Source organism: Elgaria multicarinata, chromosome 7, assembly GCF_023053635.1.
Source record: "Elgaria multicarinata webbii isolate HBS135686 ecotype San Diego chromosome 7, rElgMul1.1.pri, whole genome shotgun sequence".
NCBI lineage: Eukaryota > Metazoa > Chordata > Lepidosauria > Squamata > Anguidae > Elgaria > Elgaria multicarinata.
The window spans coordinates 82,946,485-83,018,573 of record NC_086177.1 but is presented as its reverse complement, the minus strand read 5'-3'; the positions used below and the strand labels follow the sequence as shown (position 1 = coordinate 83,018,573).

The window sequence follows — 72,089 nt, the reverse complement described above, 5'->3', positions numbered from 1 at the left end:
CGCCCCGCCACGCGCCCAGCGCGCGATGACTTCAGAATCCTGGCAGCACGCGAGGCGACCGTTAGCTGCTTCACCGCGGGAAGCCAGTTCCGGCCTTGGCCCCGCCCACTCTCTTAGCCTCCGCCCCACCCCCTGCTCTGTCCCGCTCCCTTTAGAAGTGTGAAGGCGGGGACGGCTGTAGCGAAAGAAGTATCAGCCGGTCTTTGATTCCCTGGAGCGGGGTATGCGGGACTGAGAAGCGGACCTTGGTAACTGACTAAAGGGAGGGGAACAGAAGCAAAGAAGAGAGTAGGGGGCGATTTGTTGGGGGGGAATGACGGAGGGGTATTGCGCATGCGAGTTCGTTCTGGTTGAGGTAGTATTTGGGAGCGTTCTGCGTGAGCGGGGAATGTGTGGCGTGAGGTGAGTCGCGGTAGGAGCTTCGAGACTATTCTGTGGGCGCCCCGGGAGCCGAAGAACGACAGCTAGCCGGGTGGGTTCGTGGCTGGGGAGGAAATGCTTCCTACGGGTGGTGGGGCGGGCGGTTCTCCTTCGGTTTTTCTTGCAACTTCACGACAACCTTTATTCCGTTAGTGAAATATACCATACAACAAAAGCGGTTTCTTCCTTTGAATCCTTCCGCTTTCTACTAATTTTATAAAAGTTTTTTTTTAACGTACATAAAATATGGTAGATAATGAGGAAATGTACGACAGAATCCAAACTTGCGGATTTTAAGTAAGGCTTCTAACCGCCCGCTTTCTACTAATTTTACAATGGATTTTTTTAACGTACGTAAAATATGGTAGATAATGAGGAAATCTACGACAGAATCAAAACTTGTGAATCTCAAGTAAGGCTTCTAACTGCCCAATGTGTTCCATTTGGACCCCAGCCCTTTTCCAGGCCCGTTTGGATTTTCTTGCAGCCCTATCCTGTGCAACTTTCTAGGCCTTCAGTCGATGTCGACTGCATTTTACATACTACGTTTTCATCTATAATGCTCAAGGTAGCTTACATAACGTGAGAGAATGCAGAGTACCTTCAGTCATCTCAAATTTGAATAGGAATGTATTTCAGGTGCTTCCAATTCCCATATTATGGCTAATTTCTGTCCGTGAAGATAGATTTCTTTCTATGTGAACGAGGGAGGAATGACTCTTAAGATGGTACATGGCACCTTCAATTTTTGGAAATAGCTTTTTCTTTTTTAGTAATAATAATAATAGACCTACCACTGTAATTTGTCTCACTTGTAACATTTTAGACACTGGAGTAACTTGCAAGAGTTGTTCTTTGTTGTAAAATTCTGAAATTTACTCTCTTCCTTGTTCACTAGAACTATTATAGTAATAATCATGCGTAGCTTTGAAATACCCATTCAGTGTACTACTGCTGTTAAAAAAGGCAAGCTAGTTTAGGGCTTCTTGGATTGAGTGGGGGTGGAATAGCATTCATATTTCTGTGCATTCACTTTTTACATGAATCGGTTTGACTACTGCATTCCAAAGAAGCTGTCTAAATGAATGTGAATAGGGTCTATTAAAATATTATTTTTTAAAAAAAAGTAAATAAGAGGCAGGCCATCCTTTCACAACTTGCTAGTTTGGGTGTTACTGCATAGAAAACTAAAAGATTTCCCCATTCCATGGAATTCCCTGCCACTGGTTGGTAGTCTATTTCTGTTTAACAGTATTTTATAAATGGCTAGACACAATGCTAGAAGATCATATCCAACAACCTTTAGTTTGGATCATCAAGCTTTGTTTAATTTCTATATGCTCAATGCAGCAAATGAAGCTATTGCACTGAGGCTGCAATAATATACTCACATGGGAGTAAGACTCTTTGAATGTGCTGGGGCTTACTTCTAAGTAGACATGTATAGGATTGCACTGTAGATCCAGTCACAATGACAATAGCCACACTATCTGCTTAATGCCTCCCTTAGGAAAACATCTTTAAACATTAAATGTGTGTGCATTAAATAAATAATATGCAACTGTCTAAATGTGGAACGGTATATAAATGTTCTAAATAAATTAATAATAGTATCTTGGGTAGTAGTATACAATTTCAGCTATATTGATCTTTTTCTAAAGCAGGTTTGGGGTGCAATCCTATGTGGATAGTTGGCAGCCTCCAAACTCCAACGCAGGGTTAGAGCACAGGGAACGTGATCTTCACCTCTGTGCTCCATCCACCCTGCATTTCTGCTAGACAGGCAATTTTGTCCTAGCAGCAGCGCCTCTGAGGTTCAGCGAAGAGAGCTGGGGCAGCCATAGGATCCATTATACTGCAGCCACCTTGGTCTCCTCTCTTCCCACACCCAGGAATGCCTCCTTTTTTCCTTCTCCACTCTCTTTTACTGAGCACAGAGAGATAGCAGGCACGGCTACTAGCGGAAGGGGGTGGGGAGCAGGAAACTGAACAATCCTATGCCTCCCCACAAGATGCTGACTAGGGGCCATAAGATTACTCTGTTAATAGATAATTAGTCTTGCTTAATAAAACAAAACAATCTTGCGCCTGTGCTATATTCAGTTGAACGCTAAAACAAATTAATTTAGGATTACTGTTACCAAAAAATTGAATAAAGTATGTATCACTAAGGAATTTACCATATGCTATTCTTTATAATTAACCTTTTAAAATCCTTTTTGTGGGTGGGATGAGGAAGTGGTTAGATGGGACAGAGTTGAGGACTGGGGTAGATGATGAAAGAACAACTGGCATAGGACATGAAAAACCCTGAACAAGGCTGCTCAGTGGACCTTAAGCTATTTCCCTTAATTTTTAGACGTTTCAAAATTATTTGTCTGTATATGTATTTTTGGTGTGGTTTTTTTCACAGTATGGCACCTGATAGTGTTAAAAAAAATGGAAACAAAAAGACTAATTGGTAAGCCCCTCCAGCCAGCAAGACCTGTGCGCCACCTGTCTCCCCATGGTAAGTGACTTGATGATTTCAGAGGTTTATTTTGACACTCCATCTTTAAACTTTACAAAAATATGTATTTATTTATTTATTACATTTATATATCGCCCACAGCTGAAGCTCTCTGGGTGGTTTACAAAAGTTAAAATCAGTAAACATTAAAAAAGTATACAAAATTTTTTTAAAAATCAGAAACATATAGACATGTCTATATAAACATATAGACATCCTCTACATATAAACATGTAGAAGATAGAAGCATAGTTTTTTATTATTACATTTATATCCCGCCTTTTTTCCTCCAAGGAACCCAAAGCAGCGTACATAATCCTCCTCCTCTCCACTTTATCCTCACAACAACAACCCTGTGAGGTGGGTTGGGCTGAGAGTCTGTAACCGGCCCTAAGTCAACCAGTGGGTTTCCATGGCTGAGTGGGGACTAGAACCCGGATCTCCCAACTCCCAGTCCATCACTTTAGCCACTACACCACACTGGTTTCCAGTTTTGTAAAGAAGTAAATATATTGATTTATTTCTACAGCGTCCTTTCCCACAGTATCAGCAACCACTTTCAGCTTTCAGGCTAAGTTTCCATGCAGCACTCCTGTATGTTTGCATAATGAAATTAGTTCGGTAAGTACTTAATTCAGTAATTCAGTACTTAAAAATTAATAAAGTTCAATGTAGCCTGGATCACTACAGATTGTTCCAACTGAACTTCAAACTCACTAGTTTGCACATAACTCAAAACCATGGGTTAGCTCTATGTGCACAAGCTGGAACAAGCACGCGTCTTAGGGCTCTGTCCTCTTCCTACTGCACAACTGGAAGGAGACCTTAAGCAATATTTAGTTTCACAGAATCTGTTTTCTTGTTGCGTCATGAACCAGAGATCATGGTTTATAGCACACTCTGGCCATTCCCAAAAGAAGCCAGCGTCAAACTATGGGTTATGAAGCTGCTTTGTTAAACTAACTGGCATTTGTTAGATGCTGCAATGTCTGATTTGTATGCAGTGACAGATGGGATTCTGTGAAAATGAAGCTAAAAGTTACCGCGGCCCTCAACCCGCAGCAGAGGTCGGGAAAGCCTGTGAGCCCCAATCTCAGTCAAGCTTGTTCCAGCTTGTGCATGTAGTGATTTAATGCAAGGGTTGGCAGACTTCAGGCTTTTGCTTTTTACTAGGAAACTGGCATCCACTAATCAAAACTGGTCTGCTCTGTTGTTCTTTAGAAATTAATTGTGTTTGTACAGAGTAGTTTGAAAACTAGTGTCTTATTCTGTCAAGGAACATGTTTAAATGGAGCATTAAACTGTTGTTCAGCTTGTATATGTAAATACACAGCATTTCTTTAATCTGCCAGTATGACATGCAGTGTCCACATAAATACCATCTTACTAGGTTTAAAACAAAGTTAAGTGTTTGGAATGCTATGGTAGAGAAAGTGACATGTGTATGCTGTCACAGACCATCAGTGTATACTTAAAAATTAAGGGCCTGTTTTCACAGTTGGTTTGTCTTTGTGATGCCCTTAATTATTAGCAGACCAAAGGTGCAATCCTATGCATTTTTAGACAGAAAAAAATTCTACAACACTAAGCATGCAGCCAGCCATGCTGGCTGAGGCATGTTGGGAATTGTACAGCTTTTTTTCCTATATATACCATTGCACCCTATATATACCATTGCACCCTAAATGTGGTGTTGTGATTTTTGTGTAAGCAATATCCTTTGCTACTGTCCTTTTTTCATGACTTATTTTTAGCCACTGTGAGTACCATTTTTGTTGTTTTGAAAGGCAGGGTATGAATCAAATAAATAAATAAATAAAACAATGTCAGAAACAAATTCTAGACACCTGTAAAACATCAAGATCTTTCTTTTGTTTAATGTTTTAGATGTGTAAAACTAATGGAATGCTGACCTTAAATGAAACTCTGGTTCCTAATCTATCAGAGCAACATAAACCTGAAGTCAGAAAAGGTAAACTTTGTGAATATAAATGCAGAATGATACCTATTAGAGAAGTGTGACCTCTTGAAGCAATGCCATATATTGTTTTATTTGGGACATGTCTTAATGAGCTAGTTATACTGCATCACGTTTAAATAAGTTTTTTTTCTAGGTGTGCCTGAAGTCATTTATTGCTTGATCTATCCATGTTTACAGAAAGTGTTCTTCAGGCTGCAACCTTAATCTTGTCTAATATTTTTCAAGTTAATACATATTTGGAATTGATTTAAGAGAGTAAAATGGAAATTTGCTTGTGCTCAAGAGTTCATTCAGCAGACAATGCTCACAACAAAAGGTTTTATGCATCAGAGGTTAATAAGATAATCTACATAGTTGCTTAACACTTTGTGACCCTTCATAGCACTACCAATACTGTTGAACTTTAAATCTTATAAATGGCTGTTCCATGAAGTGTAGAACTCAGAATTACTATAAATCAAGTAGCGTTGATAAAAGCTTCCAAAAACCACTATTCTGCTCACACTGATGCTAACTTCCACACAGCTGCTGGTGATGTAAGAAAAATACAGTCAGTTGTATAAATTTTAATTCCTAATTTTTATAGGAAGGTGTTGGTGTTGTTTCATACACCTAAATATTTCTCAGCCCAACACTTTAATTCTCTAATTTTGTGTTGGCAGAAAGAATAACATATAGTAGAGATTTCCTTTTGAAGCTTTCAAGGGTTTCTCTTGCCAAAAAGAAACCAGAATTTCTTCCTGATCATCCTGTTGTACTTGAAAAACCAGTAAGTATTTCCATTTGAAATGGAGCCTGTGGAATAATTTAAGGATGCAATACCATGTGTTCTTAGGCAGAAAAATGTCCTACAACTTCCAGACCATCTTTCTGTCTGAACAGGCATAGGATTGCATCTTTAGTGATTTTTTAGTGTGTTAATGGGAGTACAGATGAATCGAGTACTGGAGCAAGCAGTTTGTATCCAATACAATGCTTGTGCAAGAGAAATTCCCCATTATAGCCCCCTTCCTGGGAGTGAAGGGACCTTTGGAAATGCTTGGTGAGGACACTTTTTGAGAACATTCCTCCTGCTCACATAAGCAGCCTCTGGCCACTCTCCTCCCACTTCAGCTGAGCAGAGGACTGCAGTGGGAAAGACAAGGGTGAGCTATTGTGCAAGTGACCTTGGGTGAGCAACCCAATGTATTCCTCCTATACAAGATTATTTTATTATAGCTAAACAAATAGCTGTGGTAATATGCACAAATAAGTTGAATTCCTGGGAGACCCAGAAAAAAGATTTGTTACTGAATGTTTTCTCCGGAAACATGTAAGACCATGCACACATTCAGCAGTACACCCATCTAAGGGTCCTTTGAATTTGGTCTGTAGCACATCTTGGCAGAGGTGACTCAGTGAGACACACACAGGTCTCTTTGGAAATGAATTTTATTGAATACATGAATCAAGAACATACACAGTGATTATTCTTGGGAATTAACTGGTTAGCAATAGTTACTATATGAACTCTAGAAAGAACTCAGTTCATAGATTACAAACACTGGTATACATATTGTTGTAAACCGCCCAGAGAGCTTCGGCTGTGGGGCGGTATATAAATGTAATTAAATAAATAAATAAATAAATACATATTAAGCAAATATAACAAAAAGCAAAACAAATAACGTTATTTTCATGCACTAGCTTCAAGTAGGGGAAATTAGCTCAAAAGGCCTGCTGGGCATCTAAACACTTGGCTGCAGTACATGGAAGACTAGACATACATGAAGAGTCGAGATTCTACTGTGCTGGACTATGGTTCTCAGAGTTGTGGAGGTCAGGGTTAAGCAAACTGAGGCCCTAATGCTTCTCTGAGAGAAAAGTTTGGGGAGCTGAGACTTCAATAGCAGGGAGGAGAAAAGAACACATGGAGGCTTGTCTTTAGCAGTGGGCAATGCACCCTTGCACACCTTCACTGTGACAAAAGGGTTATCTCTATCCAACACACTCATTCTGATTTCTAGTCTCCTATGCTCTGTTTGCCCCTTGCTTCCTCTTTGAGATACATTGCACAGAATGGGGCTCCAGAACACACTGTGTATCAAGCCTAGAGAATTTAGCTTGTTTGCAATGGAGGTGATCAGTGAGCAAGAGGCAGATCCCACAAAAAGAAAGCCTGGCTGTGAACCTTCCCACTGGACAACTAAGGCAAGGTTGACATTGGTGGCAGGGATTCTGACTAAAAGGTAGTTGCAAAAATAGACTGAATTTTTACACACACGCACACAAGCATGTAGTAGAAGAGGGAATACAAATGAGGCTGCAAGTGGTAATGAAAGGACCTTCAGAAGATAGAATAGGATGAAATATATCTTTCCTGTGATCCCAATGGATCCATCCAGAAGATGCCACTGGGAAGCTCCTGAAGTTACGAAAAAAGCAATCCTCAAAAGAGATTGCAAGCAGATCACTGCTTCAGCTAAAGCAGGGACCTAGGCAGCCAAGCTGAGTGCTATGGGAAGACGCTGTGATCCTGGGTTCTATGGTCTTTCAGAAAGAGCCAATGGATGCAACAGGACTAACAGGTTGTCACGCAGCCAAAGTGATTTCAGTAGCAGACTGGGGCATTGTCTTTGTAAGTGATCGTGGGGAACTCAATGAGTAATTTCAGCAAAGTTGTTGTGGGTACCAAAACACAGGGCTTGTATGCCAGGGTTTTTAAAGGGTTTAAACAAAGACTATGAAAGTTTCTGGATCCATTGAAAATGATAACACAAAAGAGGCAGTAACTAAGACATTGCAGTAATAGCCATAAATACACTAACTGTAGATTAGTTATAACCTTCTGAATGCAACTGATTAAAAATACAATATCAGATTTGCTGAGGTGAGTTATTAATAGGGGAATGCCTAAAATAACTTCCCTGGGTTCAAAGAGAAGTTTAGGATGGAGAAAAGAACGTTCTGAGAGCTACTAACAGAACAGGGATGTTGAACATAAGGCCTGCAGTTCAAATCCAGCTCTCTTGGGTTTCCCATCTGGCCATACCTCCTTCCCCTTGCCCCAGTGCTATTTAGATAGAGAAACTAATTCTGGTAGCTACACAGTTGTGCCCCCCCCACATTGTTTTTCTTTTATCAGTTCACTGTGCATTCATTCAGTGTTTCTTTATTCTTCCAAAACTATATTGACGATTTGTTTTGTATAGATCGCATATTTTTCAAGTTATTTAAAACCTTTTTCAGTGTCTAATCCCAAGCCATTCTATCCACTTGTGATCATGTAATGTCCTCTGTAAGCCATAAAAACATAGTCTCTCTTATTATCGGCAGCAGCACGTATAAAAATAGCAAAAGGGTGGAAAATAGGGGTGTGCACGGACCCCCCACTCCGCTTCACTTTAAGATCTGCCATTTTCGGATCGGCCCGCTCCGCCCCGCCCCCACTCCGCCTGTGCCCACTCAGCTCCGGATCCGGATCGGAGCTCCGGTCCCCCCCCATAGGGGGGGTTACCGGGCCCTGCCGCCATCGCCGCCCATGCGGCGACGGCGGCAGAGCCCGGTAAGGAGGAGGGGGGCCTTACCTGCCTCCGTCCGTGGTCCATCGCCATCTTCAATTGAGCCCGTGGTTCCACCAGGAAGTCTGGGCCGCAAGTGCGGCCCAGACTTCCTGCTGGAACCACGGGCTCAATTGGAGACGCTGACGGACCGCGGACAGAGGCAGGTAAGGGAGAGGAGGGCGGGGGGGTTACCGGGCCCTGCCGCCATCGCCGCCCATGCGGCGACAGCGGCAGAGCCCGGTAAGGGACCAAGGGGGAGGGGGCCTTACCTGCCTCCGTCCGCGGTCCGTCGCCGTCTTCAATTGAGCCCGCGGTTCCACCAGGAAGTCTGGGCCATCAGTTGCATTCAGACGGAGGCAGGTAAGGGAGAGGAGGGCGGGGGGCGTTACCGGGCCCTGCTGCCGTCGCCGCATGGGCGACAGCGACAGCGGCAGGGCCCGGTAAACCCCACTTACCTTTCTGGCGGAGCTCCGGATCGAGGCGAAGGATCCGCCTTCACCTCGATCCTCTTCGCCACGCTCCGCCGGCCCCCCAATCCTCTTCGCCTCCGCCTTAAGGGCAGGCGAAGCCCCCCGCTCCGCTACTGCTTCTCCGGTCCGATTAGAAGCGGAGCACATCCCTAGTGGAAAACCAAGTCAGGCTATATGGTCCAAGGGTGGCGTAGCAGGATTTGGCAAGTGGAACTAGCCAAGAAGATCACTCATCACATTAGGCAGATTAGCGTACTGACCAAGTAAGATAATTCCATAAAGATATGGTTTCCTTTTCTATTTTTACTTTTGTTAACAAAAAAAGAAAATGATCTCAGATTTCTAGTCACCTAGAGCTCATTTTGGAGAGATATAATATCTTAAGTTTTGAATATATACCTTGTGCAACTCTCTCTTATCTAATGTCCCTTTGGCATGACAAAACTGAATGTGGATGTTTATGCAGTATAATTATCTCTTGTAATCTATTGTTAAAAGTTTTATCTATTTAATGGAAAAATTATTTATTTTTAAAGGGACTTGCATGTGCTAACACATTACCTCAAAGCTGCCATAAAACTTTAATGTGAACATGTTTCATTAACTAAATTTGGGCTTTTTTGTCTTCTAGAAAAACTACAATTTACTACCCGCTGCAAGCAATGATAGGTCTTTCTGAAGGAATGTGTCTTTTTTTTCACCACTACAAATTAAGGAAAAGTGATCTATGATGCCAATAGACTAGTCAAACTTAACTTTTACAGTTGGTGTATTCATCAGTTCATGTCAGAAGTAAAGCTATTTTCAACAGTGAACTTAAGTGAATCAACTTCAAATTCTCTTTGATTTTTAACCAATATTTCATTGAACTTTTGAAGTAAGAAAGGGGAGAATTGCTGAAATAAGGCAGGATTGCTGACACTTGACAAGTTTGGAAAAGTTCACTTTACCATTTTTGCTGCAACTGATTAGAAATGTGGGGTGGTGGGGTCACACCATGTGGCTGGGTGCCACAAACTGCTGATTCTTTGTGGCTGTATGGAACCTGTACAAAGCTTACAATTACTATATACATTGTCTGGATACACACAACACGACAACCCATAGTCAAGGTTGAGTATGTATTAGGTGTAAGTTGTTAAAACATGGGTGATTGTGTTGTGTGAACCCAGCCAATCTGACAAACCATGGTTTATTAACCACAAACAATCCACAGTTCACAACCCAACAATAAACCATGGGTTCTCCATGGTTTGTTCATGTGGCTGGATTCACACAACATATGGCTTAATGACAACCCACACTCAAGCCTGAGTGTGGGTTGTCATGCTGTATGAACTCAGTCACTGACCCTTTTCAGATGACACTGGGCAATGTAGTTATGCTACCCATAGTTAATGTTATCAGTAACCATGCCTAGTGCTGCCACACAACCATGGAACCACACCCTAATCATGTACCTCTCTGCTGATCTGATAGTTCTCCAGCTGGTCTTTTCCGCATCCCTCACAGCATGCACAGCCCTGGGCAGCAATTTCCTGGCTGTTGCTGGTGGCCATGTTGAGGCTATGGTGTGCATGGTTGCCCACTATAAGACCCGCTGTGGCTCCCAGTGGCCATTACGAGAGCTGTGTGCTCTGTCCCCACCCTAAGATCAGTCCATCCTGGTGGCCCCAGTACAGGTGTGGCGGGTGGGGGGATTTGGGGCGGGAATGCAGAATGGCAGCTGGCACGTTCAGAGCTGCTATGTAGATCTCGGCAATGGAGATCCTGTTGGCCAGACAGGGAAGTCTGGCCTATGTCGGCCGGTTTTGCCACAGAGCTCTATGGTTGATTTAACCACAGGGGCTTTATTGATGACATACTAAGCCATGGTTTAGGTGGCTAACCCTGTTGCAATTAGTGAAGGTAGTTAAACCGTGGTTATGTAGCAACCATGGTTAAGGGAAATGCCTTACACAAGACACGCTAAGCCTTCATGGTTAGCTCAAAATGCTTAACCACCATGACTTAGCATGTCATCTGAACAGGGTCAGTGTCATTAATTGATACACGTACACCTAAGAAACTAACTACTTCTATAACATATAAGAAACTGATTACTACTATAAAAAACACATACTTCAATCTCTTCAGTTGAAATCATTGGGATTTAAACCACATTTTACTTCGGTTACTAATGCTTATCCTTTTTTTGTAATGTTGGAACCATTTTAATGTCCTTTTGAATACATGGTATTATAGTGGCCTGTATTAATAATTTTGTGAATATATCTGTTCTTCCTTTCTCCCTGCCCCTTTATCATTTTCTCCCAGGTGATATCAGTAATAAACATGACATTGGCCTGGTTCAGACAACACACTAAACCATGCTGCTTAACCACAAAATGGTTAAGGGAATGCATTAACATCCCCTTAACCATTTTGTAGTTAAGCAGCATGGTTTAGCGTGTGGTCTGAACTAGGCCATTGAATATATATACTTGCTAAATCTTGGTTTCTCTCTTTCCTGTAAATGAATAACATTTTTAGACAATCACTGTAACTCTTCTTTAATAAACTAGATTGGTTTGGGTAGTATTGATTTTAAGTTTGTATAGGTTTAACAATTTATAATGATTATAAACTACTGACCTGTAAGATCTGCTTGAAGAAGGGATAACAGAACTAAGGAATAAAGTAATGGTAGAATAAACACTTTAAAATGCAATTGTTTAAGCAAAACTTCATTTTTTTGTTAAGCAAAACTTTGAACACCCCTTTTTAGGGTGGAGTCCTGCATTGAGCAGGGGGTTGGACTCGATGGCCTTGTAGGTCCCTTCCAACTCTACTATTTTATGATTCTATGAAATACACCTTGTTACATTACAAAGATTAATATATAAATGGAGTGAAAATTCTGTTAGCCATTTCTTAAACCCTATGGATTGATACGGGGATACTAATTAACACACCCATCTCCACATTATTTATAATGGATTATTAATACTGCTTTAGTATCCTTTATTTGACTTTCCATGTAATAACAATATTTTAATATAATCATTCTGAATATTTTGCAAGAGTTTAATCTGGATTTAGCGTCTAATGCAGTGCTAGAATTTAGTGGTGGGTACTCTTTCTTATGAACTAGGTAGGACTTCTGATTAATATAGTTGTACACTTTGTTGCAAGAAGAACTGAAGGAGAAATTTGTACACTTTGTTGCAAGAAGAATTTAGGAAAAATCGGAGGGAAATGTTTTTCCCCCAAGGACTTTTTTTACTTTTGTTTTTCTGAGAAATTGGAAAAAAATTAACAACCTGGGATTATGAAATATTTTCATTAAGAATGATGAATTGCAAAGTTTAAAATAAGGTGTTCATATATTGGTACTCGGTCACTAATCTCCCAAAATGAAATCTAAAATCATTGTACTAGGAAGACATTTATAGGAGGAGTAGAGATTTAAATGTTCTGGAAATTTTGAAGCTCTGAGTAAAAAAAAATGTTTCTAATCCTCTATAAGATCCCCAGCATAATTATTTCTTCCATTCCTTCATAAGCTTATTGATCTAATGTAGCTTTTACTCATACACATGAGTCACCATATAATTCGTGAAGAAAATATGCATTCTTTTGTGTTGACTGTATGTTCCAATAATATACCTTCAAATTTGGTCATACTAAGATAATATATTTGATAATGAAGAATCAAATCTATTTGCATTCCCTGAAGCTTTGCTTCTAATTTTGCTGAGTGAGAGCGATTTTGTTTTCAATCTATAAAACCACATGTGACAAAATGTTTGGCTTATCCCACCTATGTTTCTTTCAAAATTAAAAAAAAACCTTGAAGGCTTGGGTCTATAGTACTACAGTTTTAATAAGCTCCCAATTGGACTTCACCATTATGGAATGCTGCCTTAGCTATAAAAATCTTTAACCATTGTCATCAAAATAAACCCTACATACCTAAAAGAAACTTGGCCTTCATTCCTTTGATCTAGGCATGGTATTGACACTGCTACTAATAACAATCTTTAAAAAAGAGCAAAAATGTTTATTTAGGGGGAATTGTTTACTAAGATGGAATAAAATGTGACTGATTGAGATTACTTAAAGGTTCTTAAATAAGCTCAGTTATCATTCCTAATTGGCAGAAGAGTCTTCCACAGCTAATAAGTTCTCAGTAGCTTTTCCTTCAGACCAGATTTCCTGAAATTCCACTTCAACCAATTCCTCACAAACAGGAACAAATAGTGTACAGCATTCTTTCTTTCCCCCTAGATCTCCCTGCTACTTGCTTTTAGGATGATTCAAATGTTTCAGAGACTACTTGCAGAATGTCTCTCTGTCAGACATAAAATAGGAATCTGAAACGTATTATGTAAAACTGCTTTGCTCATAAACTTATCAGGTTTGTTTTATTAAATTTAAAAGTATATTCAGACTATTGTTACAAATTTATTAAGACTACTTTTAAATGTGTTTAATTTTAATGATAATTTTATGGACAAACCAGGTTATACATAATACATTTTATGTTCCTAAAGTAAGGAAGTGGCCTTAGATCTCTAAAGAGTGCTTTAAAGAAACACTGCATGTTTTTCAGTTGCCCCCCAAATTTTCATTTTTTCTGACTCCCCCCACAAGGGTGGGGGGCAGGATGCCTTTTTTCCATGGCTTCAGAATTTTTGGAAATTTTACATCTCTTAGCTGATTCCAATGCAGCAGTGTTGTCTAACTGAAAATCTTTCTCAAATGTATTTTATGTTCCTCACTGTACTATTGTAGAGGAAAGACATTGATAAAAAGGTCCAAATCCAGCTGAAGTCACTGAGGAGTTCTTACATTATGTGGATGGTGTAGGAGCTTGAGTAGTATTCTGCTTCATCCCACGCAACTGGAGCAATGCCATAAGGCTGAATTGAGTCCTTTAGCAACCCATGGGAGGTATCAATGCTATGGGTCTTGACTACGTTAGCATTAATTTTTGGAAGGCTGATTTGAGGCAAGTCTGGAGAGGAGCTAAGGTATAGGGTTCTCATGATACCAAAGCAAACATGTCAAGCAGCAGAAGAAACCCTGCCCGTACATTCCATTAAAATTAATGAAACAGGCAAGTTATAACTAATTCAACATAGCTTTTATTACTTTGAGTCCCATTGAAGGCAAATACATTTTGGCTCCAATTCAGCGAAAGTTATCTACCTGGATCAATGATGTTTTTATCTAGTTTCTGTAACATTTTTTTTATTCAGCCAATTCCTGCTTGTCCTCTGCTAATAGCAAAAATAAATAGTTGTGAAATTTTATGTTTTTCTTTCTGTATAGGCAAGTGATATCTGCTAGCATAAGAGTCCTGATCAACTAACAAACTGCAGTGGTTGTTCAGACATTCAGCAGTAATGTTATGTAATGGCTAATGACCCCATCCTCGTTTCTGTGCTAACAAACAGTTGTTAGGTTAAGTGTTCTCACATGTTTTCAAGTGAGATGAGCTGGCAGCGCAGCAGTGATGTTTATGACTAATAGGCCTATTATAGAACAGTTACCAATGGGAAATATAGTTTATATAGGAAACAACAAACATAGGTACGATTAGATTTTCTAATAAGAGCATGTTTTAGCCATTAAATTGTTAAAACTAAACTTAAAAAACATTGATACCATATAGTATCTGTCAAAGGTGCTTTAGGAGGGAGTTCCTTCTCTCAGGGCAGTTTACTTCATTATTTTCACTGTGGTTTTGAAAGTTTAATATTTTAAAAGTTTAATATTTTACATCTGATTTCAATAGTATTTGAAATCAAATTTCCCATGGGCAGTATTAATGAATAATGGGAAAATATCCATATTTGGAGCAATTCAGGTTGCAGAAAAGAATTTGAGGGATATAACTACTACTCAAGTCTCAAAAAGCATTTCTTATCTATGTCTACAACCTTACTCCGTTTCCCTTAATATTTGCTTTTTGGTATTTTCAGTCTTCTGATACCTGAATTTGTTCTCCTTTGAGACATAGCCACCTGCAGTGATGAGGGTAGTAGTAAATGGTGTCTGCATGTTCCTGATCTTTTTAAAAGTCTGAAATCAGATCTTAAAATAAATTACATTTCTCAATGTATATAAGATTTGTATTCTTTCCCCATAAATGTTGGAGTAGAATGGCACTTGTTCTTTTAGGCAGTATTTTTGTTTGTTTGAGCTCCTGTACATAGGAAATTGAAGCCTTAGCTGTAAGTCATTCAATAAATAACTCATTTCAGTAGCAGAAGCTAAAGCTTGATACCAACTATTTATTAATCACATCTCTCAGTTTCTTGATAAGTTCTATATAATATATTTTGTATGCATGTTGGGCTGACTTAACTGCACATCAAGATTGTAAGCAAAAGCAGTGATGTCCAATGTGAGCCTATATTGTTGGTTTGTTAAACGCATATCCTGCCTTATATCCAAAAATGATTTCTCAAACAGTTATAAATAAACACACATGATAAAAGCACATACAACATAAAGCCAAAAACATCCCTATAAAACAAATTTAGAACAGTTCACAGCACTCTCTAAAGTAGCAGTAACAAGAACTTGGCTGTGTTTTTAAATAAAAGCTTCCATTCATGGTCATCTGTTAAAGTTAAGAGGCTTTATGATGATTTTATGAGTGCTGTTTTAGAATGTAGAGCTTATTATAATATAATAAAACTTCTAGTTGTTGTTCAGGGCCCACCAGGAAGCTGAAAAGAAAATGTTCATTATGGTTAGACAATCCAATTTGAGTAAAAAAAGAAAAGAAAAAAAACACTTGAAAAAGTATGCATATTTTAGATCTATCTGGTGCTTTCCAAGTCAAGATGTGTTGGATAATGTTGTTGCCATGGTTACAGACACTAAAACCTTCAAGTTGAGATTTGACATGCCCCCTATCTTCACCAGTACGGGAGGAGCGCACATTGTTCTCTGCACTGTGCTGAAATTGGCTCTGCTCCATCTGTGTTACATGGGCGGAGACAGACGTCCCCGATGCCAGAAGAAACGTACTTCTGTGTGCAGGATGGGTGGAGTAGAATCAAAGTCATCAAGGAGAGATGCTTGTTACCCACCCCTTTCCAGCTCCCCACCACCAACCACTACAGCCTTATGAATGGGAAAGGGGAGTAACTAACCCAGAATACTGGCACTCCATGAGGGCACCCCACCTGCACAAATAAGCCCCACTCCAAAAAGTATCACACCAGCCCTAACGCATCAGAGAAGTGAATTAACAATACAGCTCCCTGTTTGCAGCTCGAGCTGCACAGATCCATTGTTAACAATACATCATAGAACCAAATTAATGCAGCAATAAGAAAGCATAGTCTCTCAATGGGAATGCTAGTAAAAGGAGTAAATAGGGGATGGGGCAGGTCTCAGGCATGCACAAATTTAATGCAGAAGCACATTGCAGAGCAAGCACCTGGGAGCCACTTTAAAAAGAATGGAGTAAAAGGACACTCCAATACTGTGGCCTTTTTGGGCAGAATTAGCTGGCTGGGAGTGCACTGGCCATGTTACGTGCCACTAAAGACCTCACGGCACACCCAAGCCTCAGGAAAAGCCCTCTGAAGACTGCCCCATGGAGCCACAATTTGTCTCGGACTGATTTGGAGGCTGCCTGCTTTGACTTGGGTATTGAACCCAAGCTGGGATCCAAAAATCGGAAGTTTTATGCCTCCCATTGACTCATAAAAAAATATTAAAATGTTTACAATTTTCTCTGGATGGAATTTAAAGGCACTCGCCTCTTAAAGATTACATCTGACACACACACACAGTAAAGGGGGAGTTGTGCTATGCATAAAGGAAGCAGCAGAATTGGATGACATTTGCAGAGGGGATCAAGCTTTCCAAGTTTCAGATGAATAGGCTACAAAGCTTTGGTGCAAGAGCAGCATTCACATTTCAATAGTATCCAAAACAGGAAGTTCTTCATCATGGTCTCTGTGCATCACACATATGGGCTCTGCACCTGCGTGGAGCTCATTCAGGAAACTTCCATAGCCGAGGGAAACGTTTTCAGCGGGAACCCCTCCCCCACTGTGTACTGCGCATGTCCATGGGTTCCCATCCTTTTCCTCAGTTCTCTTTTAACCGCCTTTCTAGATGGGCATCTTTTGGGGAACTTCTGAATCTTCAAACTCTCAAGCTTACTGCTTGACCATTGATGTGATAGACTTGATCCTGCTGGCAGCATGCAAACCCGCTACTCGGAGGGTGTACAAGGCTAAATGGACAAAAAATTCCCAGTACACTTCTGTTAACGGTTTCACACCTTCCAAGGCATCATTGAAGGACGCGTTGCTCTTGTTGCACTCCCTTTACGACAGAGGACTCAAATAGGCTTCCATCAAGGTTAATTTAGCCACGATATCAGCATCCCGAGGGCCGATACAGGGTTTGTCTATCTTCACTCACCCAGTGGTCTGACAATTCCTCAAGGATCTACAGAATTTAGCACCCCCAGTGCATTCTATTGCACCTTCATGGAGCTTGTCTATGGTGCTGCAGGCTTTAACGACAAAGCCCTATGAACCCCTCGCTACCACAGACATTAAACTGCTCTCATGGAAGGCAGCATTTCTAGTCGCAATTACTTCATCACGCAGGTCGGGAGAGTTACCTCATCCTCCATAAAGACAAAGTTGTGCTTCGACCAGACATCTTTTCGACCTAAAGGCGTTACGGAGTTTCAGTTAGATCCAGACCTGGTTCTCCCAACATTTTTTCCTGCCCCTTCGATGTCACTGGAGACCAAGCTACACACCTTAGACGTTTGGAGGGTGTTTGCCTTTTAAAAGGCTAGAACTGAATCCTTTAGAAAAACAATAGGCTCTTTGTATGCTATGGGGGAATCAAGAAGGGATAGTCAGTCTCTTCCCAATGCTTGGCAGCCTGGATTATTGGTACCATCAATCTCTCTTACGAGCTGGCAGGCTTGTCTCTCAGAGAAGGGGTTGGAGCACACTCGACCAGAGCTGTCTCCACGTCAACAGCATTCCTGAGGGGTGTCTCAGCACCGGATATCTGCAAGGCGGTGACATGGTCGCAACCTTCGATATTCATCTCACATTATCACCTTGATGTTTGAGCGAGAGCTGACTTCAGTTCTGTCCTCGGTGTTGGCCTAGGACAGCTCCACTTTTCCCACCTCTAGTAAGAGAGCTAGTTAATCGCCCATATGTGTGATGCACAGATGACCATGATGAAGAAAAACAGGTTGCTTACCTGTAACTGTGGTTCTTCAAGTGGTCGATGAGATGGGAGAAAGGGATGGCTATATTGGTGACCGTATCACTGTCAATAGTCACATGTAATATGAAAATGACTAAAGTATTTAGAAAACTTTTTATATACTGAGCAAGATAGCTACTCTGTATAGTTCATCAAGTATATATAGAAACTATATGGTATTACATTAAAACATTAAAGAGACAATAAAGAACCAAAAAACAATTTAAAAAACCAAGCACGTTTCAACCATGCAAGGTCTTTTTCAGTGGTCTAATGAAATATACATAAACATGAAATGTAGAGAGTTATTTTTGAATTGTCATAGCATGTAGCAAATCCAGCACAAAATGTTCCTGCCCAAAATGTTTCCCTCGGCTATGGAAGTTTCCCAAATGAGCTCTGCGCAGGTGCAGAGCCCCTATGTGTGAATGCACAAATGACAACTCAAAGAACCACAGTTACAGGTAAGCAACCTGTTCTTGTTGCTCTATGACCCTTGTGGACCATTCTTCTGAAAATAACACTATAGAGGTCAAAAAACTACATAGGAAGTCTGCCAAATTTCAAATGGTTTGGTGCAGCAGTTTATGTGGATGGGGAATCCTCAAATGCTTTGGTAAATGATTCACTTCCCATTCCTTCCCCCTCTGATTTTTAGGGCAATTTTCACAAAAATGGCAACATCATAAGGTGTCTCCAGGCAAGAAAACTGCAAAGTTTTATAAGGATAGGTGAAGGGGCTAAGAGGTTATGCTGCTTTCATAGTGAAGCATGGTGTTGGAAGAATGGGCCATCATTTGGTCCTATCCTTGGCCTGCCCATCTCACATATTCTATACTGGCCTGTCCCATCTATCGTTACTACGTTGCCTGGCTCTATAGCTGTATGACAACTCTAGTATTGTAAAGAGAGACTTTAGAAGAATTACTACTTGTTTCTTTGGGTGCATCAAGGAAGTGGTGTGCATAACACCACTGGAATACTTTGAGAACAACCACTTAATGAACTAGTTGTGGCAAATATAATAGTGAATGGAGAGAGTGTTGGAAATGACTAGTGCTGTGCTGAATCCTGCTCATGTTACCATAAACAGACTGTTGATGGAAGAGGGGGAAATCTTTAAATGGGTGTTTCTCTTCTGCCACCCCTGGAATGGAAAATACGCAGTAAAGGGGGGAAAGGGAGAGAACAAGGAAGAGAATGTCTTTATACAAATAATTTTGAAAATACAATTATTACCAGGCACTAGCATAGTTGTAATGTGTTCTGGAGTTTCCAGGCAATCCACATTACTTCTTTGGAATGTCTTGCTGTAGTTCGTCTGCAGGTGACTATAGAAATAAGTAACACTACGTTTACTCTTTTCTCTTCCTAAATCAATTCACATTTAAAAATAAAATTGGCTAGGAAGACCTCTTGGTTTACAAATTGCTGAAACCTTTGTTATATTGTATGATTGTTGGATAAAACATGCACTACTGAGTTAACCATGTTTAATAACAATTGTCCAGTCCTTCCATACAGGCAGCCTGCATATGAATGTTTCAAAAGTACACAGGAGGCTTTTCTACATAAGGCTTTTAACCTGCCACTTCTGCTTCCAGATTCTTTGTGGAATTAAGATAGGCTTCTTTATACATATTATTTTTGAGGGACATTTTTCCCCTCTGCTTTTGTATATGTTCCCTTATACAACCACTAGGTAGCACTGTGTTATAGTGGAATTGTGCAAGTACACCAGGGTTTCATGCTGCCAATCACAGAGATGCCAGACTTTCCTTGTTAGAAACATCCCTTGCCCCACTATAATGGTGGCAATGCACAAGAGAGGCCATGGAAGATGGCAACGTTTTGTAAAGCACCCATACACTACCATCAGGAATCACAAGTGCACAATAAATGCCTAATGTAGAAAGACTCAGGGTCACTGGGCTCATCACCAGGCACAATTCATGCAGGGGTGCTGATTATAAGGATAGTGCCTCTACGGGGAGAATCATAGTAGAGTTGGAAGGGGCCTATAAGGCCATAGAGGCCAACCCCCTGCTCAATGTAGGAATCCACCCTAAAGCATCCCTGACAGTTGGTTGTCCAGCTGCCTCTTGAATGCCTCTAGTGTGGGAGAGCCCACCACCTCCCTAGGTAATTGGTTCCATTGTCGTACCGCTCTACAGAAAGCTGGAATCTGGCTTCCTGTAACTTGAGCCCATTGTTCTGTGTCCTACACTCTGGGATGCTTGAGAAAAGTTACTGGCCCTCCTCTGTGTGACAAGCTTTCAGGTATTTGAAGAGTGGAGGACTGTAATTTGTGATATCTCAGGACTTTTTTTTCCAAAGTCTGGTCACAACCCCACTCGTGAAACTCATGTTCCTTGGGTGTTTGCGGCCACTAATAAGCTGTTTATCTTCTGGAATATCTCATTTTGTTAAAGCATGTTTTCCGAGCTTTGATGCATCAGTGCCTTTTTCTTCAGATCTATCCGAACTGAAAGCATGCTTTCATCTCTTACTGATGAGCTTTTTGCCTATTTTATGAATATCTCTATTCAAGTCTTCTGAGTAACATCTTAAAGATCAATGAAACTAGAATGGAAGCTTGGTATTCTGCAGAAAAGTAGATCTAGTAATAAGCTGGGCTCTTAACTGATCAAGCAATTAATACAGAAAACTGACAAGCAGTATGCTACTTATATTTAAGTAGCCCCCCTTGAACTTGATGGTGCTGAAAAATGTTCATGTTTTGAAAAATTGGGCTTCACAGTTCTAGGAACAAGAGTTTAGACATCTGGTATTGTCAAACATTTATTTGCAACTCTGTTGAGAATTAGAAATACGCATGGCAATCTATGTACCTGTTCCAAGCATTGTTCTCCCAAAATTCATAAATAATGAAACGGGATTCTCTTGAAATCCTCTGAATGGAAACACTAAAAAATAAGGACAAAGTTAATTTGACTGATTGAAAACAAAGCCAGTACGAAGAAGTAATATGCCTGGTTCAGATGTAATGGGAAACTTTAGTTTCCCACCATGAGAACGAGCCGTGATAGGGTTTGGGGTCATATGCTCTCCCTCCTTCCTCATCTTTCATGCCCACAAGGAGGAGATCAAAAGTTTTTTTTAAAGAACGGTTTCCAGGATCCAAACATCATGGGTCCAAACATCACAGGTGCAAAAGAGAGGTTATGGGGAGGACCCCCAAGGTTCACCACAGCTCATTCTCATAGTGGGAAACCATAGTTAATTGGCCATAATGCAGGAGTCATTTGAACTGCTGTGATTTTAAATAGGGAAATAAATTCATGCAGAAGTATCATTAAATATTTTTTATGGAGCCTTTAAAAAAGCTGAACTCCTGTTAGCTATTTGGAACAAAAGAGCATGGGTGGGCGGGTGGGGATGAGACTGGACTTCAAATCTTCAGCACTGGGATCCTATTTAGCTTTTACTAAAAGCTGGATAAACTGGATATTCAGCTGGATAAACTGATACAGAAATTGTCAAATATAAAAGAGACCAGCAGATGGCACCATGTATGTGTGGAATACAGTATGGCAAGTAATTCAGTGTTACAGATGTAGGATGAACTTGGTATATTGTCGTTTGTGACCAGAACTTGCTCCGTTCGCAACCCCAAATGTGAGCGCAATTTGCGGGCAACACTGACACATCCCTGAGCTTGCAATGTGGGTTCAAATAATACATACCATAGAAAAACGTCCATTTTCATGCTTTAATTAATAGGGGGAGTATGCATTTGGGGATGCATGTAAAACAACAACAACCAGCTTGCAACTGGCCCCCTGTCTTGACAGTGGTGAGTTGGCACTGCAAGGCCTCCAGCTCCCATATTTGTTCTCCTTCTTGTTATCTGCACGGGAAGGAATGCAAGTACGGAGTTGCCACCGCACTGATCACCGGGGGGGGGGGGGATGGGGGAGGAATGAGGCAGCCAGAGGGGGACAAAGAGAGGGACACGCGGTGCCCAAACCACCTCTCCTCTCTCTGACCTCCCTCTGGTTGTTCGTTCCTCACCCCATTTCTTTGTTTTTGTTTTATCTGTATCTGTGAAGCTTCACAGTTACAGATAATTTTTTTTTTAAAAAAAAAACACCCGGGTGGGGGGGGAGGAAAGGGGCCCGTTCCTCTCCTCCACCCTTTTTTTATTTACAGGGACACACGGGGCTCTCCTAAGCTCACGGAGGTCCGCCCCCTTCCCTCTCCAGGTGATGGTGCCCAATCAGGGGATGCCATCGGCTGTGACATGCCTCTGCAGCCAAAAAAGTTTGGGTAAGTGCCTGACTTTTTTCAGCGGAGTTTCTGGAGTTTGCCCCTGGATTTATTTATTTATTTATTACATTTTTATACCGCCCAATAGCCGAAGCTCTCTGGGCGGTTCACAAAAATTAAAACCATCATAAAAAAACCAACAGGTTAAAAACACAAATACAAAATACAGTATAAAAAGCACAACCAGGATAAAACCATGCAGCAAAATTGATATAAGGTTAAAATACAGAGTTAAAACAGTATAATTTAAATTTAAGTTAAAATTAAGTGTTAAAATACTGAGTGAATAAAAAGGTCTTCAGCTGGCGACGAAAGGAGTACAGTGTAGGCGCCAGGCAGACCTCTCTGGGGAGCTCATTCCACAACCGGGGTGCCACAGCGGAGAAAGCCCTCCTCCTAGTAGCCTAGATGGCTTTGCAATGGCGGCTGCATCATGTAGATGACCTGCCACTACTCCGAATCCACCCCAGGACAAACACTTCATCAAGACAAGCCCTGGGAGTGGGAACAAGGCAAACTGAAGTTCAAGCTAGATCTCAAAGAACCCCAACAAGCTCATCCTTCAGTGATTCTCCCATGCCCAGTAAGGTAGAAATGTTCCTTCCCTTTCTGCATGTTCCTCATGTTACTATTCAAGTATATTTCTTTGTCAGGGGTTATGGCTCAGTGGTAGAGCATCTGCTTTGCATGCAGAAGGTCCCAGGTTTGATCCCTGGCATCTCCACCTCCTGCCTGGAACCCTTGAGAGGTGCTGCCAGTCAGTGTTGACAATACTGGGCTAGATGGACCAAGGGTCTGACTCAGTATAAGGCAGCTTTCTGTGTCGCTTTGTCAGATTTGGGTAGTTCATTGTTCCTAATAAAAATTCTATTTATCTTTTTTCCATCTCCATGCTTTTGTTTATTATTTGTTGATTGCATGTTAGTAACAGTTCCCATGTATAGTAAAAGTTATTTTTCTCTTCCCCAACTAAATGATAGATATTACAACGTGATCAGCAGTCAATCAACATGGAAAATGTCCAGGCTTTAGTAGACTGTTTATTCTCAAGGAGGTAGGAGCATCAGTTTAATTGTCTTGAATCTGCAGTTACTTCATCCTAAATTAGATTCTCCACTCACTCCGAAGCTACTAGAAATTGCCGTTTAAATTCATCAGTTGCTTCATTAGCTGCTGCCTTGACATGATGGATAGTATTAACTAGTATGAGGATAGCTAGAGGCATTACAAAGTAATTAGTTTACTTTGCTCTTATATATCTGTTTGCTGGAGCTAATGATGTTGTCTTCTTGTCCTGCTTTACCAGAAATCAGCAGAAATCAGAATGTGACCTTTCTGGTAAATATTTATCCAGAAGGTCAGTTTCTGCACCAATAGTATGTCATGAGCAAAGGTGTTTGCCTAGAAATAGACTGGTGACTAATCAACCAGAGACTCACATTGTCTTGCATCCAGACAAAATCAAGAACAAATTGCAACCTACTCTAAAAGGTAAATACCCACTCCTTTTTTTTACTAGATGCAAATTTACTGTTGAAACGTGCATAGGATTATGCCCTTAGAAGGAAGCCTCCAATCTTGGAGGCTTTGGAGTGTCCAGGTTACTACGAGCCTCTGCTGGAGGACCGGGAGGAGTGACAGCAGGGCTGGGCAGAGCGGGGGGGTGGCAGTGGGGCCAGTTGGCATGGGCCTATGATTTTGAGGGGGCCTACTCCGAGTCCCCCTGGGCAAAGTTGCTTGATTTTTTTCTGTTGTTGATGATGAATTTGCCCCCCAAAAAGCACGTAAAGCATTTCTGAATGAGAAGAAGTGATATCTTATATACATCTTGAATAAAAGCGCTTGCCATTACCTTTTTTATAAATAATTCTAGTTCATATGTATTTAGAGCTGATTAGAAAATACGTAATGAGCAGTTTGAAATGGGGCCTACATTTCCTATCCGGCCCGGGCCTATTACCAGCTTTGCCCGGCCCTGAGTGACAGAGATGATTTTTGCCTCTCTGTCCTCGTTTTATTAAATTATCCTCTAGACGGGCCTTTGACCCCATCTAGAAATGGCATGCTGGAGGGGGCTGGGATATGGCTGGAGGCCATAGGATTTCTCATATCTAGGCCTCTCTTCTCCCCTCCTTTTCCCACCCATCGAAATGCTCCCTCCCTCCAGGGCCATATTTGTGACCTCTGGAAGCAGCTGGAGCAATTTTTTTCTGCAGGGAAGGAGAGGCTGATTGCAATCTAGACTCTCCCTCTCAAGAGTGTAATAATATCTATGGGCTTGGGAGGGGAACTGCAAACAATCCTATATTCCCTGAGGCGCTCTACAAGGGACCATAAGATTGCTTTCCCCATGTGCCCAAGTAATTATTTTCTGAGTTCATTGTGGCTTGTCTTCCATAATGTCAAGAGATAATTAAGCAACGTTACGTATGGTTTTCTCAGGATTGCGACAGATTAATGTTTAAGTCCCATTAAAAGCGAAGGGACATAATGGCTACATGGGCTCATGATGTCAAAAGTGTTCATAAAAAAATCCTTCATTAGCGACTTCCGGTGCCTGTCCTAAGTGCAAAGTCCCTATAGTAACTTTTAAAAAATTCATCCATGGAAAACAATAAATGTACTCACTGCAGACATCCATCCTGAGAAGAGGCCGTGTCTACATACTGCTTCAGAGCAAATCGGAACTGCTCTAGTTCTTCAGCTATTACCAACATTTGCCGCTGAACTATCATTATGTGCTGACAAAAATAGTAGGAAAATGCGATTAATGAACACTCCTTACACTCCTGCCATCAAATTTTATTTAAATTTTGGAAGAACAAGCTCTGTAAAATAGGCAGTGTGGTGTAGTGTGGATTCAGGAGATTCGGGTCCTAGTTCCCACTTGGCCATGAAGCCCAGTGGGAGACTTTGGGCTGGTTGCTGACTCTACACATAGCCTATGAAGAACAGCATGAGGAGCCACTGAAGTTCCACAAACATTTTCTAAGCTTAGGTTTCTTATCTGGCCACTAGGCGCTCTCTGGCTAAAGCCTTAAGGTACTAGTGCAACCATATTGTTTGTGGGTGGGTGGGTACTTTGTCTGCAAATGTGGATAATTTCAAAGGCACTTGAGATTACCAACAGAATAACTTAAATGTAAGTTTTGGTTTTTTTTTAAGAAAAAACACCTGTCATGCAAAAGTCTTGTGTTTTTATCTTGGGTGTGCTATATTTAAATATGACTGATGATTTTCAACTTTATGCACATAATTTACTATATATTATAAAACAATTCCTCACCATGTAAATTGTACCTAATCAGAGCTTCATATATTCATTAATGTACTTTAACAAAGATATACTTGCTTTCAACCAGTAAGGGCTGAATCTTGATTTCATTCTTATTCATACTTTGACTTTTTCAAAATCAATTCTGTAACCACGCTTTTAAAGTTTAAGTTTAATAGATTTTTAACCTGTTGTTCAAACAGCATTGAACAGGGCAGCTGGCTTACAATGAAAATGCAAAAAGTTTAATCCAAACTTAGTCATACTTAGGATAGACCCATTGAAATCAATGGGACTAAAGTCAGCCATGACTAACTTAAAACATCCCATGGATTTTAATGGGTCTACCCTAAGTATGACTAAGCCTGGAGCCAACCCAATAGATATAACACTATGTAAGTACTAGAGCAATATCATACCAAGAGAAGTTTGTAAGATTTTGCATCAAAGAACAACAAAACTGAATCTACTCTCTAAATGTAATATGAATTGTGTGACTTGGGGGTGGGCATTTTGGAATGTTCAGTAAGATCAGATGCATTTCTACTCAGAAGTTCGCCCCACAGCGGTTGAAGGGACTTACTCCCAAGCTGTTATGCATAAGATTACAGCCCTAATTACTCAAATCCCAGGATAATTTTTCCAAAGCTCAGTCTTCCTGCTGCCCCTCCGATGTATATGGATTACATGCAGAACTGAACTTCATGGTCTCTGTGCATCATACATCGAAAGGGACTGTGCAGGAAAGCGACAGCCACACCCTTTGAGCACTTACACTAGGAAGAGGGTGGAGCGTGGAACATTTTGAACAAAGCTCTGTACAGAAACAGAACCCATAAGTATGACTGCACAGACAACCACTCAAAGAATCACAGTTACCGGTAAACAACAGGTAAACCCCTGGGTTAAGGATTTTTCACCTTGATCTGGGGGTGGGGTGTGCGTCACATGGGCTGGAGGCTGCATGCAACCCCCTCCCATAGAATTTCTTATCATGGCAGAAGCAAAAACAAAACAAAACTCCAGGGGCTGTCTTCACAGTGCCAAGCTGCCGCTCTTCCCCCCACAAACCCTGCAGTTTCACTTACTTTGGGTGGTGTCGGGTAATATCCATGCCAAGTTGGGAGCATGGGGTTTCCGTGGTCATCTGGGTACTGGAGCCTCCCCCCCTTCTTCCTGGTTTCCAGAGTCCAATCACTGGTCGCCTTCTGCCAGCCCACCCACCCCAGATCATCCATGGAGTGAGGTCAGATGGCGGAAGAGCCAGGGTGACCTCGCTCCCACCAAAAAAGTTAGGGTAAGTTTCTGACTTTTTTTACTGTGCAGCTTCACGGAAAAGCCCCACGGTGGCTGCGAATCTGCTGCTGCATCATGTAACTGAAACAGCTCAGATTTGCAGCTGCCACGGGGCTTAGGGCACATATAGACAGCCCCCAGTGATGGTTTAAAAGCAAAATAACTGGAGGGTTTGGCAAATTCAGGTGTGCAGAGGCAAGGGTGCACTCCCCAGTGGGTTTGGGGGGAAGTTTGCCCCCCCAGAAGCTGCCAACCCATGCCTTAATCAAGTCATAATCTGGAGGGAAAAAACACTTACAGATTTAGTGTTTCCTTCTGATATTTCTTCTTCTAGTGGCTCAAGCTTTAGATCCTTGTAAATGGGATAAAAGGGAAATGCAATCAATACCACCAAATATTAGCTAGCAGTGCTGCCACAACCAGATTTCATTTAAAAAGAAAAAAAGAAAAACCATGGTGACTAACTTATTTTGTTATAGGTTCACATACACATACATTGTGTTGAAGGTTGCACTGAATTTGGGGACATGGGTCAGGTGGCTTCTTGTACTTTGAGAGAGGGATTTGGGAATCTAATGCCTGTGATTGCCCTTTGGATGCAATTGCTTGTGTGTGTTGACCTTGGATTCAAACTAATCATATCAGTCAAAGAGATCTCCTTTTATTAGGGCAAAATCCTAGGCATGTTTAGATAGCAATAAATCCTACAACTTCTAGCATTCCCCAGCAAGCTTGCATAGGATTGCGCCCTTAGTGATGTCAGAATGCACATCCTGGAGGTAGATAAGATTGCTAGTTAGGAGTATTTCTAGCACCATACCATTTTAGAAAAATAAAGCATATAACTGAAATACACGCTTGTATTCTGCCTAATCTTCAAGCAGTTCCATCTGTTGGATCAAAGGGCTCCATCACACCAGTGTTTTATTGCACTTTTGTTCTGCCTTGTTTACCGTTTTGCCCTGCGACCCTCACACAACATCATCCCTGTCCTGCAGTCATCTTGCCTCTTCCACTCCATTTTCCATGCTTTCCTGGGACAGTGAAAGTGTGGTATTTTTTCTCCACGTGAGATAAAACTGCCCTTCCATCCCCGTGTATTGCTGTCCTTATGCTATGTTGCAGAATGTCCCTTCTTGGAGGCAATAAAGAGCAGCCTTGCTGATGAAAGAGGAGGGCGGGGTGGTTCTCCTCCAGTACGCTGAGTCAGTCAGACTTTCGCTGCTCCAACCCACTCTCATTGCTGTATTATCCACCCATTTCAACTTCCCTCTTTTTTTTTTTTTTTGCCCACTGTATGAGGTGCCCAGCTGATGAAATGCTAAATTGCTAAACTTTAGACAACAAAACCAGAGCAAGAGGAGGGAAGGATCCCATATCCATCAGAATGTCCATCAACCACAAGAACCAATGAACTGGAGGGGGAAGGAGAAGGGGTAGGGTGGTGATACCAGGAAGCGCAAGCTGGTGTGTTGAAAAGGTAAACAAGGCGAAATAGCGCAACAACGCACACAAAAGTGACCAGTGTTTGACGCGCTAATGAAGTGGAGATGGAAATCGTGGATGCATACCAGGAAAAAAAAGTAGGTGTGATGGAATTCAAAGTGTGTAATGACATATTTGGAAACTGGATGACTTTTCATTTGTAACTGCTAAGAAACACTGGAAGTCATATCCTACATACTGAAGTTCCCTCCTGGATTATGGTCAGAAATAAAACTACTCTTGTCAGTACTAAACAAAATGTGCCCCTTCTACCTTTTCAGGAAATAAAGGGTAGTTTTTGCCCAAATTTGGTTATAGAAAAACCACATCATTGATAAATGTTGGTGACTATTCCAGGAGTAATATGAATGTCTGAATTCATCCTTATTGTGTGCCTTTTACAACACAGTGACTCCAGTTAAGTTCTAGTAGTATTGTTTATATACTGACATAACTGCAGGAAAGGAATAGATGTAATCTCTAGCTTTATTTCTTGGTATAATTTTGGTTTCTTCTTCCAGCTTTTTCCCCTATAGGGTGGCAGAGCAGTTCAGGAAAGAGCATACATCTCTTTTATCAACATCTCCTGTCTCCACAGCAAAGCAAATTCCACAGCTTTTAAACCAAAGGAAAAAGAAACATGAAACAATGTGTGGATCATATATTTCTCCCATATCAAAGGAGGGCATGGAGATCGGTTGTAGTTTTGCTCATATGGAGTGCAATCCTGCGCACGTCAACTCAGAAGTGTCCTATTGAGTTCAATGGAACATACTCTGAGGTAAAGGTGTATAGGATTGCAGCCTTAATGGATGCCCTATCTGCTCTAGTACTATTAGTCATGGGTTGGAGGCAAAGGTGATGCTGGAGCATACAAAGGCCTTTACAGAATAGTGAAGGACACTGCTCACGCACCTTCTGCTCCAGTCTGTCAATCAGCTTCTGCAGTCTATTTATTTGGGTCATCCATTGGTTGTCCTCCTCCAGCCAACCTTTAAGAGACAAAAATATTGGGTTTAAAACACTGCTGAAAGTTAGGATTGTATCAATTTGCTTTGATATGCATGCTTTCATCTATGTAAGAATATTCAAAGACCTTTTAACATATAGCCTAGCTGATGCTCACCAAAACATACCTCATGGAATATTTTCCTGTGATAAGTATTTCTACAGCTCAACATTTCTTCTCAAATGCAACCTTAAGCTTTTCTGTCCTGCTGCAATTGATGGTTCCTCTAGTTTAACTGTGAGGTTTAATCTGCAAGAGCAGAAAAGTGATGTCTTTACCAACCTGCCCAATCACTGAGGTCATCCGAGAGCATGCTCCTGGTGGTTCCACATGGGCCTATGGCCGGACTGGAATCCACCCAGAGAAGAGCATTTAGTGTGGTGGCTCCTTCCTCTGGAACTCCCTGCCTCTGAAGGTCAGGCAGGCACCAACACTATGTTGTTTTTGGTGACTTCCTCTTTTCCAGGAAGCCTTCCTTGATTAACTAGCCTCAGTTTTATTGGCACTCTGTTTTTTTAAAGACTATTTTAACAGCATCTTTCATTCTTTTATATCTTTTGTTGTTCCCTGTGGTATACAAATGGTGTAGGTAAATAGATATCCTCGTAGGGTTCTTCCACTGCACAGCATTCTGGCTTTTTCAGAAACATTTCAGAAGTGATGCTGAAATGGTGGAACTGGAACAGCCATAGTTCAGCACATTATTATTATTATTATTATTATTTATTTATTTATATAGCACCATCAATGTACATGGTGCTGTACAGAGTAAAACAGTAAATAGCAAGACCCTGCCGCATAGGCTTACTTTGCTGGTTCAACCCCTGGCATTTCCAAATAGGGAGAGAACGCTGTGGAGCTGCCAATCACTACAGACAATACTGAGCTCTGTGGACCAACAGCCTGCCAATACAAGGCAGCTTCCTACGTTCCGAATTCCCAAGCAGGAGAACCGGCATCTCATGCCTTAAAGGACAATTCTATTGAATTATGCAACAAATAACCACCCTTCCTAGCAAGAGGTACTTCAACTAAAATAACAATGACTACTCTTAGCCCTAAAAAAAAGAATATGTATGCTCTTTCTTTGAAACTAATTTTTATTTAAGAAACTATACCTTAGACAGCCACTCCAATCTGAAGTATAATTTGCCCATATTCTCCACTTCAACTGCATCTCCATTTTGCACTTTATGTATCCACAGCTGCAAACCCCACTGTGGGCTTCTCCACACCTGGTTTTTTATCCTGCAACTTTACTGAGGTTTCTGCTTCAGGATTCTTTGCAGGATTAAAATCAGTCCTTTAAATGCACTTCTCCTGTTCCCCAACCCCCGGGAGTTCCTTTATCTGCAAATTCTATATGTTTCATTATATACGCACTAAGTGGCATTGTGGTTATAGCGCAACTTCCTCTTTTCATGGAGATGTCAAAGCAATTCAAAACGCCATTTAAAACAACAACTCATTATCCCCATTACAAATAAAGCCACAGAAATGGTGACAAAGCACAGGATAGCCCTGGAGGGTGACGACATCATGTAAAGGATCTGCAAATTTCAGTGAGTAACCAATCTTGATTGCAGGATAAAACCCCAGTGTGGAGAAGCTATGGCGATCACAATCACCATCTAAAGTGCAAAGCAGTTCTTACTGCTTTGAGCAATGTGGTGAAACATGCGGCTGATAATAATGATGATGATAATCTATATATTGTTTTAACTGCTAAAACACCATTTTAAAACACCATAATGTACAACATTAAAAATGGCAATCAGATCAAAACATTAAATTACACATTTTAAAAGGCTAAATTGAAAAGATGCATTTACACCTTTCCTAAAAGCCAAGAGAGTGGGGATCAATTGTAGTTCTTGAAGGAGTACATTCAATACAGGAGAAAAACCTTTCACATGTGCCTGACAAATGGACCTCTGTGGGTAATGGGGCTGCACAACAGTCCTCTCCTGCATATCTTAATACTTGGAGAGGTTCACAGTGAACAGATGGTCCCTCAGTATTTGTATTTCAGGTCCAGTAGGCACAGTACTCTTTACTCCTCAGGTGTTTGACAGAGAGCTTAAGAAAAATCCCACAGCTTTACTAGGGCTTTTGTCCTCTGCAGTCTTTCTATCCTTATGATATCCTTCTTTACATGCGTCCACATGATTTTGAACTGAAAACTTCCTTCTTGGAAAGGCTCCATTGAGTTTAATGAGACAATGCCATCTAGTGGCGGAATTATAGTGCAATGCTGACTTTACACACTGGAGAGATCCTTCGTTATCCCGGCAATAACTTTAAATATCACATTATCTCTGATCTTTTTAAAAGCGAGATTACAGAGGGACAACATGGGAGATGTCCTGGATGTTGACGATGTTGTGTAATGGACTTGCAAACGTCCATGAGTGGTCAACTATGAGTGTGCAATAAATCACTCATTTAGAGAAGCTCTTCGACAGTCATGCTTCCATGATAGGGTTATGGGAAATCTTTTCAGTCCTTTCCATCCCCACCATTCTAGGGTCATCTGAAATGTGGGCATCACAGCCACATCTAAATGTGGCTCCATAGATTATGAAGTATGCATAGAGGGCAGTTTGAGGGTCCTTGCTTTGGAAACACGCCAAATATTAAATATATCGTTTCTATGAGCAAGTTTAGTTGCGTGTTGCCCTATAGAATCACTCATTTTGCATTAAAAGCTTCAAAACCAGACAACTGGTTTTCACTTTACATGTATGGGTGGTGGAAGAACAGTTTAGGAAACAGAGGGGCTGGGGAAAAGATTGGGGTTTGCCGTATGAATTCCTTTCAAAGTCTATGGACTATACGTTAGGGCCACGATAGACATGATGGTGACCTGTGTGTCAGGACTGGGTTGTCGCTGCATCCCTACGAAGTTAGGGCATGGGGAGCTTGGAAGTACAGCATGGGTGAATGTGGGAAAGATGAGCTGAACCACTCCTCCACCCGTGCTTTCTTCCGTGAAACCACTTTTAAAAAGCATCTTTGTCCCCATGCAGCTCCATAACCAGATATAATAACTACTGGGAGAAAAACAACTAAAATAAATAATAATAATAATAATAATAATAATAATAATAATAATAATAATAATAATAAATATTATTCTATTTTTATCATTGCACCTAGTCGCACTCTTCAGGCTAAACTAGACCTGATGCTGAAGATTTTTATTTAAGTGTTAGGAGCAGGAATGAATGCTTCCAACTGATTTTCATCTGTATAATGTAAACACAGAAAAGGAGAAATGCAATACTTCTCTTAAACAATATTACCTGGATTAAGAAGAGGGCTGGCAGGAGAAAAACTGTTATTCCTCTGGAGTCTTCGACTTGAACGTCTTCCTGGCTGCTGAATTTTCAGCACCTCTGGCTTTGCTGGCCCTTGTCTTAAGAAGAAGAAAAAAGTACATAGAGCGGTTGAATTTGTGAACCTGTCTCTTTATTCCAAGTCTGTTTCCAGCCCTCTTCACATGCTCACATTGGCCTGGTTCAGACAACACACTAAACCATGCTGCTTAACCACAAAATGGTGCATTCCCTTAACCATTTTGTGGTTAAGCAGCATGGTTTAGTGTGTTGTCTGAACCAGGCTATTATGGGCTGAGCTGCTGTAAACCATGTAATGCTCATAAATATTTGAGCTGATGAGGATCTGTCACAGACTTGGCACTTCATACTACTGTGAAGTAAAGTGCAAGGTCCCTTTGGTTGGGTGACAACCCTCCACAGAATCTAAGGGCAGGAAGTTCTGGGAGTAGTGGGGTAGAAAAAACAAGGTGAGTGGTGATCCAGGGAGCTGGGTAGCAGAGAGGTTTCGGGGAGGGTGCTGCCTCTCACATATTACCACAAAACATCCTTACAAGTGTCATATACTAACATTAATCTTTGAGTAGAGCATACAGCCTCCACTCAGGTCTATTTTTGACTTAGAAAACACAAGCACTACTAGCTTGGCTCTGTGTTTCTGGTTCAGAAACACATATAGTTCTAAGTCTTCATCCATTTAATTTCATTGATTACATTTCCATTACAACTCAATAGCTGAAGCAATCTGGGTGGTTTCCAAAGATTTAAACCTTAACAATAATAAAATAATAAAAACCATTTGCATGCAAACATATAAACAGACAGCATGCACAGCGACACACGTCTATCTAAAGTGATTTTAAACGATCAGCAATAAGAAAAATCCAGGACCTGACTAAAACCGCATCATGTGCTGCCAAATGCCTGAGAGAAGAGGAAGGTCTTAACCTGGTTCTGAAAAGATAACAATGTTGGTGCTAGGCGGGCCCCATCAGGCATGTCATTCCACAATTGTGGAGCCACCACTGAGGAGGCCCTCTCCATTGTTGCCGCCTTCCGGGCCTCCCTTGGTGGAAGCACCTGGAGAAGAACCTGAGATGATGAACATAGTGTATGGCTAGGTCCATGCCAAGAGAGGTGCTCCCTCTGCCCGTGTGTGTGTGAGAGAGAGTGATAGCATACAGAGAATGATCACAACTGTTGGCCTTGAAACCAGGGCATTGGGCCCAGTGGTTGCTTTCTCCTGCAAAAAAGATTGCAGAGAGCGACTGCATCCATCGCGCTTGTTCTGAGGCCAAGAACCAAATGGTTCCATGCCAAATGGCTGTGGGGCAGGCCAGACATGGGAGTGGGGTCAACTAAGAGAGATAGGTAGGCTGGGCTTTGGTGTAGGCTTACACGAAAACCTTGCTAAGATTACCAGAACAGGTCAGATCTTGAAACGTTTCTTGAAATGTTAAACTCGCCAAGCGAGTGGAGGCACGGCAGCGCTGTGTAGACCCACCCCCAGGCATCACATGGCTCCAACTCTAGCTGTCCGTGCGTATGGCGTAGACGTTTGCAGAGGGGAGGCCTTTGAGCATTCAGCTGTATGTGTAAAGGCCTCCCTGCTGCAGGCATTCATGCAGTACACATGGGTAGCTGGGGATGTGATGCATGCAAAAACCAGAAGGGGAGCACCAAAACAGGGCAGAATGTGAAAAGACAATGTGTTCTCAAAGATGCCAATGGATATTTTATGAACCCAATGCATTTCAGAAAGACGAAGCTACAGAAAACAACCAATTTAAAATCAGCTCAGGTAACAAACAGCTGTACATGAAAGTTTAAAACTATTTATTCCATTTTCAATTCCATAATTTATATCTGGAGTCTCAAAATATAATAAAAAGGTTTTTCTCTGTCGCAGGGTCTAGAACAATTGATCATAGCATTTCTTTGTAGCAGTTTCTCCTGGAAACAATTCATGATACACTACCATTGTGTGGCGGGAGGCAAGGAGGGTGGGGGCGGAATCTGACTTACTTTTCTTGAAGGGTTTGTTCCTCTGTGGTTTCCATGGCACATTCCAAGGAGTTATGGAGAGACTGTAGCTGATTCAGGGTTTCTTTCAGCAAAAAGCGAGTCACAAACTGTTCCAACTTAGAAACCTCTTGATAATTCTAAAAATTAATAATGAAATAGACATCAGTGGAAAGGAAAGGCTTAATATCTCACCATTGGGCATGCTTTCTCCAGAATGCCAGCTGTACACAATTCTTAACCCACAGTCCCATGGTGAGAGGTGGTGTGTTCATATTGTGCTTCTAAAGCAACTTCTATCGTCTCCTTCAAAAACAACAGGTCTTGAAAGATGGGAAGAACTCAGGGGGAGTCTACAGCAGCTGTTTACTGCAGGATTGGATTGTAGTTGTCACTAACAGGCCATATGATGTTCACCTGCTCCTGCCGTGATCTCAGGTCCACCTCTCACTTTTACTGGATTATCCCTGACTGCTTTTGTCATGGTTTTTCTGGCTCTCTCACTTCCATTGCGAAGAATATTTGCAGTGTGTCCCCCTTCACGAGGTCGTTGCTATTCGCTGTGAGTCCCAGGCTCAGCAAACATATCTCGGTGCAGGAGCGCATATTCGATGGAGTTCCTATCCCCCCATGTGTTGCTGCGTGTCTGTGCTCCCCTCATGAGTAAATAGCCATTTGCCTAGCCCTGCCCACTTCTACCGATACACACGCGGAACTGCTGTTAACGGAGCACACGTGCTCCCACAACAGCACTCCTCTAATTGCGGTACAGATCAGTCACATGTGCCCCTTGAGGGGCGATCGCAGAAGTGGGGAGCCTTCAGGAGCATGCCTCTTCTGTTGAGAAAGAGCTGCAGGTGTGGATTAGCCCGTAGCTATTTCCAAGCTGTGTGCTGCAAGAGAACTGCGAGTGTGCCAGAAGAAATACATTAATTAAATAATTAACAGAGCCTGTGATACCAAGCCGCTCACCTAAACAAAAAACTGCCTTCTGCATCTCTTCAGTTCTCTAGTCCGGTTATCTGTCTTTCTTCGAAGCCACTTCTCAGGGCAGGAAATTCTGTCTTATCTATGCTCAGTGTGGTTAGAGTATTCAGTTACTCCAATACCAAAATGTAAAATAATAGTCTGTTCTCAAAGGAGGTTATCTGTTGCTTCACTGTATGATGATTTCTTGCTCTGGGCTTGCCTTCTTCCAGTCTAGACAGGGAGATGTCCCAAGTTTTGAGGCTACCTTGAGGAATTTTGTTTGCTTGGGTGATTTTTTAAAAATGCTTTTTGACCTGCTACATCTAAATCTCACACTTTAGCTCCGTCCATAAAACCAAGGGTGGTAGCCATGATGGCTAATGCCAACCACTTATAGCATAATCTTGCCCTTGAAAATCACACTGTTTAACCACATTTGATGAAATTTTGGAGACAAATTAGTATTAGGTTCAACACTTATCCCAAAGGCCTTTAAAAGACTTAGTTAAAAAAAACTAACAAATGGGAACCAATTAAAATTTATTTTTGGCAGCAACACAAGATTTGTACAAAGTGTGTGTCATGAAACAAAACATGTTCGTCATAGAGCATTAAATGATGCATAATCTGCAACACTGTGATGCTGAATTTTTTTTTTTTAAAAAAAAAAATCCAATGTGGCGGCCAAAATCACAACAGCTCAATTAAAGCTGTTATGCATCACTTTGTAACCAGTACAACAAGCAAAAGTTTACAATTACAGAACAGCATCTGTTATTAACTTAAAACAAGTCTTTATGACTTCTGTTCTGTTTTATATCCTCTTCTCAAATTTCAGCAGGTTAAATATTTCTACTGAAGATATAATAGTGGCAAAAGAATAGGATTCAACAACCATTTTGCAGAAGTCAACCAGTGCCAGATCTACACCAAGCAGGATATGACACTTTGAAAACGGTTTGAAAACTGTATTTGGAGTGTGCCCTGGGCCCCAACAACTGGTCAATACCATTATAAACTGTTTTAAAGCAGTAGTGTAGATCCTGCCCAGCTGTTTATTTCCCTGAAGTGTTCAATGTCTAAAGGCACCTGAAGCAACAACCTTGATGAAGCTTAAGGTCCGAAGAATGTAAAATAGATTACAACAAAACCCATTAAACTGCAACAAAAACATAACAATTGCAGAATAAAAACAGTGTCCAGCCCACAGACCCACTTATAGGCCAAAGGCATCTTGAATAAAGTGGTCTTTGTGTGCCGTTGGAAGAATAACAGAGCAAACCTAGCTTTCTGTAGGAGGGAGTTCCACAGCGTGGGAATGACCACTTTCGTGTTGTTGCCACCAAACACATATCTTAAGGTGGTTTCGAAAGAAGGGCCTCTCCAGAAGGTCATAAGGACCAGGCAGGCTCATATGGGAGAAGGTGGTCTATCAGGCATCCTAGCTTTAGAAATTCATTTCTCAACCTCTGCCATAAGCAAGCTTGTTACCAGAGATTCCTCTCTGAAGGTCCTGTACCTCAAATGGTTTTACTAAGCTAGAGAAGAACAAGTTATTCCACTTGTTCCGTTTCTGCTGTCATTGAAATCCCCATGAATCATCCATGGAAATTGCATGCCTATAGATATTAAAGTCATCCTCCACGTGTATTTAGCATCCATGAACATTAATCAGGCCTGTGATTTCACCAATCAGAATAGCTAACAGAGAAAATCCTGGCAGTATAAATTATCTGTCACTCCCTTCAGCACCGCTCTGAAGCTGACACCAGCTCTGTGTGAAAGCATTTGTGATGGCCTTTGGAAAGTGACAGAATTAATTTGTACCAAGAAGGCTAATTTCTGCCTCCCCCCTAAATTATTTGACATGGCTCCTCTAATTGGATTAAAGCTGCTGTATCTGGCAGACCTAATTTCATTGCTGGAAGCTTTGATTCTCTGTGACAAGAGGCTAGAGCTATCCATGAAAATGTTGCCAGAATGGGCAATGGAACTCAAATCCTTCCGCAGACTGTTTGAAATGATCACCTTTGAACACCTGTATTCTTTTGTAACAAATGAAACAAAACAGAGCCAAAGGCATTACCAGAAGATCTGTGTTGCCTGGATGAGGTTTGATGATATAAAAGATCTTTTTCAATGATGAATGATCAAAGGATGTTCAAATTCTGTAAACATTTCAGATGAGATGTCTCCCTGGATCAGGAATTCTGAAGAGGTGGTTTTGGGACACGCTACTAAATTCAGGGGCTCTTTATTTAGATTTTTGTGATGTTCTATCCTAGAGGTTTAGGATGGGTTACCATTTGAAGAAAGTCCTGCTTTGTAGCAATCTGTACATCTATAAAGTATTTTCACACTTTATGAAAACATTCCAGACATTCAAAAACATTTTCATTCATAAAGTATTTCATACATGAAAGGGGTGGGAGGTATAACAAATCTGCATCAAAGGAACTAGTTAACATCTGTCAAATTGTTACAAGGGGACAGGAGTTCAAAAGATTTTTAAACGGATGACATAATTTGTGGCCCATCTGACATAGATGAATCCCATCCTTTCCTAATCCTCCTCAAGTTTGAAGATATATTTTATATTGTAACTATATATCTTAAAAAAAATATGCATTTGGCAATCGTGATTGGCATGCATGCTATGTGAAACCAAATATATGTCCATCAATTTAACCAAAGGCTATTAATGTTACTTAGAGATTGGAAATCTCTCTCCCATTCCTTTGGAATGAAAGACCCATCAGAGTTTGGGAAAGTAACACAGCTAGGAGGTGTTTTTGCAGTTTGAATGTGTAAACAGAGACGGGAGGGCCATAGCTCAGTGGCAGAACACATGTTCTTGGGGCAGCTAGAACATTTAACACCCTGGATGTAATGGTCTTATGGGCCTTGGATGGCCACGTGGCAGTTGGGAAGCACATAGCTAACATTTGTCTTCCCCACTCCAAGCACCATCCTTGCTTTAAAACTACTTTTACATAAGAAGAGCCCAGCTGGATCCAACCAAGGATCCATCTAGTCAGAACTCTGTTCACACAGTGTCCAACAGCTGCTCATAGGCAACCCAAGAGCAGGACATGAGTGCAACACCACCTCCCGCGCTTGTTTCAACTGGTGTACATAGGTATACTGCCTCTCATAAAGGAGGTAGCATATAGCCGTCAAGACTAGTAGCCGTCGATAGCCTTCTCCTCCATGAAACCCACTTAAATCATAGTGCTATGATTTAAATCATCCCGCTGCTGCTCTCTGGATGGTTATTTGGGGGAGGTGACTGGGTGCTGAGCTGGGTTGTGGGCTCCTGGATTTTGGGCCCAATTTCCAGCCCTCGCTGCACCGTTGCAGTGTTTTGAATACAGAAGACCCCAAGTTCAATGCTGGATATCTCCTGGTAGTCCTATCTGCAACCCTGGGTAGGTGCTACCAGCAGTGTAGACAAGACTGAACCAACGGCATCTTCCTATGTTCTAGATTAGTAGCAACAGAGTGAGATTTGAGCATTTTTAGCCGGTGTTGACTTAAACAGTTGCTCTCTGAGAATCTCATGCAGGATGAGTGGTTTTGCTGCCTGCTTATAGGGTTCTTGTTTGCTCCCACTGAGCTCTGCTTGTATATCTGTAACCAAAGGAAATATTACAGAGACAGCAGCAGGGATTGAGAAGGAAGAAACAAATGATTATAGAACCACATCTTTTTATAACTGCCTACTAGGAGTAGAGGTAATTGCATTGTTCTGGCGGCAAGGCGATTTTAGCCATTCAGATAAACACAGAGAGAGCAGAAGATGTGTTTTGATTGTTATCGACGGGTGGCGGCGGCGAGTTCATTACTTGCGCTTTTTATATTTGAAAAATGTGCAGCCCTATATTAAAAACGATATTGATTTATGTGCGGGATATGACAGCTTTGAGAGTTTTGACTATTCATACAAGCTTTCCTCTTTCTAGTTGCAAAATTTAATCTCTGGCTTCTCTTGACTCTGTGGGTATCAAATGTGGGCAAGAAATCAAAGGGAGCCCCAGTAGTTATTGTTATTCCTCCATGCAGGGGGAAGCACAAGAGGAAATATTCACAGCTCTAGATTGCTTTCCTCGCAGCTCCGGTCCTTGGCATTTTTTCACGAGTCTTTCAGCTTCGGCCTCCAGGGTCCATCGTGCTTATAAATACATTAAATTCAAGCATTGTGCTGGCTACAGTGTTCCACTGGGTCACACAGCTCTAATACAATGATTAGGTATTAGGCTTTAAAATGGACGCCATGGTGCATAGAAAAGGAATATAAGAATATTGGCGGGGTGGTGGTGGTGGTGGAACAGATGCTTTTGGCTATCTTTAGATAGAATAAAATCCTTGTTGCCTCCCAGATAGTTGATCAGAGCCTTAAGGCACAATCCTATGCATGTTTACTTGGAAGTAAACCCCACCGAGTTCAAAGGGCTCAAACACTACTCCAACTGTCTGTTGTACAGGAAACACAGAGGGAGCACCATCTTGTCCTTTGCCTCAGGCAGTGAAATATCTTGGGCTGGCTCTGGATGAACCTCATGGAGCAGTTGGTAGAAAACCATCAAAACATTCACAAACGAGTATGATTACTCGACTCCTTCTTAGTAAAGGCTCCTCCAAATGTGACTACTTTTTCTCATCTATCCTACTCCACGGGCATGGCCCAACCGAAGTTGCCACCTCAAGTGAGCTGCCCCTGCCCCCACCCCGCTTCTTCTCCCTGTGCCTCCCCCCTGCTCTCATGCAGCAGCAGCTCCCAGATCCCCTCTCATGCCATGATGGGGACTCCCGGCTCCCGGCAGTTCCTTCTCCCTTCATTGGCTGGCCGGGCGACTCCGCCAAACTTACACAAGAGGTCTTGCAATATTTGGCAGAGTCTCCCAGCCAGGAGTCCCATAGCTGGGGCAAACAGTGGGAGCTACCAGTTGGGGGAGGGAGAAAGATCTGCTGCCGGCTGGATGCAAGCTGTTGGCCAGCTGGCCCAGCAAGCAGGCAGCTAGGGAGGGAGGTGGCAGAGGCAGCTGGAGGGACAGAGTAGCCAGCCAAGCAGCGGTGGGCCCTTTGGGTGGGGAGGGCCGAACAATTTGCTGCTCTTCCCAACCCATGCCACCTGCTGCACGTGCTTCTTGCTGCTTAATCGTAGGGCCGGCCCTGTTACTCCACTTCCAATAGCCCATTGCCCATGGAAGTAGCCACAAGGAAAATCTGCCATCAGATGACAGTTACAGGGAGGCGAGGCTTCTCGTGAACTGGAGGAGGGCTGGGGCTACATTGAAACAGACCTTAAGTGTAGCCCCCAAGTTGCTGTGTCTTCTTTCCAAACTCTAGAAAGGGCTGGGGAACAAGATGGTAATAAGCCTCAGCAAGGGTGACCATCCAGAGGGTGAGGCAGGTAACAAATTATGATGATGATGGTGATGATGATGTGTCCTACTTTACAAAGGACAGTCCTTTTCTTTCAAGAGGGCAGGGCTCTTGCCACTTTAACTGTTGTTGAACTGTTGCTGAAATTCCATTTTCTATGCAACTGTGAAAGATACAGGAGCCCTGCCCTCCTTTCCATATAGTCACCAAAATGTTAATAGAGTTGTTTAGCATAATAAAGGACTTGAGTTCTGTTCCCTTCATTCTCAGGGCTGTCCCTGCTATACAGCAGGGTGAATGATCTGCTTCAGAAGGCACTTTGAGGGGGGAGATAGATGAAGACAGGAACTGATATCTGAATGGCGCAGCAAGCTTTCTTTTCAAAATTTTGGCCTTAGGGCTCCACTTCAGGCAGTAAAATCTCTTGGGATGGCATCGCTCGTTCTGTTAATTGTTTGGTTTACTGCCTTTTTACCTTTCACAGTTCTTATGTTTATAGCAGGAAAATATTAGCATAGAGGCAGCAAACAGAGTTTCCTTATAGGGGTTTCTATTCTAACATATTGCCTATGGGGACCCATTTGCTCACAGATACCTCTCTTGGCACCTACCAGGCTCTGTGCCTGTCCTGTTTTTTATTTTTATTTATTTTTATTTGTTTCATTTCTTTTTTAAATTAAAAAAAATATCTGCAATGCTGGCATTCTGCAAAGCAAAGTGCTGCTCTCCAGTGTCATCTTTATGTGGGTTCAAAAGAGTGGTTTTGTATTTTGGAGCTCAGATGCTACCTCTGCCTCATACTGAAGTTCTTGGGCAAGTTAGTTTTCTCTTAGTATCACCAGTTTGCCTTCTGGGAAATTAGTATTTTGTGACTAGACAATCCCACTGCTGTAGCCACTTTGTGAATGGGCAAAACCCTCCAATGGCAGCCATTTTGTGAGAGAGCCTATGACACACTCTCAAAATTCCAAATGTGTGCAGGTTGGAGACCCCATACACAATATGAAGTGGATCTTCGATGGTTACAGCAATTAATTTTGCATAGTGTCTTCAGATTTATATTTGATAATGAAATTCATAAAAATCACTAGGTAGAAAAAGATAGCGAGAAGCAAGATGTATCTCATCCCTTTCCCAGCCTTGAGGGTTCAGTTTTGAATAGTTTTGTTTGGGTAAGTCAGACAGAGAAATGACTAAACACAACTCTCCACATTTCTACTTTGATCAGGCAAATTGTAACCTCACAGATGCAAGGAAAATCTTTCTCAAACCAATTGTTAATCTAGTCACAGTTCTATTTTGCAACAGAAGTGACTCATAGCAGCTCAGCTCAAGAAGAGCAGTAATGGGATTTATATGCTACATTTCTTCCCATCTCCTTCCTCTCCCCAGACATTCCACTGTAAATACACGGGCTTTCAGTCCCAGCCTTGCATGTTCTGCCTCAGTAACACAACAACAAGGCATTAGCCAAACATGTTTTTCTAAGGTATCGTTAGTATTCAAACCCCATTCCTTGGAAAGGAAGCAGACTTTTAAAAACATTTAATCACTTGTTGTTGTTGTTGTTGTTGTTATTTCTCTCAGCGATAACTACATGAACAGCACCAGAACACGTAACAATTATGCCATAAAGATGACAGGATGAAAACGTATACTAAAAGTCGATGTTGTCAGGTTGCCACTGAAAAGTGAGTGGTTTTGGATTTGGGGGTTCCTGCTTGTACAGAGCATCTGAAGCATTTCAAGGGAAACTAGATGAGTTTTGCTAAGACTAGCTAAATGTCTTACACATGTTAAGTTGCCACCAAATTCCTCTTACAGTGACTTTTGAGGCAAATTTGGAGCTTCCTGCTGAGGCAAAACATCGAAGAAATTTTCAGAGAAGCAAAAAAGAATTTGAAAAGACAAGTAAAAAATTCCCCAGGAATCGTACTGTGCCAAAAATCTCTTCCACGTTTTTTTTAACATCCTTATTCAATTTGATAGAAATGAAATCACTTTTGAAAAGATTTCATTTGAAAATATGTCATGGGTTGGATTCAGGGTCCTTGCGCTTACCTTACTTAGGAGGTGGCCAAGGAGTGTGCATAATGTCCTGTCTTTCATTGTAAACCATGTCTTCACTGTACAAGCCTCCATAGCTTCCCACACTTCAACTAAAGCCCAAGGGAAGACAACATGAATTAAGGTCTCCCACAGGACTTTTTCAGGTCAGAAAGTGCAGGCAGCTTCGAAGACTGCAGAGCAACAGATGTGCAATAGAAAGAGGCGGGGACGACACCTTGGTACTTAGAAAGGAGGATGTGGTAGCAGTCTACTTGTAAGAGCCAGTGTGGTATAGTGGCTAAAGTGTTGGACTGGGAGTTGGGAGATCCAGGTTCTAGTCCCCACTCAGCCATGGAAACCCACTGGGTGACTTTGGTCCAGTCACAGACTCTCAGCCCAACCTACCTCACAAGGTTGCTGTTATGAGGATAAAATGGAGAGACAGAGGATTATGTACACCGCCTTGGGTTCCTTAAGAGGAAAAAGGGTGGGATATAAATGCAATAATAACTAAATAAATAAATAAAATAATGAAGCATGCTCCAGCCTGTTCTGTCACATATGAAATGATAAGAAGAATGGCATTGTGACACACAGCTCCCGAGAAGCAAGCTAGAGGTCTTCGCATGCTCAGGGAAACCCCCAGATATCTGGAGGTAGAAAAAAAAACTTTAGGAGTAAAAACATTCTAAGAACCCTGGCATGGTCAATAAAGATGTGTTTCACATCACGTCTAGTACAAAGCTAAATCTTAACGGGGAGACATATAAATGAAAGGCAGTATTACCGCTGTCAATGGCAACGGTGTGTTTCTCTTACTGACTGGGTTTGGATGTCATGAAGGAAGGCCTTTGAATATAATACAGCCCAAAACGCGTTGGGCTTTGTGAAAACAAATTATTTGCATCCCAAGATGCAAAGATCCCCAGACTCCACCCTAACCCTTCCTCCAGCGGTGCGCTCTGCAACTTCCCCAAGTATCAAACACTGTCTCGGTCAGGTGGCAGCAGCTGCACAGGGATGCCGTTTTGCCTTATATACATCCTCGTCAGGGGTGCTGTGTATGCAGTTTTTTGCCCTGCTCCTGCAAACTTCCAAGGGTTTATTTGCAACACCCACTTTTTGGTGCACCCAGGTTTTTCACTCCTTTGTGTGTAATTGTGCAGGGTTTTGATGGTGCATCAGGTGCCTCCTAACTAGCGGAGGCTGTGTATGAAATTTGGTCCCAATCCTGCATATTTCCAGCGCTTTAGAGCCACCTCCTCCCCTTGTTGGTGTCATGCTGGAGATGTGGATTAACCTCTCCCCTGTCATTGGGATATTGCTGTGATGTTGTCAATGGGTGAAACAGCGCCACTGCAGGGATGGGAGCACTTGAGTAGAACAGGGGCGTATGTGTGACTCAGATTACATACCGTAGCTTAATAAGATACACTCAGTAGCTTATTTGTCTGTTTGTGTGTGGGATGACAGTCACATTTTCAAAATAAGCTACTGTGAGTAGTTTATTAACCCATCATGACTTATGGTGACGTCAGAATGTAGTCAGTGTGTACTTTGGGCCTCAAATTAGGTTGACATATTTCAATGTTCCTTTAAGGCTGAAATTTTTGCCTTCGTACAACTTTTAAATGAGTGTTGTATCAAAGCATTTTCTTCAATAAACTCAAATTTAAATGAATAACAAAGGGTTATTAATTGGTTTGTAGCTTTTTGTTTAAAGAATAAGATGAATTGCGACGTTGTTCTTTGAACGAGGCAATGACGAAGAGGGGTTTTGTCTTGTTTAACTTTTCAGGTTTCTTACATTTCCAAGAAATGCTGCTCTCGTGTTCATCTGTTTCAGATTGACTGCCCCCCCCCCCCCAAATCCCTCATTACTACCCTCCACCTTTTACTTTACTCAGTTACCCTGGATACCAAAAATGAATGATTCATCCAGGGACCCCATTCAGCACTTCTCCCAATAGAAGAGGACTCTATGGCTTTGGAGGCTCATTTTTTTTCCACTGAAAATATCTAACCATCTTTGTTGCTCTGACTGTAGGCTGCACAGTGAAGTCTGTTCCCCAACAAGATTTACATTTTCTTTCAATGCACAGTTGCAAATTAATGAGCCAAGTGTCTGAAAGTCTGTCTGGAAAAGTGCTTACTGGGCCTGATCCTACTAGATGCTGTGAAGTCAAAGAAGTCAGACCACTGGTCCATCTAGCTTAGTATTGATTGCACTGGCAGCGGTCTTTTCTGGGCCCATTCCGGAGATGCCAGGGATTAAATCTGGGACCTTTGGAATACAAAACATTTTCTCTATCACTAAAAGACAGAAACAGGGGTACTGGGATGTTTAGAAGATGTACTTGAAGTGTTAAACCATCAAACTTAATACTGTATTTCTTCGATTCTAAGACGCACTTTTTCCCCCATATAAACATCTCTAAAAACGGGGTGCGTCTTAGAATCGCAAGTCATTTATTATTTCTTAGAATCAAAGCTTTTTTTCTGTTGGTGGTACTGAAATTAGTGTGCGTCTTACAATTGATGGCGTCTTAGAATTGAAGAAATACGGTAGTCCATTGCAGTTCGTTACAGAACAGAATGTCTTAATAAAAGTATTGCCTTATTTATTTAAAATATTTTATACTACCTTTAAAGATTAAAAAAACTTTTCAAGGCAAAATAAAAACCATACAAAAAAAATTAAATAGTCTGTCTAAGCACACACACGCACACACACACACAACTAAACAGCAACATTAAAATACAATTCCAATACAAAACCATCAAAAAAGTAACATACAGAACAGCATCAATTAAAAATTAGACTGAAGCATTCAAATCTTTAAGGTCCCTTTAAATTACAGAGTGAGCCAGGCGTACTTCCTGCAGAATGGAATCTACCTTAAAGCATCCCTTACAATGGCTGTCTGGCTGCCTCTTCAATGCCTCTACTGTGGAAGATCTCACGACCTCCTTAGGTCATTGGTTCCATTGTCATACTGCTAACTGTCAGAAAGATTTTTCCTGATGTCCAGCCGGAATCTGGCTTCCTGTAACTTGAGCCCATTAGTCCGTTTCCTGCACTCTGGAATGATGGATAAGAGATCCTGGCCCTCCTCTGTGTGACAACCTTGAAAGTATTTGAAGAGTTCTATCATGTCTCCCCTCAGTCTTCTCTTCTCCAGGCTAAACATACCCAGTCCTTTCAGTCTGTCCTCATGGGGCTTTGTTTCCAGGCCCCGAACATCCTTGTTCCAACCCACTGGTCACCCTATGGTCATGCTCTGCTCCGTTGGATCCCCCTTCCCCCCCCCAATTTCTTGTGCTGTTCCCTTCTCCCATTCTTTTGTCTGCTTCCTCTGAGCCTTCTGCCCTGCCCCCTAGGACATTTTTTCCCTCACAAAGAAGGTGCTCGCATTCAAAGAGCTGAACTTTGAAGAAAAGCAAAAATAAAACTGTCCCTACTTTCTTTGTGGTGTCCATTGCCTTCAGTATGGATACGTTGAGGTCTTCCAAAGCAGACAGCACATTTTCATATTCTCCCAGGTGCTGGGAAAAATATTCTAAAAGGAATAGAAACTCACACAGTTCAGGTGGAGGAAGAAACATCCAGGGCTTTTATTTTTATTTTTAAAATTGTATATATGAGTACATGAAACAAATAAATGTATAACAAGAAGGATCTATTCTCCAATAGAAGACTCCATCCACCCCACCCCACCCCAGTATAGGGTTAGATGCTGATACTGGGCAAAATGGGGTGATCCTCTGGTAGTTCTGTGTCCTTCGACCAGAAACTAGAGCTTGCATGAAAGGAACAGAGTTATTTCAGCAAAAGCAAAAAAGGAAAGGAAGCACCAAAAATCCCCCCCCCCCTGCAAAAGGAACGAGATGGGATGAACCTCAAGCATGTGCCAAATGAGAATTTACAATGACTAGGGAAAGACTCATTACAGCAGGAATGGGCAACCTTGTTTCTTTCAATGGCTGAATTTCCTAATGAGTAATCTCTCAGGGGCTGCATGACTGCAGTGTGAGAGCCTGAAGCCAGCAGTGGGGAGGGCCAGAGCCAAAAGACACCCATGTGTCTTTCTGCTACTCTCCTTTATCTCTCTTTTTGCCAGCCTCTTTTCTGCCAGGGAAGGGGCAGATTGCTTTTCCAAGAGTGCTGAGCTTATTGCATGCCGAGGGCTATTCAAATTAGGCTGAGGGCCGCATGAAATTGGGCTGAGGGGCACATGCAGCCCTAGAACCACAGGTTGCCCATCCCTGCATTATCTCAACAGTTATCCTCCACTTCTTCTCCTCACAGAGTAAGACAGAGGTGGGCAGAAGGTAGATCTCCAGATGTTTTGGACTTCCAACTCCCAGAAGTCCCTGCTGGCATGAATGCTGAGAGTTGAAATCCAAAACATTTGGAGATCCACTTTCTGCCTATCCTTGATCTACAGCACCTGAATGGGACTGAGAACCTGTGCATCATAGGAACATAGGAAGCTGCCTTATACTGAGTCAGACCATTGGTCCATCTAGCTTAGTACTGTAGACACTGACTGGCAGCAGCTCTCCAGGGTTTTAGGTGGGATTCCTTTCCTCACCCTACCTGGAGAAGCTGGGGATTGATCCTGGGACATTCTGCATGAAAGCATGTGCTCTACCACACTGAGCTATGGCATCATAACTTTAAAATTTTAACAATAAGAAATGGAGGAAAAGCCAGAATGATTGTCAAATGATTCTTTCATGCATTTGTCACAGTATGTTATTCTGGAGGGTTCGGAAACAAAAACACTGAACCTCTTTTTTTTTGCAACCTCTTGACTTCTTATTTTGTAACTTTGCTGAATACTCCTGTCTCTTTCCTTGACACCATTTCCCAAAGGATCCCATTACCAAAGCAATTCCTATCAAGGGCAGGAGTCAGCAACAAGTGCATTTACACCTGTAATGAGTCTTCCAAGCTGTTCAATCTGTAATTAGTAAGTATTTGGGAAATGTTCCTTACAAAGCAGCCTAAACTCAGAGCTACATTTCAGTTGATAACATTGCTGTATTTTAAAACTGGTGGAACTTTTGTATCTGGTCAAGAGGGCAGAGCTCTTGCAGCTTTAACTGTTGTGATGAAGAGGGAATTTCACCAGGTGCTGCATGATATCTGCTGAAATTCCCTTTTCTATGCAACTGTTAAAGATACAGGAGCCCTGTCCTCCTTTTCATATGGTCACCCTAGAGAAGATCCACCCTAGCTATAGGGTCTCTTCGTCCAGATCCACAAGTCTGACACTTTCAAAAGCAATGAGTTTGGCGCTATCATTACATTAAAAAACAATAACACTTACCAAACAGTTCTTCAGTGTCAAGGTTGCTAGAAAGAGAAGGAAATCATAACATGAGTGAGACATTGTACGTTTTATTGCCGGTTTAGATCTGTAGCCTGACCCAGCCTGAAAGTTCAGGGCACCAGGGAGAATAAGTAAAGCAAATATCTACTAACCCAAACTCCATGAAATTTCCTTGCCTTGATTTAGTGCAGGGGCGGGAAACTTGTGGCCTTCCAAACTCCCATTAGACCCATCCAGCATGGCCAGTGGTCATAGATGATAGGAGTTGTAGTCCAGCAACATTTGGAAGGTCATACGTCCCCCAGCCCTTCCAGTGGGAAGGAGTTCCTTTCTTTGGGGGCAGAGAGGCGACTGCTAAAAATATCTCCCTTTCACACCCTGCTGAGTGAAGCTGAAACCCAGGTCAAAGTAGTCATGGTACTGTGGATGGCTTTTAAAGAGTAAATATTAGCAGGCACGGGTGTTCTAATCTGGATTAGGGTATAGGCAGGGTGCATAGGGGGCCTTTAACCCACTACTGCCAGGGCAAGGGGCTGAACCCTGCAAAATGATAACTCCAGCAAGTCGCAGAAACATAACGTCCCTGGTAAATACATACAGATAGAGTGCATGTATTAGGAAGGGTCCTTAGGGTGACCATATGGAAAGGAGACCAGGGCTCCTGTATCTTTAACAGTTGTATTGAAAAGGGAATTTCAGCAGGAGTCATTTGCATGCATGCAGCACCTGGTGAAACTCCCTCTTCATCACACCAGTTAAAGCTGCAGGAGCCCTGCCCTCTTGACCATATACAAAAGAGTATATTTCTAGGGAGAGATGTGTTCCATACATTAAGATCTCTGAAAGAAAAATAATGGTCTATTTCACATTAAAATTCCATCCTAAACATATTATTTCTGAAATAAATGGGGAAAAGGTTACTTTTAAAAATTGTTTTAAATATTAGCTGTTTTTTATTATTATTTTGTTTTTAAATTTTGTATATTGATTTTTAATATTCAGTCTTTTAAATATAATCTTTTTAATCTTTGTAAACCGCCCAGAGAGCTTCAGCTATGGGGTGGTATATAAATGATGATGATGATGATGATGATGATAATAATAATAATAATAATAATAATAATAATAATAATAATAATAATTTAGGCCTACATCACAGAAGGGGGAATTAAGTTTAATTCTGAAAAATATTAATTTGCGGTTAGAATTTATTTTATTTTATTTTACTATTAGGCACCCTGTATATAAATAATAAATTCAGTGTTTTGTCTCTCCTGCATGTCAGACGATTCCCCTTTCCCCTCCATGGATTGCCATTGGTTTGTCAGCATCTTGAAGAATATGACAGTAGCTGCAAAATGCGTAGCCTTTGTTGGTTCAAGAGCTGCGTCTGAACTGTAGCAGAGCTATGGAGATGGTAATAAATGAATGCACTTGTATATATGTCCAGCAGTGGGGGGCGGAGGCAGCGAGCTCCTTGTTTGGGGAGTCGCCTGACCCCCCCCCCCAGCTTCCTCTAGCACCACTCCTGTCCTCAGTAGGCATCAGAGATTCTAAAGCAACCCAAGGGAGGAGGCGATCTCTAAACTATGAGTTTGTAGATCATAAACAGCAACCCGAATGGTGCCCAAAAGAAAACAGGGATCCGGTGCAGACATCAGAGCACCCCAGTATAAAATATGCTGATTGGTTGCTGGATTTTTAGTGGAGGGCAGTGCTATTTCTTGAACATTGCTTAATTTCTGTCCTTTAGAGGTGCAAGGATGTATGCCTAGATAAAGTTTCATTCTCTGTCTTTTTCCCAAATTGGGTGTACAGGGCAGTATGCTGCTCAGATCAGCTTTACCCAGCTTTGCATGTTTTTATAACATATGTACGAAATATGTTGTACCACTAGAATACAGAGTGGAGCAGTTGTGAATAACAAATCAAGATAAGAATAGGCACAATTTCTCAAACAACAGATCCATCTGTAAATTTGGAACACAACTTGCTCTCTTGCATGAGAGAATGATTTAAAAGACTGTGCAGCTGGTGGCACGAGGATGGTAACAGTTTAGTCAACTCTCTAAATGGTGCTTATAAGAGCCCTTCTGAGCTCATGAAACGCCATTGTGAGGCACATACTGTAACTGGCAAAGGAATATAGTGTTGGGATGTGTTGCGTTGTGTATTTGAAGTTGGGCTCCAGGATTTGGTGGGTGGGATAGACTTTGAGGCTTCAACAGACCCTCCCATGGAGTCTGTGGCCTAATCTACACCAGTTATCCTGGGGTCAGCTCGAGGTTGTCCCTGTGCATCCAAATGGTTATCTCGGGGTCAACTGGGGATGACCTCTCATTTGTCCTGGGATAACCGGGACCGCGGTTTTCCTGATTTTTCCTGCAGTCCTGGGACAACCCCACCCCCCGTAGTCATCTTCATCTCAACAGTTCAAGCTGCAGGAGCCCTGCCCTCTTTTGTATCTGGTCAGGCTAGGCAGGGCTCCTGCAGTTTTAACTGTTGTGATGGAGGAAATTTCACCACGTGCTGCATGCATACAAATCACACCTCCTGAAATTCCCTTTTCAATACAGCCGTTAAAGATACAGGAGCCCTGTCCCCCTTTTCACATGGTCACCCTAATGTTCTTATTTTTTAATTTTAGGAATGTTTAATAACAATAAGATAATGAAGACTGTGAGCCCTAATTTATGGGACTGCAGATAATATCAGCTATGAGGTCATTTCTACACAAAAAGGTTTAAGTTACCTTGGAATGCGGGAGCTTCTTATTAGAACCTCACCAGGCCTGTGTATCTGTCAGCTGAATAGCCTAGTCGAAGTTAATTGGAAACTTGGTACTTAGAATGAGATCTCTCCTTTTAAGCTATTAGAACTAAAAGTCTAACAGCAAAAAGTGTCTGTGTTTTCTTTTATGAGTTATATCGTGATGTGATGTTACAAGTATATTTCTAACACACACACAAATGGATCAAAAGATTTCTTCCCCTTGCTAATACTTGTTAATTCAAAACCAAAATTGAATCCACCTAAAACAATTTTTGGTGCATGCTTTGTTTGAAGAGTACTGATCAGCTATGAGTAGTTAACTGGCAGCCAAAGGCTGCCTAAATACTGGAACTGTAGTTTGAAAACACTGAGCAAAAGCCAGATTGGTAACTGATGGCAATCCTAGAGTTGTGCTACATAAGTGCTACATAAGATGGCAATCCTAGAGTTGTGCTACATAAGTGATGCCACCATGGGTACCATCCAGTTGTGCCTGTGACACTCGCAGGTACATTCCAGTCAGCACTCTTAAGGGGAGACATGATAGAGGTGTACAAAATTATGCACGGTGTGGAGAATGTGGATAGGGAGACATTTTTCTCCCTCTCTCAAAATACTAGAACCCGGGGTCATCCCATGAAGCTGATTGGTGGGAGATCCAGGACAAATAAGAGGAAGTACTTCTTCACACAGCACATAGTTAAATTATGGAACTCACTGCCACAAGGTGTAGTGATGACCACCAATTTGGATGGCTTTAAAAGGAGGTTGGATAAATTCCTGGAGGTTATCAATGGCTACTAACCCTGATGGTTGTGCGCTATCTCCAGTATTTGAGGCAGTAAGCCTGTGTGCACCTGTTGCTGGGGAACATGGGTGGGAGGGTGCTGTTGCACCATGTCCTGCCTTGTTGGTCCCTGGTCGACAGCTGGTCGGCCACTGTGTGAACAGAGTGCTGGACTAGATGGGCCCATGGTCTGATCCAGCATGGCACTTCTGATGTTCTTGCGTTCTTAACAGTACTACTATAAGCTCCCTACTTCCCCAAGGGCGAGTAGTCCTTTTGAGGGCATATTCTCCTTTAGATGAAAGAGAACACTGGAGACTTACACCATCTTTGTAATTTCTGTTCATTGGCTAATATTGAGACTAAGCAGAGCTTAATAGCAAAGCGTGTAGCACAATTATTGATCCCACACCATGTTCCCAAAGGGTAACTGCTTCAACCAACTCCATCTAAAAAAAGTCGAAACTCTGTCTGAACTCTTTCCCCACCATCCACTCACCCTGCAGTTCAAACTACAAGAGCTTCTAGCTGTCACTCTGGCCATCACCCAAACTCTGTTGCCTATAACACCCAAAGGCTAGAGAGAAATTCCAGGCCATTAAGGACCATTCATCCCTTTGGTCAAATCCCTGATCACCTATCATGCCATTCTTTGAGAGAAACCATAGCAATAGGCCCATTCATGCTAATCAAGACAGCCATGCTCATAGCATCATATTGCCTTTTGAGTCTTAGGGAAATGCAATATCCTCACAACAGACGCTCTGCCTAGGGGGAAGAAATCTGGATCCCATATCACTAATGAGCAACAACTGTGCATATTGTTCATTCGGAAAGGCCCGAATGTATTATCTCTAAAAGTAGCTGAAAGGCCGTGGCACGCACCCCAGGGGCCTCTTATAGCTTCATGCATGCCTGAGGCCACATTGCACATTAAGTCAGAGGCGCCTCTCATCCTTTACACACATAATCAGTGCTTTCAACGAACACATGTGGGGAGGTTTTGGCTGGTCAACAGGCAGGGTGGCCATGTGTCCTCTTTGTACAGTTCTCTATGCAAAGGGCTATTTGAAGAGCTCTCAGAGAGCAGCCCTCTAATTAAAGGCATTCTCTGTTTTAATGGCTGTTCAGCCTAAGTCCAGTTTAGAGCTCAATCACAATACAAGGGAGAGCAGGGGCTTTAAGGTTGCCCATTCACAGTTTGCACCTGGACGGCAGTCTGCTGGATCAGGCCAAGGGTCCATGTAGTCCATCATTCTGTTCACACAGTGGCCAACCAGCAGCCCAGGGGGGAAAGCCACAAGCAGGACATGAGTGCAACTGCACCCTCCCACCCATGTTCCCAACAACTGGTGTATAAGGCTTACTGCTTCTGATACTGGAGGTACCACATAGCCATAAGGACTAGTACCCATTGATAGCCTTCTCCTCCAGGAATTTGTCTAGCCTCCTTTTAAAGCCATCCAAATTGGAGGCCAACACTACATCTTGTGGTAGAGCGTTCCATAGTTTAACTGCACTGTGGGAAGTACTTCCTTTTATCTGTCCTGAATCTCCCACCAATCAGCTTCATGGGATGACCCCAGGTTCTAGTATTTTGAGAGGGGGAGAAAAATGTCTCCCTCTCCACATTCTCCACACCATGCATAATTTTGTACACCTCTATCATGTCTCCCCTTATCCTTTTCTCCAAGCTAAACAATCCCAGCTGTTATAACCTTCCCTCGTAGGGGAGTTGCTCCAGCCCCTTGATCATTTTACTTCTTCTTTTCTGCACTTTTTCAAACTCCATAATATATTTTTAAATTAAAATTATGATTTAAATTATACAGTCTTTCTCATTTTTTAATCTTTATACACACTAATTAGCCTTTTTGGCAATGCATTTCCTCTTTTTTGATGAGACACAAGCGGCCAACTTAGGCTCTTCTCCACCCTATACATATTAATTAGAAAGCTTGTAGAGAGCAGCAGTGGGTAGGGATGCATGCACAGCGAGGGGCGTGTGTGCTTTCTTCACATCACTAGGATTGGCCCATGATCAGGATTCTCATGAGGGTTCCCTAAAGGAATCCTACTCAGCGCACATAGGCTGGGGCATAGCCTGCTTCTAAAGTGGCCAGGTATGTATTGCCCAAACAGGGGACAAGAGAAGACACAGACTTGCATACAATTTGCATTTGTTGTTTATTCGTTCAGTCGTTTCCGACTCTTCGTGACTTCATGGACCAGCCCACGCCAGAGCTTTCTGTTGGCTGTCGCCACCCCCAGCTCCCCCAAGGTCAAGTCTGTCACCTCCAGAATATCATCCATCCATCTTGCCCTTGGTCAGCCCCTCTTCCTTTTGCCTTCCACTTTCCCTAGCATCAGCATCTTCTCCATGGTATCCTGTATTCTCATTATGTGGCCAAAGTACTTCAGTTTTGCCTTTAATACCATTCCCTCAAGTGAGCAGTCTGGCTTTATTTCCTGGAGTATGGACTGGTTTGATCTTCTTGCAGTCCACGGCACTCTCAGAATTTTCCTCCAACACCACAGTTCAAAAGCATCTATCTTCCTTCGCTCAGCTTTCCTTATGGTCCAGCTCTCGCAGCCATAGGTTACTATGGGGAATACCATTGCTTTAACTATGCGGACCTTTGTTGTCAGTGTGGTGTCTCTGCTCTTAACTATTTTATCAAGATTTGTCATTGCTCTCCTCCCAAGAAGTAAACGTCTTCTGATTTCCTGGCTGCAGTCAGCATCTGCAGTAATCTTTGCGCCCAGAAATACAAAGTCTGTCACTGCCTCCACGTTTTCTCCCTCTATTTGCCAGTTATCAATCAAGCTGGTTGCCATAATCTTGGTTTTTTTGAGGTTTAACTGCAACACAGCTTTTGCACTTTCTTCTTTCACCTTCATCATAAGGCTCCTCAGCTCCTCCTCGCTTTCAGCCATCAAAGTGGTGTCATCTGCATATCTGAGATTGTTAATGTTTCTTCCTGCGATTTTAACTCCAGCCTTGGATTCGTCAAGCCCAGCACGTCGCATGATGTGTTCTGCGTTTGCATAACCTTATTTATATGTAGAGATGCACATTTAGAATAATTTAAATAGAAATGCAGATTTAAATGGGGCAGCTGTGTTAGTCTGTAGTATGTGGCATCTTAAAGACTAACGGTATTTTATTATTAAGGCATGAGCTTTCATGGATTAAACTCACTTCGTGAGACGCAGGAATGGATAGAAACAAGATGGAAGAGTCAGATGCAGGCAGATAGAAAGCAAACATTCCATTTCAATTCTAAGTGACATCTACAAAATTAAAGGAAGTCAGCTACAAGATGGGACCTGGACTCTACAAACTGTAATGACTACTCCATTTAGACAATCAGTTCAAGCCTAGTTCAAACTTAGCAATGAATGTCAGCTTTGAGGACTCATGCTAAATTCTGACTCTAAAGTTTCTCAGTTGCAAGACAGTCACTTTGAAGTCTGGTTACCGAATGACCTGGAAAGTTGAAAGGCTCCCCCAACAGGTTTGTCCAATGTTCCCCCTTTTAATGTCAAATGTATGCCCATTTAGTCTGCTATTCAGGTGTGCTAACTGTGGATGTGCATCTTTAAGGCCTCTGCTGCTCTCTCCCTTCTCATGGTTCTTTCCGTTTCAACTGGACTTGGACTGGGCAGACGTCTTCACACAGAAGATGCCTTCAAATAGAGGACTGCCCTCTGTAAAGTAGGACACTCTGCCACTGCAGCTTGCTGCTGTAAGGCTGCAATCCTAGCAGCCCCACCACCCGTGCACATTCACTGAACACACAGAGAACAACTGTAAAGGGGCAACACAAGCAGTGCTTCAGGGGTCCTTCTCCGTGAGCCCCTGCCAAAGGAAGTGAGGCAGGTGGCTACCAGGAGGCGGGCCTTCTCTGCTGTGGCACCCCGGCTGTGGAATGAGCTCCCTAAGGAGGTTCGCTTGGCACCTACATTATATGCTTTTAGACGCCAGGTGAAGACCTTTTTATTCTCCCAACATTTTAACAATCTATAAATACATTTTAACTTGGTGTTTTAAATTTGTAATTTTGCGTTGCTGCTGTTTTTATCTGGTTGAGCTTTTTTATTGTATTTTATATTATGGTTTTATACTGTTGTTTTATATTATGAATGGTTTTAATTTTTGTGAACCGCCCAGAGAGCTCCGGCTATTGGGCGGTATAGAAATGTAATAAATAAATAAATAAGCAAGCAGTAACACATCCCCACCCGATGAAGACAGGGCCTGCTCTGCAAGTCTTCGAATCAGGCCACCATCTTCGTGGGTAAGCAAGCCTGTTGTTTTGTTAGGATAAAAAAAAAGGCACCAAACTCTTTCACAAAGGAGAGCCACAGCTGGTGTTCATCAGTGTAATCAGCATAGTTTGGTCAAGGTAGCTGCAGGCTTGATGGAGGGCCAGCTCACACCAGCTGAGCCCCACGTCTCTAATTGTAATTTCAAACCATCTGAAAGGGAAATATTTCACTGGGCTCCAGCAAAACGTAGGAAAAGCCACAGGCCAATTTTCTGATTTGTCTATTCTTTTAGAGGCTGTAACACTGCAATCCTATACATGCTTAGACATAAAAGAATGGGAGTTGTAGGACTTTGTTCTGGCTGCTTACGATAGTACCCTAACTGGGTTAAACATTTTTAAAAAAACCTGCTGAGAAGATATTTTGCTTGATGTTTTCCCCTGAATGAAGTCCAGAATTAACTTATATAGCGGCTCTAAATATTAAGTATCTATTTTCACTTTCCACTGACAGCATTCGCCCCTGAACCTGTGCCATAGCTTGCTTTCTCTTCTACTTCCCCACAATCCCAGCAGTTGCATGCAATGCAGAAATAACTAGAGCAGAAATAACACAATAGGCATGACTTTCACAGTAACTGCATCATTATATCCGAGTGCCTGTTGAATTTCTGCTTGCGCCTGTTAAGGCAGAGTTGCCCTGCCAGAAGAAAAGGTAGCAATCCTAATTGGATCCAGAAAGAAGGCAGGAAATACTTCCTATTATTTGTGACCCTGTTCAGACAACACGCTAAGCCACAGTGGTTAAGCATTTTGAGCTAAACATTGTGGCCTAGCATGTCATGTGATCTATGACTTAGCATGTAATGTGAACCATTCCTAACCATGGTGGCTACATAACCATGATTTAAACATGCTCACTAACCATTTGCTGCAAAAGGTTTAGCAGCCTAACCATGGCTTAGTGTGTTGTCTAAACAGGCCAGCCCAACAGCCCAGTATCCAGCCCCGGTGAGGGAGAGGGTTATTGGCCTCATGTCTTGCTTGTGGACTTCTGATAGGTGATGAGAAACAGAATGCAGTATTAGATTAGCTTTTGACCTGATCCAACCTTGCTCTTCTTACAGACACAGGATGAGACCAAACATGCAGGACAGCTGATGTACTCTAAGGATAAGGAGACCTTTTCGATCAGGAGTGCCAAATCCAGCCTGCCTGGTGTCCTAATCCAGCCTTCTAGGGTTTCCCAGATGGCCCTGGCCCCTTTCCCCCATCTGCCAAGCATTTCATGGTTTCCAGCTTTTGTGCAGCTTTTTTCCCATTCACAAAAAGTTGAAAGCCTCTCCTAAGGCATAGTTCCTGGCAGTAAAAGTGTTAGGCTAAGACAATCTGGTACTTTTGGTATTTTGTGCCCATGCCCACACCCATTGCCTTTGATCTATTTTCCATTCCTATCAAACTCCCTTAAAAAATGAGTATGTCACTACTTCTGCCTCTTTTCCTGTTCTTCTCATATTTAAAAATTCACTGCTCACAGTGACCTGGTTTGCACGGGCTAACTAAGGATTATTTAACCGATAGATAGGTGTGGCCATACTGCAGCAAGTGAATGTGTTACCTCCCGCACATTTGTCACTTCCACTTTCAGTCAACAACACAAGAATGCCCCTTTCCTGGGTTGTTGTTGTTGTGATATCCAAACCCAGAACTCTGGGTTGTTTAGGGGTTAAACAACTTGGTTAAACCAACAATAAGGAAAGGAAAGGAACCTCTCGTGCAAGCACTGAGTCATTACTGACTCTTGGAGGGATGCCAGTTTTCACTGACGTTTTCTTGGCAGGCCTTATAGCGGGGTGGTTTGCCATTGCCTTCCCCGGCTGTTCTTACCTTTTCCCCAGCTAACTGGGTACTCATTTTACCGACCTCGGGAGGATGGAAGGCTGAGTTGACCCGAGCCAGCTGCCTGAAACCAGCTTCCACTGGGATCGAACTCAGGCCGTGGGGGAGAGTTTCAGCTGTAGAAACTGCGGTTAACTCTGGGTTGTTTAACACCCAAGCAACCCAGAGTTCCTGGGCTTGGATGTCCTGGTAATAATCCAGGAAAGGGGTGTTCCTGAGTTGTTTGAAAGCAGAAGCAACAAGCTACCATTTGGACCTGGCAATTATTGTGTTAAACCAATGAATTGTTACATGTGAACTGGGTCAGTGTCTTGAGAGTCAGATAAAATGTGTTCTCCAGCAAACAAACAATCCACAGTGAAGAACATGGAATGAATGGCCTCAAAAGGAATCACAAATGTGGAAGATAATGAGCTCTTGACAGGAAAAATGAGGATGAAGATACAGAGTGGTTCATTCACAACATATGAGAAAGTCAGAATCTGGGAGTTATTCTTGGAGATGAATTCATTGTAACATATTTGTTTTGGTAATATCTTTGCTCAGAAACTCTTGATACAGGTAATGGTTACTAAACAGACTGTGTGTTAGATTCATGCTATTCCATATGTTATTTATAAAGCAGCACTTTTTACCAGATAAACTTTTCCAAATGCTGACTGTTATATCTGTAAATGGTTTTAGAATAAATGCTACCTACTCTGTGTTGTGCGTATCAATTGTGTGGAACAGCTCATGCAGCTCTTCTCTGCTCAGGATTCCATCAGCAAAGTAAGCTTTGAATTCATCAAAGGACAATTTGCCATCATCTGAAATCAAAGAAGCGAAAGGAAAATTGGTTGCACATATGACTGGTTTCTCCTTCTAATCTAGTTCAGTTTTTTGGTTTATTTTATTTTTTTAAGCAGCATGGGTCAAGGGGTTTCCAATGTTTAAATATCTGCATAAAATAGAAATCTTATAATTAAAAAAAGAGAGAGAAACTAGCTGCATGCACCACTGATAATAGATAATCACAACTTATTTTATTATCAGGTAACCAATGCAGTGGCTTACGGAATCAAGAGCCTTAGGTATTTCAGTGGCATCAGGCACAAATACTCAGGAGTCTGGGGAAAGGGGCAAGATTAGAGATAAGATGTGGATTGTTAAGAAACAATAGTTCATAATTGTCATAACTGGAGCTCACTGAGGATACACACACTGTTCATCTCTCTCTGTGCAGCCATTTTGGCCAGTCACATTCTGATGGAATCCTTGGCTTGCTACCAGAGGTGTGGCACTTAATTCTTAAGTGCAAGCATTAATTATGACAGTCCCCATAGCCATGATCCCTAGAACAGTCAACAACCCAAGAATGCTCCATTCCTGTGTTGTTATTCTGATGTCCAAACCAGGAACTCTGGGTTGTAGGGGTTAAACAACTCAGAGTTAACCCAGCAATAAACCATGGGCAATTGTTGGGTTACCTCTGGGTTTTTTAAACCAATAAACAACCCAGATTTCCTGGGTTTGAACATCATGATAACAATCCAGGAAATGGGTGTTCTTGGGTTGTTGAATGAAAGCTTGGCCCAAAAAGAAAAAAAGACGGATGTATTGCTCAACATCAACAAACCAATTCTAGCTATTCTCATCTCCTCCAGCAGCAGGTCTTTTGTAAAGCCAGTGCGTCTTAATGGCCCATCCAAGGCCAAGCTACCACAAAGCACTTTACATTACCACAGGATAGCTCATAACAGTAAATTGTTGCTGGGGAAGTCAATTTGCCCCCACATACTGTGAAGATTATAGCTAAATTGAGAAGGAGCAAAAGTCTGAAGGGGTGCAGATGACATATCACCCCTGCTAATCAAAAGGTCCTGGCCCTTCAACCCTGTGAGCTCTGGCTCCACTACTCCATTGCTTACTACCTCCCATATGCACTCTGTATCAACCCATTCCTTTGGCCGCAACAGGTTACTATTGTACACTTTCATGCCTCACATGAAAGTGTTTATATATATATATATATATATCCTCCATTTTGTTTGTTTGTTTTTAAAGCTGTAAATGCGAAGGGTCATATTTACAGCTAAATGGGGGGGGGGATAAAGGGGGAGGAATGGGGTGCTCCCCCCTCTCAGAATATCCACTCCCTTTATTTATTTATTTAATTTTTAAAAAACAAAGGTCTGTGGAGGTGGTCCAGCAACCTTTTGGCTTGCTGGTCCACCCCCTTCCATGCCCAAGGCATGCCTCACAGCAGCTCCAAGCTAAAAAAGTTGGGGTAAGTGCCTGACTTTTTTAGTGTGGAGCTTCGGGGCTTTGCCCCTGGATCACTTCAGAGTGGCGGCTGCGTCATGTAGATCACCTGCCGCCACTCCGAAGCTACCGTGGGGAAAAGTGGCCGTCTAGACAAGCCCCCTGGCCTAGTCACTCCAAATATGTTCAGAAGAAAGTTTTCAGAGAGATCCTGAGCTTTCTCCAAGAGTTACTGAAGAAAGCTTGGAAAAACTAAAGTAATTATGAGAGAAGATAAAGGGAGCTCCTGCATCACTAATTATTATAAAAATGTCTGTCAAGTGATAAACGTACCACTGGATGTGCTTCCCTACGCGAAAGCAGACTTGCAAATAATTGCTCATCAGCTGTGGCAACTAAAAATTACCTTTAGGAGACTGGGTAGAGACATTCTGTGAATGACCTTAAAGTGGCTGTTCCTGAACAAAGGAATTTCAAAGCCAAATACTAAAGTGAAATTGCTGAAGTATAATTCTGTAATTCAACTCTATTTCCTATGGTTTGAATAGGTGAAGTTTTTGTTTTGTTTTGTTTTGAGTTATTGTATAGAGACTCACTATTGCAATGCTGTCTGAATTATCACCCAACAACGTTTAGTGAATGGCAACATTAAGGTAATAATCCGTGTCTATACATTCCTGCATTTCATTTTTGCATTTCAATATGTTAATCAGCTCACCATTGCAATGATTGTGGTAACACCTTGCAAATTATTGCCCATCCCCATTCAATTCTTTGTATAGCATCTGTGCAAATACATGTGGAGTTCTCGGAGCAAGGCCTTGCAAATGGTAACTGCTAAGGTAATTATCATAGAATCATAGAATAGCAGAGTTGGAAGGGGCCTACAAGGCCATCGAGTCCAACCCCCTGCTCAATGTAGGAATGCACCCTAAAGCATCCCAGCTGCCTCTTGAAGGCCTCTAGTGTGGGAGAGGCCACAACCTCACCAGGCAACTGATTCTATTGTCGTACTGCTCTAACAGTCAGGAAGTTTTTCCTGATGTCCACCTGGAATCTGGCTTCCTTTAATTTGAGCCCGTTATTCCGCGTCCTGCACTCTGGGAGGATCGAGAAGAGATCCTGGCCCTCCTCTGAGTGACAACCTTTTAAGTATTTGAAGAGTGCTATCATGTCTCCCCTCAATCTTCTCTTCTCCAGGCTAAACATGCCCAGTTCTTTCAGTCTCTCTTCATAGGGCTTTGTTTCCAGACCCCTGAACATCCTGGTTGCCCTCCTCTGAACACGCTCAAGCTTGTCTGCATCCTTCTTGAATTGTGGAGCCCAGAACTGGACGCAATACTCTAGATGAGGCCTAACCAGGGCCGAATAGAGAGGAACCAGTACCTCATGTGATTTGGAAGCTATACTTCTATTAATGCAGCCCAAAATAGCATTTGTACTATCTGTACTTTTATGCATTTCAGATCCCTCTGAGATCAGCCAATGTGGTTGACATTTCATGCATCTGATGAAGGGGACGAAAGCTTATACCAGAAAAATTAAATGCGTTAGTCTTAAAGGTGCAACAAGACTCGGAGCAAAGCATTTGGCTTTGGATAAGAATGATAAATTGGTCCTGGAGTATAAATTGTGCTTGAGAATACATCCCATCCAACCACCAGTGCCCTGCAAATACATTGATACAATCCAGACCGCTGTGCACTGCCACCACTGCTGCAGGAAGGTGCTTTCAGAACAAACAGATTCAAACTGGTGTAATGTTCGTGAAGCCATTTTGCAAGTGGGGAGTCATAAGGAGCAAGAAGTCGAAGTTAACGTTCCACCGGATCCCATACCATTTTATCTCTATGATTCCCTCAAAATAAAGACAAATGGTTGAACTTACCATTCTTGTCTGCTCTTCTCAGTATCTAAAAATAAACAAATGAATGTTGATAAGAATTCACTTTTAGCACATTAAATATATATATTTATTTTTTATTTTTATTTATTTATGGATTTTTATGCCGCCATTCAGCCAAAAAAGGCTCTCACGGTGGCTTACAAAAGTATTTCTTGACAGTCCCTGCCCACAGGCTTACAATCTAAAAGACATGACACAAAAGGAAAGGGGATTGGCAGGGGGAAAAGGAAAGCAAATTCAGGCACTATAATCTTAGTTGCAAAGTTCAGCAGTTACAGTTGACAGCAGGAGGGAGGGGGCTCTCAGCTGGAGCTGGAGCCAGGCACGGTGGAGAGGTGCCTGGCTGCTGCTTCCTCCCTCACTGGTGGCCTCTGCAGACACAGTTGGTAGCAGGAGGGAGGGGGCTCTCAGCTGGAGCTGGACCCAGGCACAGTGGAGAGGTGCCTGGCTGCTGCTTCCTCCCTCACTGGTGGCCTCTGCAGAGACAGTTGGTAGCAGGAGGGAGGGGGCTCTCAGCTGGAGCTGGACCCAGGCACGGTGGAGAGGTGCCTGGCTGCTGCTTCCTCCCTCACTGGTGGCCTCTCCAGAGACAGTTGGTAGCAGGAGGGAGGGGGCTCTTAGCTGGAGCTGGACCCAGGCACGGTGGAGAGGTGCCTGGCTGCTGCTTCCTCCCTCACTGGTGGCCTCTGCAGTGACAGTTGGTAGCAGGAAGGAAGGGGCTCTCAGCTGGAGCTGGACCCAGGCACGGTGGAGAGGTGCCTGGCTGCTGCTTCCTCCCTCACTGGTGGCCTCTCCAGAGACAGTTGGCAGCAGGAGGGAGGGGGCTCTCAGCTGGAGCTGGACCCAGGCACGGTGGAGAGGTGCCTGGCTGCTGCTTCCTCCCTCACTGGTGGCCTCTGCAGAGACAGTTGACAGCAGGAGGGAGGGGGCTCTCAGCTGGAGCTGGACCCAGGCACGGTGGAGAGGTGCCTGGCTGCTGCTTCCTCCCTCACTGGTGGCCTCTGCAGAGACAGTTGACAGCAGGAGGGAGGGGGCTCTCAGCTGGAGCTGGACCCAGGCACGGTGGAGAGGTGCCTGGCTGCTGCTTCCTCCCTCACTGGTGGCCTCTCCAGAGACAGTTGGTAGCAGGAGGGAGGGGGCTCTCAGCTGGCGCTGGACCCAGGCAGCTTCAATTGTGTAGGCAACCTGATGCCTTTCAGGTTTTTTGGACTGAATCCCAGCTAGCACGGCAAATAGCCAGGGATTAAGGGAATAATAGCCCAAAACATCTAGAGGGCACCATCTTGCTATCTATCCTGCAATACAGGTAATATTTTTGAGAAAACTTATATCTTAGCGGTAACGTGTGTTCCCAAATACATCCATGTAGACAATGTGGGCTGAGACTGAACCATCCTCAGTCATATGTAAAGCCACAAATGAGTGGGGAATTGTAACCATATCTCTTAAATCAAGGATGGGAAACTTGTGGCCCTTCAGATGTTGTTGGACTATAAATCCCATCATGCCTCATCACTGGCTATGCTGGCTAGGGCTGATGGGAACTGCAGTCCAACAACTCCTATAAGGGCACAATTTGCCCACCTCTGTCTTAAATGCAGACATGGCTCCTCTGGTAGTGATTTCTGTTATTGTGGCATCACTTTTCTACACTTTTTTGCCACACGTAAATGCATTATTACCAGAAAACTGCACCTGCATTTGGATATACTCAGGGTCACATATTATAATCCTCATGTGAGTGCATCCCTGGGGATTTTTGGAACACAGCATGTAGAAATATTCTGGATTCTGTAAATTGGCCCTAATCACAGTGATATCTTTATTTGCTTTCCCAAGAGCGGAAATGAATTTGCACACAAAAATCTCTTCAGAACCTCATCTGACATTGAATTTTTCTGTTGAATTTTCACTGTCTAATCACTAGACATTTGAATATTTGCTGAATCATCACCAAATATTTAATATTTTGTACATACAATTGATTATATTAACATATTTGATTTCAATATATTATATTTGATAGCTGATACATCACAGTATTTAGCACATGACAGTGTTTAAAAACTGAAATGTATTTAACATAATCTGACAATTAATGACGTATGATATCAAAAGGTGTCAAAAAGTCTAAAGCATTTTGATTTGGAGGGAAAGCATTTACATTATATTGAAATTTTATATTGAACATTCATATTGAAATTTTAAAAGTTTACTTCTGAAACCTGAATGGTAGAATTGGAGGTTTGGATTATTATTATTATTATTATTATTATTATTATTATTGTTATTATTATTGCATTTATATCCCGCCTTTTTTCCTGCAAGGAACCCAAAGTGGCATACATAACCCTCCTCCTCCTCTCCACTTTATCCTCACAACAACAACCCTGTGAGGTAGGTAGGGCTGAGAATCTGTGACTGGCCCAAAGTCACCCAGTGGGTTTCTGTGGCCAAGTGGGGACGAGAACCCGGATCTCCCGATTCCCAGCCCAACACTTTAGCCACTACACCACAATGACTTTCAAGTATTTTTCAGCTGTAACTTCATCTGATTTAAGGAACTTGAAATATGATTTACAACATTAGATAGAACCAATTAAAATTAGGTAGAATAAATTAAAAGACACTTTGGACTTACAATTTAAGAAATCATATTGATTTCATATTGTCCAAAGAATTATAAAAAGATCATATTGTAGATCATATTGTTCAAAATATAATAAAATGTTTACAGCAGGAATTATGTAGGAAAGCTGCAAATTTTATTTGTACTGCACTAGGAACCTGTATCCTGAATTACAATTTATGAATGCTATTAACAATGATCTGAATCAAAGAAACAGTTCATCTCACTACAGGTTTTAATTAGCTTACCAATTCCGGGCTTTTGTTAGCAACCACACTATTTTGTGAATAGTGACTACATTTTATTTATTTATTTATTTATTGCATTTATATCCCGCCTTTTTCCTCCAAGGAACCCAAGGTGGTGTACATAATCCTCCTCCTCTCCATGTTATCCTCACAACAACAACAACCCTGTGAGGTAGGTTGGGCTGAGAGTCTGTGACTGGCCCAAAGTCACCCAGTGGGTTTCCATGGAACCCAGATCTCCCGACTCCCAGTCTGACACTTTAGCCACTACACCACACTGGTATACATCTGTTTAAGTTTTAATGTAAATTATCACAGTCTGTACATTTTGCATTTCATTCCCCTCTAACCTCTCTGCTCACAATCCCTCCCCACCCCCACCCATATGCATACACCTGCCAACTAAGAATTACACTTCTCATGCATGCATTTTAATGTGATTTAATATAAATCCATCCTATTATATAATCCAAACTTATTATAACATAATCCACTCCAGTGCCAAATGATATGTAGATACCCTCCCATTTCTCACTTTTCTCTATTAATATTATGTATTTTTGGATGTCCAGAAGCAAGTGACTGAAATAGGAGTTTGAAAGTTAGGATGTCCGCCTATACATTTTAAAAATTCAAGCATATGCTCAGACAAGGAAAAGAAACAATAAATTTTTAACACGTGCAAATGATAAAAAGACAATAAAGGCTATATTTTAACTTTGATTGCCCCTCTCCCCACATCCATTGGGAAGGCCAACTTGCTTATCTTTCCACATGTGCAGAGGGAATATCATTCATTTTATATGGAAGACACTTCAGGAATATATAAAAAAATGGTTTTGTGAAGGAGCTTACATGATTTATTTGGTTTTACAAGTACAACAAAATGCTACTTCCAAAATTGGCCCTATTGCACACTAAACGTAACTCTGAAGGAAATGATACATTATGGGTTTGTTCTTTAGAGCAACTTTAATTAACGATTGAGCATCGAAATGGCTTGTCTGCCTCCCATCCCCCCATCTTTTTTTTCTGCCTTTGGAAGTATCCCACTGATCTCAGGCGAGTCTGAACCACATAAGATGCACAGTATTTATGTGGTTGGATCTCCCAGTGGTTTTTAAACTCTTTTTTTTAATGTGTTAAAACCTGGCACTATTTTGATCTGAGCAATAGAGCTGATGGAGAAACATTAACCCCACCCCATGCAGTTTATCAGCCTAACCCCACTTACCTGGAAATGATGAGCCCCACAGTGGGAAAAAGACAGGTGTATATCGTTTGCATTTAAGTACACCATCTTTGTTTTGTGTCCCGTGTGGTTTGAGGCTCATCCCGACGACTCCTACCTTAGGGCAGAGTTACGTCCATGTAAAAATGTTTAGATTCAGGATGTCCCAGAATAACTGTACAGGGTGTTCCCTTTAATGCTGCCGGACTTTTCAATATTTGTATGTCAGGCTAACATTCAACTGGTGCAACTTTCCCAGCATGAAGAGGCAGCGAGAAAGGCAGTGTCACCTGTTGAATGGCTGCAGGCTGTTCAAGGCGCAGGAGCCCTGCCCCCAAATGAAGTGGCAGTGCTGCCTTTTCTCCCTGTCCCATCCACAGAAGAAAGGCGCAAACTCCCCCAATGCAAAGGAACCTGCATCCCTCCACGCCCTGAAGATGCTGAAACAGGCAAAGAAGAACACAAGAGCCGCCACCGCCACGAGACACAGAGACGCGCGGACCATTCGCACTCGCGGTGTCTTACATCAAGGAAGATGGAGAGCCCTTTGGTCATGGTCCGGGCAGAGCGGGATCCATCGCAGGCATCAGGGGAGGAAGGAGACGCGTCCAGGTTTTCATCGCCGCTGCCGCCACCGTCCATGACGGTTGGTTGTTGCTGTCTCGGTAACTGTGCCGGGATGGGATGGGAAAGGCTGGTGCCTGCGGCGACTCCTCCTCCTTCTATATGCCAGGTCTCTCCCCCTTCTTCGCCTTTGGTCGTGTCAGTTTCATGTCAATTTCAGGCAAAGCCGGGTGGCTTTGCCAACAGCGCTGTCTGCTTTCTCCCGTTCTCCCTCTCCCACCCCCACCCCAGCTAGCCAGTTTTTTGTGTTTTTTTAGTGTGCAGTTATACACAAAATGTGCAGCTGGGTAAAAATGTGCAGTTGGAAATCTGATAATGTGCAGTTGAAAAAAATGGTGAAAAAATAAGACCTGTGTTATGTGTGTGTGTTTATTAAGAACTTAACAACAGACGAAGTCAGGGATGGCATGTAACACAAATCTGTAACACAAATATATAAGGATGCAGGTAAAAGAGCCCTTGATGGTGTGACTGATGTTGTTGGGTCCTATGGCAGTGTTGCCTGAATAGATGTGGGGCCAGAGTTGGCACTTGGGTCTATTGCATGGTGTGGTTCCTCTGCCTGTGTCTCTGTCCTGTGTACTATTTCTGGTTAGCATCTGCTTCAGGTTGGGAGGTTGTCTGTAGGCCAGGACCAGTCTGCCTCCCAAGGCTTGTGAGAGAGAAGTGTCTGTGCTGCTGATGGGTTGGAGTTCACTGATGATCCGTTGCAGTGGTTTCAATTGGGGGTTGTGGGTGACAACCAGGAGTGTACTTCTCTTGGTCTGTCATCCTTCCTGGGTATCCATATGGCCCTGTCAATCTGTCTTTAGGTTTAAGGCACTGCTAGTGTTGGTGATAATCTGTGAAAGAGAAAGAATGTGTTTGGCTTGGGCAGGGGAGGGGCGCCTGACAGGGCATTTTTCATAAAAAGGCTTTTTTATACCATCTGTCAGGTATACTTTAGGGTGGATTCCTGTATTGAGCAGGGGGGTTGGACTCAACGGCCTTATAAGCCCCCTCCATCTCTACTATTCTATGATTTGTGCAGATGGAAAATTTGCTTTAACACCACCACCACCACCACCACCACCAGCCAGCTAGCCAAGAAGCAGCTTCAGAAACTAGCTCAGACAATCAGACTCACCCCCAGCTCCTGGCATTTTCTTCTCCCTCTGCGCTGCCTTTTTATGAAAAACTTGCTTTTGCGGGTGGGCGTTAAAGCACCACTTTACCGTGCTCCTATTTGCAGCCCAGAATCCCTTCTGTTTCATGCAAAGCGTAGCCCTGCACTTCAGTGGAGCAGTAATTAAAACTGCCCAGAGAACTTTTGTAAACTGCCCAGAGAGCTTCGGCTATGGGGTGGTATATAAATTAATTAATTAAATAAATAAATAAATAAAGGCTGGGTTTCTGAGCAGGTGCAGAGTGCATTTCCTCCAGTTATTCCTCCAGTGTGCGTGGCCTGCCCCTTTTAACAGATGGTGACAAGCTAGTGGGGGAGGCTTCTTCGCAGATCTGAACAGGGCATTTTTTTTAAAAAAACACTGCTTTTCTAGATGAGACTCTTAACCCACTGCATCTACTTCTGTTTTCATAGAAGAAAACAGAAGTAGATGCAGATTTTACAACCAGCCTTTACTTCCCTGCCTTTGTGCACCTTTTTTCACTAAAAGGCTTTCTACATAGCTGTATCTACTTTCAGTGTGGTGATATCCAAGCTCTACACAAAGAGCTTTTCCACTACATAACCTGTAGGTGGTGCTGTGCTATAGCAGAATAGGGCAAATACACAAGTAGTTCTTTCTCTTTCAGAAATAATATCCTATTTTCTCAGCTCCACGAAAGAGCTATTTAAAAACAGAAGCAAAACTGGAGGGTCACAATGTCTTCTAAAGCACTGGTAAACAACCATGAGTGACACACACACAATAAAAGCCTGATGTAGAAAAGACCCTTCACACAAATTAATTTACAACTGGGAATGTTTTGGAGTGTGCAGAAGCAGGATTAAAGTAACCTACATCAATATCTATGAAATGGTTCATTTTGAAGAATATAAAAAGAGCCCAGCCAGATCAGATCAAGGGTCCATGTAGTCCAGCATCGGCTTTCCCACAGTAGCCACCCAGATGCCTCTGGAAAGCTCACAAGCAGGATGTGAAGGCAATATAGCCCTTTCCTTCTGTTGCTTCCCTAAGCAACTGGCAATCAGAGATGTATGCTTGGGGTGGGGAACTTGTGGCCCTCCAGATACTTTGACTGCAAACTCCCCTAATCCCTCACTGTTGGTTATGATGGCTAGGGTTGATGGGAGCTGTAGGCCAAACTATCTGAAGATGTCCACCCCTGGCACATGGCTTCTAAACTGCTGTAGTTCTGTATCAGCCTTCCCCCTACCCATTGCCCTCCACTTGTGTTGGACCATAGCTCCCAGCAGCCCTAGCCAGCTGCAAAAAGATGGGAAGACTGGGAAATGATTGCCTATCCCACTCCTCCCCGAATCTCGAAGGCCTCTGAGTTTGGGGCATCCAAGCAGTGAGGATGCAGTCCATAGGACTGCACCCTTAGTGTGACTTTTCTTTTATGAACAAATTCAAGAGCAGTATCCAAAAACCCTCTCTGGCCAATTGAATGGCATCATTCAGCAGAGCAGGGAGCGAGGCGATTCCCCTCCCTGCTGCATGCCATCAAAATGAGCCAGTGTGGTGTAGTGGCTAGAGTGTTGGACTAGGAGTCGGGAGATCTGAGTTCTAGTCCCCACTCGGCCATGGAAACCCACTGGGTGACTTTGGGCCAGTCACAGACTCTCAGCCCAACCCACCTCACAGGGTTGTTGTTGTTGTGAGGATAAAGTGGAGAGGAGGAGGATTTTGTATGCCGCCTTGAGTTCCTTGCAGGAAAAAAAATGCAGGATATAAATGCAATAATAAATAAATAAATCAAAATCCGCTCTGGAAGGCTGGGGGAGCTTCTCGGGCAGATTTGGTGTGTGGGTGTGGGTAGCTGCAGGGAAGAGAAGACGAGGAGTAAGTCCCATTGTGTGAGCGGACGTCTGCTTGTGCAGCACTGGATTTCACCCAAACTAATTTCACCTAGCTGCCAGAGACCAACACACTTCCAGTTGCCCAGGCAGTCTGGAGAAAAGGAGTTATTTGCTAGATCTTTCAGGATGATTTAAAATCTTTCTACATGCAGAGCTGATTCACATGGCATTTTATTTTCTCTCCCTCCTCACACACATTCATTGGGGCCAATTCCCACAGCCCTTTTTGGCTATATTTCAGATTGGGTTGACTTTGTCTACAAGCTCTTGTGCCAGTCTTCCAATCCCATTCTGATGGCATGAGGCTTGCCAACTTTTTAATTGGCCACTGTAACTAATGCCTTTCACAGCAGCCTGCTTTGCAGACATTAAAAAGGGATGATGTTTATCTCCATGCCATGCAATGCTTTAACAGCCAATTTCTTCAGATCTAGTTGGCAACCAGACCTGGGTAAGAAATCATCTGCATGATTCTCATCTAATAGTACACCATCTTTTTCCTTTTTTTTTCTTTGAGAGAGGACCCTTCTGCAAGAGCAGAATCCAGTTGGTATCTTTTCTATTGGTTTTAAATCAAAGCATCATAGGAATGATAAAACATGGTGACCATTGAGATCATCTAGTCCAACTTTGAGATAAGAACGTAAGAAGAGCCATGCTGGATCAGACCAAGGGTCCATCTAGTCCAGCACTCTGTTCACACAGTGGCCGACCAGCTGTCGACCAGGGACCAGCAAGCAGGACACTAGTGCAACAACACCCTCCTGCCCATGTTCCCCAGCAACTGGTATATATAGGCCTACTGCCTCTTATACTGCACTGCAATGATCTAGAGATCATCTGGTCCATTGCAGTGCAGGCTCTGCAATGCAGGATGCAATTACAGCACCCCTGATATATAGCCATCCAGCCTGTGCTTAAGTACCTCCAGTAGAGGAGAACCCACCACCTCCCCAGGTAGCCCTATTCCATAGCTGAACAGCCACTAGTGTTAGCAGGTTTTTCTTAACGTTTAGACAAAACCTGCTTTCCTGTAACTTCCAACCATTTGCTCTAGCACTGCTCCCTTAAGCCAGAGCTGGCATCAAGGGTAGGCATGGTTGGGCACCTGCCGAGGGCCCACACATCGAAGCAGCGGCCCACGGACAAGGACCCCCTGGAATTGTCCCTCTACTTCACCATTGCAACCTGCTTGTCCACCTGCCTCTCACTTTGGCACAGACAACGATGGTGGCGAGAAGGAGGAGATCCAGGATGGATAAAAGGAAATTCTTCTTCACCCTGAGCATAATTCACTACCACAAGATGTGGTGAAGGGCCACCAGTTTGGATGGCTTTAAAAGGATGAATCCCTGAAGGAGAAGGCTATCAATGGCTACTAGTCCTGATGGCTATGTGCTACCTCCAGTATCAAAGGAAATAAGTCTTATGTTGATCAACTGCTGGGGAACATGGGTGGAAGGGTGTTGTTGCACCTGTGTCCTGCTTTGTTGGTCCCTGGCTGACAGCTGGTTGAACAGAGTGCTGGACTAGATGGATCCTTGGTCTGATCCAAATGGCTCTCCTTATGTTCTTCGGGTCCCCCTCCACGGAGGCCTTTCGGGGGGGGGACAGTTGACTGTGGGGTGCAGTAAGTTCCCTTTCACTCAGGATATAAGCCAGTATGTGTGATTGGATACCAAAATGAAAAAACAAGGGTAAGATGTCAGGCCTCACAGCCTCAAAATACTCCCACAAGATATATGTGGGTGCCATGTTGCCTCCCCGTCCTCTAGTGCAGGGATAGACAACATGCCACCTACCCTCAGACACTAACGTGC

The 72,089-nt window shown here is 42.5% G+C and overlaps 2 protein-coding genes and 1 non-coding gene across 3 annotated transcripts; 2 read left to right on the top strand and 1 right to left on the bottom strand.

Annotated features, from left to right (window-relative positions):
• The first annotated feature begins 2,859 nt into the window (after positions 1-2,859).
• C7H8orf88 (chromosome 7 C8orf88 homolog) lies at positions 2,860-9,646 on the top strand. Its single transcript, XM_063130926.1, has 5 exons — positions 2,860-2,929; positions 3,459-3,550; positions 4,817-4,901; positions 5,573-5,679; positions 9,554-9,646. The coding sequence occupies exons 1-5, from the start codon at positions 2,860-2,862 to the stop codon at positions 9,599-9,601; spliced, it is 402 nt and encodes a 133-aa protein (XP_062986996.1). The 3' UTR covers positions 9,602-9,646.
• Positions 9,647-15,357: 5,711 nt separating this feature from the next.
• Positions 15,358-67,262, bottom strand: NECAB1 (N-terminal EF-hand calcium binding protein 1). Its single transcript, XM_063131314.1, has 13 exons — positions 67,146-67,262; positions 62,495-62,519; positions 59,063-59,171; positions 48,631-48,656; positions 46,757-46,854; positions 34,895-35,031; positions 32,837-32,949; positions 29,438-29,514; positions 27,336-27,389; positions 25,096-25,208; positions 21,030-21,104; positions 19,417-19,508; positions 15,358-15,644 (listed from the first exon to the last, which is right to left on the bottom strand). Exons 1-13 carry the CDS (start codon positions 67,260-67,262, stop codon positions 15,616-15,618), a joined length of 1,065 nt encoding a protein of 354 aa, XP_062987384.1. The 3' UTR covers positions 15,358-15,615.
• TRNAA-UGC (transfer RNA alanine (anticodon UGC)) lies at positions 23,120-23,191 on the top strand. Its single transcript has one exon. It is a non-coding gene; the product is annotated as a tRNA-Ala (tRNA).
• Positions 67,263-72,089: the final 4,827 nt, after the last annotated feature.

What these genes read in the sequence shown, in the direction of transcription:
- C7H8orf88 (XM_063130926.1), top strand. Translation starts at nt 2,860, where the DNA reads ATGGAAACAAAAAGACTAATTGGTAAGCCCCTCCAGCCAGCAAGACCT. An exon ending in TAAACCTGAAGTCAGAAAAG is followed by an intron (nt 4,902 to 5,572) that starts GTAAACTTTGTG and finishes TTGTGTTGGCAG; the next exon opens with AAAGAATAACATATAGTAGA. An exon ending in CTGTTGTACTTGAAAAACCA is followed by an intron (nt 5,680 to 9,553) that starts GTAAGTATTTCC and finishes TTTGTCTTCTAG; the next exon opens with AAAAACTACAATTTACTACC.
- NECAB1 (XM_063131314.1), bottom strand. Translation starts at nt 67,262, where the DNA reads ATGGACGGTGGCGGCAGCGGCGATGAAAACCTGGACGCGTCTCCTTCC. An exon ending in GAGAACAATGCTTGGAACAG is followed by an intron (nt 19,509 to 21,029) that starts GTACATAGATTG and finishes TTATTTCTATAG; the next exon opens with TCACCTGCAGACGAACTACA. An exon ending in TACAACTATGCTAGTGCCTG is followed by an intron (nt 15,645 to 19,416) that starts GTAATAATTGTA and finishes TTTTCTTTTCAG; the next exon opens with CTTCCTGGTGGGCCCTGAAC.